At 44.1% G+C, this 65,340-nt stretch overlaps 1 protein-coding gene across 2 annotated transcripts; it reads left to right on the forward strand.

Annotated features, from left to right (window-relative positions):
* The first annotated feature begins 201 nt into the window (after positions 1-201).
* LOC132780677 (trophoblast glycoprotein-like) lies at positions 202-26,717 on the forward strand. Of its 2 annotated transcripts, none has more exons than XM_060784405.2 (3): positions 202-439; positions 13,917-14,230; positions 23,120-26,717. In XM_060784405.2, exons 1-3 carry the CDS (start codon positions 371-373, stop codon positions 23,955-23,957), a joined length of 1,221 nt encoding a protein of 406 aa, XP_060640388.2. In that variant the 5' UTR covers positions 202-370; the 3' UTR covers positions 23,958-26,717. The 2 variants fall into 2 exon arrangements, with proteins under 2 accessions (XP_060640388.2, XP_060640389.2); XM_060784406.2 differs by having other exon boundaries at positions 13,920-14,230.
* The last annotated feature ends 38,623 nt before the right edge of the window (positions 26,718-65,340 follow it).

Below are 65,340 nucleotides of genomic sequence, written 5' to 3' on the forward strand. Positions count from 1 at the left end.
AAGGCACACAAGAATGTAAACAGGAGAGGGAGTTCTGTTGCACTGGAAGTGAATGCAGTCCCTAAGAAGACCCCTCTCTCTTGTGGGTCTCACATGGAAAGAAGAAGAGGGGCTCCTGGACTCTTGTGGGTTGCTGTGTCTTTAAGGCCGAGGGGAGGAAGGGGCGATCAGAAAGTGAGGCGGGTCCCCCTCCTCTCCAACCCCGCCCCCCTGCCCCCCTGATGTGGGCTTTGCAATGCATGCATTGCATCCCATTGTGTGTGAGCCTCCAGAGCTGCGATTGTGTCTTCAGGGCTGGAAGAGGAAAGAACGGATGGAATCCCAGAGAGATTGAAAGAGAGAGAGAGAGAGAGAAATCCAAGGGGTGTGGATGCAAGTTCTGGACTCAAGGGGACGTGGGAGTGGGCAGAAACCCCCAACTTCCAAGCCGAAAGCCAAGGTACAACTTTGGGGGAGAGGGAAGCAAATGGTTGGGGTTTTGGGGGGGAGTGGGGAAGGAAGCCGACATCCCAGAACAACTGGGTGTCTCTCTGGTTTTGGGATTTGGAGTTGGGGGGATTTGGGGGGTCCCAAAAGAGGAGGGGAGCACATCTGCCTTTGGAGAGGCTGCAAACGGTCATGCCGGCTGGTTTTCATTAATGGCCCGACAATACAAGATTCCTCTCTTGTATTGTCGGGCTATTCCTCTGGTTCTTTGCATTGGATTGATGCTTCGCCTACATTATTTGGTTTGTGCTGTGAATGTGGGTGAGCTCCTCTAACTGTGGGGTCCCCACCCCGAATGGAGTCCCCTGGGCTCTATGTTATTGTGTCCAATTCTGGGCACCACAACTGAAGAGAGACATTGACAAGCTGGAATGTGTCCAGAGGAGAGCGACTAAAATGATCAAGGGTTTGGAGAACAAGCCCTATGAGGAGCGGCTTAAAGAGCTAGGCATGTTTAGTCTGAAGAAGAGAAGGCTGAGAGGAGACATGTTGTTGTTGTTGTTGTTGTTGCTGTTGTTGTTGTTCATTCATTCAGTTGTTTCCAACTCTTCGTGACCTCATGGACTAGCCCACACCAGAGCTCCCTGTCGATCTTGGAATCCTTGTGGGGAGGAAGGTGAACATGGGCCAGGAATGTCATGTTGTTGTTGATTCATTCAGTCGTTTCCGACTTTGTGACTTCATGGGCCAGTCCACGCCAGAGCTCCCTGTCGGTCATCACCACCCCCAGCTCCTTCAAAGTCAATCCAGACACTACAAGGATACCATCCATCATCTTGCCCTTGGTTGGCCCCTCTTCCTTTTTCCTTCCATTTTCCCCAGCATAATTGTCTTCTCTAAGCTTTCCTTTCTTCTCATTATGTGGCCAAAGTACTTCATCTTTGCCTCTACTATCCTTCCCTCCAATGAGCAGTCGGGCTTTATTTCCTGAAGTATGGACTGGTTGGATCTTCTCGCAGTCCAAGGCACTCTCAGAACTTTAGTTAGTTCAAAAGCATCTATCTTCCTTCGTTCAGCCTTCCCTATGATCCAGCTCTCACATCCATCGGTGACTATGGGCAATACCATTGCTTTAACTATGCAGATCTTCGTTGCCAGTGTGATGTCTCTACTCTTCACTATTTTATCGAGATTGGTTGTTGCTCTCCTCCCAAGAAGTAAGCGTCTCCTGATTTCCTGGCTGCAATGTGCATCTGCAGTCATCTTTGCACCTAGAAATACTAGCGGCGCTCCTGGCTCCCTCCCGCATCACTCTGTCACGGCCTCCACGTTTTCTCCCTCCATTTCCCAGTTGTCAATCATTCTTGTTGCCATAATCTTGGTTTTTTTGATACTTTGCGCTTTCTTCTTTCACCTTGATTGGAAGGCTCCTCAGCTCCTCCTTGCTTTTGGCCATCAAAGTGGTGTCATCTGCATATCTAAGGTTGTTAATGTTTCTTCCAGCAAATTTAACTCCAGCTTTGCATTTGTCAAGTCCTGCACGTTGCATGATGTGTTCTGCATACAAGTTGAATAGGTTGGGTGAGAGTATACAACCCTGCCGTACGCCTTTCCCAATCTTGAAACAGTCTGTTGTTCCATGGTCAGTTCTTCCTGTTTCTATTTGGTCCTTGTACAGATTCCTCAGGAGAGAGACAAGGTGATTTGGTATGCCCATACTACCAAGAACTTGCCACAATTTATTATCCACACAGTCAAAGGCTTTGGAATAGTCAATAAAACAGAAATAGATGTTCTTCTGAAACTCCCTGCCTTTCTCCCTTATCCATGGAGACATGATAGCCATGTATAAATATGTGAGAGGAAGTCATAGGGAGGAGGGAGCAAGCTTGTCTTCTGCTTCCTTGGAGACTACGATGCGGAACAATGGCTTCAAACTACAAGAGAGGGGATTCCATCTGAACATGAGGATGAACTTCCTGATTGTGAGAGCCGTTCAGCAGTGGAACTCTCTGCCCCGGAGTGTGCTGGAGGCTCCTTCTTTGGAAGCTTTTAAACAGAGGCTGGATGGCCATTTGTCGGGGGGTGTTTTGAATGCAGTTTTCCTGCTTCTTGGCAGGGGGTTGGACTGGATGGTCCATGAGGTCTCTTCCAACTCTATGATTCTATATGGAAGTCATGGGAAAACCTAGGCATTGCATAGAACCCTAGAAGAGTTGGAAGCAACCACAGGGGCCCTCTAGTCCAACCCCTTGCCATGCAGAAAAGCCACAACCAAAGTATCCCTGACAGATGGCCATCGAGCCTCAGATTTCCACCAACCTATTAGCAATAACTGTGGAGCGTTTGCAATTGACTCTGCAGAAAAGGCTTCTGCTGGACTTCATACACAGGAAAATCATCTTGTTTCACAAAGTTTGCAAACACTTCATTTATTGCAGCATTTCTCAACCTGGGAGTCAGGACCATTAGAAAAGACAGTATTTTCTGTTGGTCATGGGGGTTCTGTATGGGAAGTTTGGCCCAATTCCATCGTTGGTGGGGTTCAGAATGCTCTTTGATTGTAGGTGAACTAGAAATCCCAGCAACTACAGCTCCCAAATGTCAAGGTCTAATTTCCCCAAACTCCACCGGTGTTCAGATTGGGCATATTGAGTATTCATGCCAAGTCTGGTCTTGATCTATCGTCGTTTGAGTCCACAGTGCTCTCTGGATGTAGGTGAACTACAACTCCTAAACCCAAGGTCATTGCCCACCAAACGCTCCCAGCATTTTCTGTTGGTCATTTCTGTTGGAGTTCTGTGTGCCAAGTTTGGTTCAATTCCATCATTGGTGGAGTTCAGAATGCTCTTTGATAGTAGGTGAACTATAAATCCCAGCAACTACAACTCCCAAATGACAAAATCAAAAACCCCACCAATATTCAAATTTGGGCTTATCCGGTATTTCCACCAAATTTGGTCCATTGAATGAAAATACATCCTGCATATCAGATATTTACATTACGATTCATAACAGTAGTAAAAGGACAGTTATGAAGTAGCAACTAAAATAATGTTATGGTTGGGGGTCACCACAACATGAGGAACTGTATTAAGGGGTTGCAGCATTAGGAAGGTTGAGAACTACTGATTTATTGGGTTGCTGTGAGTTTTCCAGGATGTCCGGTCATGTTCCAGAAGCATTCTCTGCTGATGTTTCACCTGCATCTATGGCAGGCATCCTCAGAGCTTGTGAGGTCTTTTGGAAAGTAGGAAAGTGGGGTTTATATATCTGTGGAATATTGTCCAGGCTGGAGGAAAGAACACGTGTCTGTTTCAGGCACGTGTGAATGTTTCAACTGGCCTGCTTGATTACCATTGAATGGCCTTGCAGTTTCAATACCTTGCTGCTTCCTGCCTGAGGGAAGAAAGGAGGAAACGATAAAAATGAACAAAAATATATATATCTAAAATCGGGATACTAAATAAAGAACAACACTCAGAAATTCCAGACAGGAAACTATCAGGGCAAGCTAACACTTCCCAACAAAGGACCCCCCAGGCAGGAAGCAGCCAGGCTTTGCAGCCACAAGGCTATTCAGTGTTAATCAAAGTGGCCAGTTGCAACATTCACACTTGCCTCCAACAGAAAAGAGTTCTTTCGCCCTCCCTGGTCATCATTCCACGGATATGTAAACTTCACTTGTCCAGTTTCAAACATTTCCAAGAAATGTTCAAATGGGTTGCTGTGGGTTTTCCAGGCTGTCTGGCCATCCTCCAGAAGCATTCTCTCCTGATGTTTCACCCACATCCTCAGAGGTTGAGAGGTTCTGTTGGAAACTGGGCAAGTGAGGTTTATATATCTGTGGAATAATGTCCAGGGTCGGAGAAAGAACTCTTGTCTTTTTGGATTGTCCACCTTAATTAATTAGCATTGATTGGCCTTGGAACTTCAAAGCCTGGCTGGTTGCTGTCTGGGGGAATCCTTTGTTGGGAGGTGTTAGCTGGCCATGATTGATTCTTGTCTGGAATTCCCCTTCTTTTAGAGTGTTGCTCTTTATTTACTGTCTTGATTTTAGAGTTTTTAAATTGATACAGTAGTAATAAATTATTTAATGCTTAGACCATAGATCTTTCACATATAGGATAGACTTTTGATCAGTACATTCTAATTTTATTTACCCCCCTGGTGGCACAGCGGGTTAAACCGCTGAGCTTCTGAATTGCTGACCAAAAGGTCAGTGCATCGAATCCGGGGAGCGGGGTGAGCTCCTGCAGTTAGGCCCAGCTTCTGCCAGCCTAGCAGTTCACAAACATGCAAATGTGAGTAGATCAATAGAAACCGCTTCTGCGGGAAGGTAATGGCATTCCATGCTGTCATGCTGGCCACGTGATCTTGGAGGCTTCTATGGACATTGCCAGCACTTTGGCTTAGAAATGGAAATGAGCACCAATGCTCAGAGTCAGACATGACTAGACTTAATGTCAGGGGAAACTTTTACCTTTATCTTTACCTTTACCTGGGGTCTCCAAACAGTGGCTCAGGTGGAAAGGGGTCAGTTTAAGTAGCCCCGGTGTAGAGTATTTCTCGGGGTGCGTCTACATAGGCACTATAATCCAGTTCGAACCCGGCTCGAGGGTGGGGTGTCTCCCAATGTGCTGCAGCACACGTCAAGCCAGAAACTGCACATTAAAAAGAAAACTCATCAGGAGGTCCAGAACAAACCATATAATGTACTGCAGCCAATCAGAGTGCATCCTATGCTGGGCTTGAAATTGGCATCATCCTAAATCAGTGTTTCTAAACCTGGGGATCGGGACCCCTGGGGGTCGCAAGGGGGTGTCAGAGGGGTCACCAAAGACCACCAGAAAAAACAGTATTTTCTGTTGGTCATGGAGGGTTCTATGTGGGAAGTTTGGTCCAATTCTATCCTTGGTGGGCTTCAGAATGCTCTTTGATTATAGGTGAACTATAAATCCCAGCAACTGCTACTCCCAAATGTCTATTTTCCCCAAATTCCACCAGTGTTCAAATTTGGGTATATTGAGTATTTGTGTTAAGATTGGTCCAGATCCATCATTGTTTGAGTCCACAGTGCTCTCTGGATGTTGGTGAACTACAACTCTAAAACTCATGGTCAATGCCCACCAAACCCTTTCAGTATTTTCTGGTGGTCATGGGAGTTCTGTTTACCAAGTTTGGTTCATAGAATCATAGAGTTGGAAGAGACCTCATGGGCCATCCAGTCCAACCCCCTGCCAAGAAGCAGGAATATTGCATTCAAAGCACCCCTGACAGATGGCCATCCAGACTCTGTTTAAAAGCTTCCAAAGAAAGAGCCTCCACTACACTCCAGGGCAGAGAGTTCCACTGCTGAATGGCTTTCAATTTCAATTTCATTGTTGGTTCCGAAATTCACTGGACCAAATTGGGCACAAATACCTGATGCGCCCAAATTTGAATACTGGTGGGGTTGGAGGGGATTTATTTTGTCATTTTGGAGTTGCAGTTGGTGGGATTGATAGTTCACCAACAATCAAAGAGCATTCTGAACTCCACCAATGATGGAATGTGGCACACATTCAGAACTCCACTAATGATGGAATTGAACCAAACTTGGCACACAGAACTCCCATTACCAACAGAAAATACTGGAAGGGTTTGGTGGGCATTGTCCTTGAGTTTTGGAGTTGTAGTTCACCTACATCCAGAGAGCACTGTGCATTCAAACAAGGATAGATCTGGACCAAACTTGGCACAAATTCTCAATATGCCCAAATGAGAACACTGGTGGAGTTTGGGGGAAACAGACCTTGACATTTGGGATTCGTAGTTGCTGGGATTTATAGTTCACCTACCATCAAAGAGCATTCTGAATCCTACCAACGATTGGATTGGGCCAAACTTCCCACACAGAACCTCCATGACCAACAGAAAATACTGTTTTCTGATGGTCTTTGGCGACCCCTCGGACACCCCCTCGTGACCCCTCCAGTTGTCCCGACCCCCAGGTTGAGAAACACTGGGTTAAGAGAACAGCTTCATTTCCCCATGCTTGTCTAGCTGTGGATAATGCGATTCTGGGTTGAGCTCTGATCCACCATTTGCAGATACTATGTTCACCTTCCCAGCCTCAAACTAGTTCTTCAGGTGTTTGAGTAAATGCTGCACAGCGAAACTGGTTTGCTTTAATCCTCTTCCAAACTGGATTATAATGTTCCGTTGTGTGGAACCACCCTCCATGTCCCACCATTTTCCCAAGAAAGGGACACAAGGCGGCTTACAGCCTATGAAAACTTAAGAACTATAATGGACAGATCTAATGTAATAAGTAACTGAGAGGCTGAGAGGAGATATGATAGCCATGTATAAATATGTGAGAGGAAGCCACAGGGAGGAGGGAGCAAGCTTGTTTTCTGCTTCCTTGGAGACTAGGACGCGGAACAATGGCTTCAAACTACAAGAGAGGAGATTCCATCTGAACATTAGGAAGAACTTCCTGACTGTGAGGGCCGTTCAGCAGTGGAACTCTCTGCCCCGGAGTGTGGTGGAGGCTCCTTCTTTGGAAGCTTTTAAGCAGAGGCTGGATGGCCATTTGTCAGGGGTGGTTTGAATGCAATATTCCTGCTTCTTGACAGGGGGTTGGACTGGATGGCCCATGAGGTCTCTTCCAACTCTTTGATTCTATGATTCTAAGTAAATAGGGTGGGCATGGGCTCAAAGGACATTTACATACAGCAAAATGAAGTGGTGTAAAGGGATCGGTTGATCCACTAAAACGAACAAATCAGATCTCAGGCATTACAGCAAAAACAGTTTTTCCTTCATTGAACAATGGTGAGAAAATTGCCTCCAGAACATGGCCATATAGCCCGGAAAAACCTACAACAACCCAATGGTGAGAAAGTTGGGAAGCAGCTTGTTCACTCTTGGGCTGGCTTTCTACTTCCAGAGAATATTCCAAATTATAGAATAAATTGGCATGATTGTGTGCTTTCAAGTCATTTCTGATTTATGGCAACCCTAAGGTGAACCTGTGCCAGAGTTTCCAGGAACTGGGAGTGTGTGCGCTACCCAGAATCACCCATGGCTGATTTGAATCCTGGTCTCCAGAGTCATTGTCCAATGCTCAGCCACTGTGCCACGGGGACTCTCACATGCCCTTGAGCCACTGCAGAATGAATTTATTTATTTATTTATTTATTTATTTATTTATATGCTGCTTTCATTATTTATTTATTTATTTATGACATTTATATGCCACCTTTCTCACCCTGAAGGAGACTCAGAGCGGCTTATACATACAATATATTATATTACTAGCTGTCCGCTGCCAGGCGTTGCTGTGGCCCAGTCTGGTGATCTGAAAAATAAAGTAATGAGAAAGTGTTGGTTTCTAATAAATGTAATTTCTTTATGCTTGTGGGTAAACACTATTTCTTGCTGTTTCTTTGTCAGTGTTGATGTGGAGAGTGTCTGGTTTGCCCACCCTGGAACATGCAACATATCATAGTCCTTCTTTAAGGGTCCCTTTCAAATCTATGATACTATATCTCTGCATGTGTGAATCATATCTATCTATCTATCTATCTATCTATCTATCTATCTATCTATGGCTGGATGGCTCTTTGTCAAGAGGACTTTGATTATGTTTTCTTGCCCTGATGAAGGGAGTTTGACTGGATGGCCTTAAGTATTTTCTGTTGGTCATGGGGGTTCTGTGTGGGAAGTTTGCCCCGATTCTGTTGTTCGTGAGGTTCAGAATGCTCTTTGATTGTAGGTGAACTGTGAATCCCAGTGACTACAACTCCCAATTATCAAGGTCTATTTTCCCCAAACTCCATCTTTGTTCATATTTGGGCGTATTGAATGCTTGTGCCAAGTTTGGTCAAGATCCATCATTGTTTGAGTCCACAGTGCTCTCTGGATGTAGGTGAACTATAACTCCCAAACTCAAGTTCAATGCCCACCAAACCCTTCCAGTATTTTCTGTTGGTCATGGGAGTTCTGTGTGCAAAGTTTGGTTCAATTCCATCCTTGGTGGAGTTCAGAATGCTCTTTGATTGTAGGTGAACTATAAATCCCAGCAACTACAACTCCCAAATGACAAAATCATAATTTTTTGAGTGATGGTCACTCCTTGCACTGTAAGACATTTTGTTGCCAAATTTGGTGTGATTTCATTCATTGGTTCTTTTGTTTTTAAGCTACTCATTATGCACAGAGCATTTATATATATAGATAGATTAGCATAGTACAATATTAGCATTATATATTACTATATTGTACTATACCATTATCTATATAAATAAAAATGTAATGTTCGTTTGTGGGATTAACATAACTTCAAATCCACTGGACGAATTGACACCAGATTTGGCCACAAGACACCTATCAGTCCAACACATGACCATCACTCATAAAGACATTGAAAAACACAGCCAAAAAAGCAAAAAATACATTACAATGCATACACAAAACTACATATAGACACAAACACACATATATACATACATACACAAATATATACATACATACACAAATATATACACACACATATATGCATATATATTATACACACAAAACAAAAATACACAGAAAGGGGGAAGGAAGGAATGAAGGAAGGAAGGAGAGAAAGAGGGAAAGAAGAAGTGAAGGAGAGAAGGAAAGAAAGAAAGAAAGAAAGAAAGAAAGAAAGAAAGAAAGAAAGAAAGGTAAAGAAGGAAGGAAGGAGAGGAGGAAATTAAAAAGTGAAAGAAGGAAGGAAAAAGAGCAGGAAGGAAGGAGAGAAGGAACGAAAGAGGGAGGGAAGGAAGGAAGGATAGAAGGAAGGATGGAACCAAAGAGCAAAGGAAGGGAGGAAAGAAACAGGTAGAGAAGGAAGAAAGAAGAAGGGAAAGATGGAAAAGAAAAAGAGGGAAGGAAGGAGAGAAAGAAAGAAGGAGAGACAGAGGGAGGGAAGATTGGCCACAGCCACGCGTGGCAGGTATTGTAATATTGTAGTATTGTAATGTTATTGTAATAAGCTAGTATTGTAATATTATTAGTAATATTACATGTAATATAATTTTCTCCCCCTAAGGCAGTGCTTCTCAACCTTTCTAATGCTTGATACAGTTCCTCATTTTGTGGTGACCTCCAACCATACAATTATTTCTGTTGCTACGTCATAACTGTAATTTGCCGACTGTTATGAATCATAATGTAAATATCTGCTATGTAGGATGTATTTTCATTCACTGGATCAAATTTGGCACACATACCCGATACATCCAAATTTGAATGCTGGTGGGGTTGGGGTGTGTGTGTGTGATTTTGTCATTTGAGAGTTGTAGTTGCTGGGATTTATAGTTCACCTACATTCTGAACATCAAAGAGCATTCTGAACTCCGCCAGCAATGAGATTGAACCATAAGCAAGAGAAAATACTCCCATGACCAAGAGAAAATACTAGAAGTGTTAGGTGGGCATTGACCTTGAGTTTTGGAGTTGTAGTTCACTTACATCCAGAGAGCACTGTGGACTCAAATAATGACGGATCTGGACTAAACTTGGCACGGATACTCAATTTGCCCAAATGTGAGCACTGATTGAGTTTGGGGAAAATAGACCTTGACATTTGGGAGTTGTAGTTACTGGGATTTATAGTTCACCCACAATCAAAGAGCATGCTGAACCCCACCGATGACAGAATTGGACCAAACTTCCCACACAGAACCCCCAGGACCAACAGATAATACTGTGTTTTCTGATGGTCTTTGGTGACCACTCTGACACCCCCTTGCAACCCCCCCCAGGGGTCCCGACCCCTAGGTTGAGAAACACTGCCCTAAGGGAACTCAAAGAGATTTCCAACATTATAAAGGCAAAATCAATGCTGTACATACATGTGAAAACTAAGAGATAACAACAAGACAATAACATATAACTATAAATTAACCTAACCAAATTAAAACATAAACATGAAAGAACATTTAGACACAACGCATAAAAAATTAAAACATCGATGATACAATAACATTCATTTATATTAAAACCCACCGACAAACAACTCAATTTAAAAACAGTTATTAAAATCATGCAATCCAAAATCAAGTCCGTAGTTGTTCCATTCCTCCTTTCGGCTGGAATGGAAAGAATGGAACAACTACGGAACAACTATGGAACAAGGACTGACCTTGAAGGAGCTGGGAGTGGTGACGGCTGACAGGGAGCTCTGGCATGGGCTGATCCATGAGGTCACAAAGAGTCGGAGACGACTGAATGAATGAACAACAACAGTTGTTCCATTGCTTCATCCACAGTTCCTTATTATCTTATTGCACTATGAGTTTTGCTCTCCGTAAGCTTGCCACTCCATTGTTGTTGTTGTTCATTCGTTCAGTCGCTTCCGACTCTTCGTGACCTCATGGACCATACCACGCCAGAGCACCCTGTCGGCCGTCACCACCCCCAGCTCCTTCAAGGTCAAGCTAGTCACTTCAAGGATGCCATCCACCCATCTTGCCCTTGTTGGTCGTCCCCTCTTCCTTTTTCCTTCCATTTTCCCGAGCATAATTGCCTTCTCTAAGCTTTCCTGTCTTCTCATGATGTGGCCAAAGTACCACAATTGGGCACCACAATTGAAGAGAGATGTTGACAAGCTGGAATGTGTCCAGAGGAGGGATACTAAAATGATCAAGGATCTGGAGACCAAGCCCTATGAGGAGCGGCTTAAAGAGCTGGGCATGTTTAGCCTGGAGAAGAGAAGGCTGAGAGGAGACATGATGTTGTTGTTGTTGTTCATTCATTCAGTCGTTTCCAACTCTTCGTGACCTCATGGACTAGCCCACGCCAGAGCTCCCTGTCGGCCGTCACCACTCCCAGCTCCTTTAAGGTCAATCCAGTCATTTCAAAGATGCCATCCATCCATCTTGCCCTTCGTCGGCCCCTCTTCCTTTTTCCTTCCATTTTCCCCAGCATAATTGTCTTCTCTAAGCTTTCCCTTCTTATGATGTGGCCAAAGTACTTCATCTTGGCCTCTAATATCCTTCCCTCCAATGAGCAGTCGGGCTTTATTTCCTGAAGTATGGACTGGTTGGATCATTTCGCGGTCCAAGGCACTCTCAGAACTTTCCTCCAACACCACAGGTAGCACATAGTGCAGGCTAAATGCTGGTTAGCAAAGGGAGACGCTTTCAGAGAGAGAGTGAGATCGAGAGAGAAAAAAGGAAGGCCTTGGAAGCCCGAAATCCTAAATCCGTGAATGGGAGAGTGCTCCTTGGTTTCTTAGCCTGAAGGAAATGGTTTAATACAGATTAGCCAGCTCTCCTTTTACCAGCCTGTCCTATTGACAGTGGTGCAATTGTTGCTGAGAGATCAAAAGGATAATTTTACTTCCTTGACCTGCAGGGCAGGCATCTGGACAGAAGGGGAGTCTTGGGTCAGTGGCTACAGCGGGGAAAGAGGCAGAGAAACCCTTCCGCTCCCTTCCCAAGGCTTTCCTTTACACTCAGCAGGTGGGCCAAGGGGAGGGCACAGGAGGCAACTGCCTCAAGAAAGATTGGATTCTTTCTTGATAAAGGTGTCTTTCTAAGGCAAAGGTGCCAATTGCAAGATCTGTGGGTCAAAATCTGGCCTGCGAAGTTTATTTACATTTATTTATGTATTTGTATATTTATTTATTCATCTGCGATGCTGATGAAGCACTTCTGCATTCCCCGCATGCTTCCGCGCTGGAATGCTTTGCTGGAGTCTTCTTTATGGCCTCATAAATCAGTTAATTTAGCCTCCCCACACTTTTTAAGGTGGTACCTAATTTTTCTATTTGACAGATTCAACTGTCTTTCAGGTTGCAAAGGCCGACAACAGGCTACACACAATTAGCTGGAAACCCACTCCAACCCGGGCTGGCTTCGAACTCATGACCTTTTGGTCAGAGTGATCTTAATGCAGCTGACACTCAGCCAGCTGCGCTACAATCCCGGTGCTATATCTGTGGAATAACCAGGGTGGGACAAAGAACTCTTGTCTGTTAGAGCTAGGTGTGAATGTTTCAACTGACCACCTTGATTAGCATTTGATGGCCTGGCAGTTTTTTGGTGTGGCTTGTTAGTGCCTGGAGGAATCTTTTGTTGAGAGGTGATTAGCTGTCCCTGATTGTTTCCTCTCTGTCAGCCATAGCAGAGCACCTGATGAACCAACCTGGACACAGCATATTATTTGAGAACACAGAAATGCTGGACCACTCGAATAATCACCTTGTCAGACTACACAGAGAAGCCACGGAAATCCACAAGCATGTGGACAATTTCAACAGAAAGGAGGAAACCATGAAAATGAACAAAATCTGGCTGCCTGTATTAAAAAAACTCTAAAATTAGAACAGAACAACAACAGAGAGGAGTCCCCCCTCGGGGGTTGCGCTGAGTCCCCCCTTGGTGGTTCAGAAGGGCGGAGCAAAAATGCTGTAAATAAATAAATCAATAAAGAGTGGGTTGTTGTAGGTTTTTTGGGGCTATATGGCCATGTACTAGAGGCATTCTCTCCTGACGTTGCGCCTGCATCTATGGCAAGCATCCTCAGAGGTAGTGAGGTCTGTTGGAACTAGGAAAAAGGGTTTATATATCTGTGGAATGACCAGGGTGGGACAAAGAACTCTTGTCTGCTGGAGCTGGGTGTGAATGTTTCAACTGGCCACCTTGATTAGCATTTGATGGCCTGGCAGTTGTTTGGTGTAGCTTGTTAGTGCCTGGGGGAATCTTTTGTTGAAAGGTGATTAGCTGTCCGTGATTGTTTTCTCTCTGTCAGCCATAGCAGAGCACCTGATGAACCAACCTGGACACAGCATATAATTTGAGAACACAGAACATTGGCAACAATTTGATGCCGCAATACCAATATAACAACAATATAAAACCATAAATATGCAAAAGATTAAAAAGAAAACATTAATTATACAGACACGTAGACGTTTCCATTATCATAACAATCATGGTCCAATTCAATGTCCAAAGTGCCGCTGTTTCTACTAGCCAAAAGCCTGGTTCCAAAACCACGATTTCATTTTTTTTCTAAAGTAAAAAATCAGTGTCATTATACAATTAGCAACAAAGACAGACAGTCCATAGACAGAGGCAAAGACTTCCCTCTTTTTCATCTCTGACATCTGGAGGCTGTGCTCAGCTTCCGACTATGGGGAGGTGCTGTTGTTCTATTTTCCATGCTGATCAAATTGTCGGAATGTCTTCATGGGCGCCTTTTTACCTCCTCGCCAAAGTGGTACCTATTGATCTATTCACATTACTGTTTTTGAACTGCTAGGTAAGCAGAAGCTTGGGCTGATGGTGGGAGCTCACCCTGACCCACGGTTAGAACTGCCAACCTTCTGGTCAGCAAGATTTTCTGCAGCTGGTGGTTTAACCCATTGTGCTACCACAGCCCCCTCCCTGTCTTAGAAGAAAGTTCTCCAGTGAGGTATATCTTCCTTGTAAATGCTGTCATGGGTTCTAATGGCCTCTTTTCCTCAGCAGCCAGTGTCCCTTGTCGACAGAGGCGTGTCGGAAATGACCCTGTGGGATGCTCCCAGTGCCATTGTGGGCTCCTGGGTTCTCCTGTTCCTGTTCCTTGCTCCGCTCTCCTGCCATTTGTGCCCCGTCCCCTGCGAGTGCTCCGAACCGGCCCGCACGGTCAAGTGCGTCCAGAAGGAGCTGACCTCCATTCCCGCTGGCCTCCCCAGGTACACCCGCAACCTCTTCATCACAGGCAACCAGATCGGACGCATCGGCAGCCAGGACTTCCATGGGCTGCCCAACCTGGTTACTCTCTCACTGGCCAACAACAGGTAATGCTCGGCTGGATCCTGGGGATAATGCTTTTTCAGATGACTGGAGCAGAGGAATAGCATACTGTAGCGATTCATACCTTTGGTAGGCCGCAGCCTAGAAGTCAGTGAGTTGGCCTCCATGTTCGTAAGGCAGCTCAGTGTAGCAGACATCTTAGGAGAGGCAGCTAAGCAGAGTGGAGGAGCTCAGCTATCTCCTGATTGGTTAAGACCAGGGGCGGCTCGTCCATTATGCGAAGTAAGCGGTCGCAGACCACTTTTTTTTGCCAGGGGCGCAGAGGCGCCTCTATAAATGCCCCTCGACCGCCACTTGAGGAGCGCCCCCTCAGCTCACAACAGCCCTAGCAGTCCGGGGGGAGCCTCGGCTTTCTTGCCTCGCTGCCGGGCGATCGAAAATATATATCAATGATTGGTTAGGGGGGGGGGGCGTGCCAAAATACTGTTTGCTTACCATTGAAAATTACCTAGGGCCGCCTTTGGTTAAGACCAATGGGAGGAGTTGGAGGGAGAGAGTGTAAAAAGGCTGTCAGTTTTGACAGGAAAGGAGAAGAGTTTTGACACAGGGAGAGAAAGAGTTTTGACAAGAAAGGAGAAGGGTTTCTGATAGAGGAGAAGAAGGATTTCTGACAGGGAGAAGAGGGTAGATTTTCTTAGTGAGCTAAGAGTTTGCCTGTTAGAGAATAGTTTAAGGCAGGTGCTTCCACAGAGATTGACTAGGTGAGTCAAAGTGAAGACCTGTGTTCTTGTGTTAAGTTAGGACACAAGTTGTTATATTCTCTTAGGGACAGAGTAGTCTAGGGAAACTTAGATAATCTGGGAGACAGCCAAGAGAGGCTTGTCGAAGGGACTCACTGCTACAAGGTATAGAGTAGAGTGAGGGAAGTAGCTCATGTTAAAGAAAGGAAACTCAGTTGAAAGAAACTAGGGCTGGGAGGTTTCGTTCGTTAATTTCGTAATTCGTTATTGATTCGTATTTAAATTAGCTTACGATCCAATATTGAGCCATGCAGGAGCAACTAAAAATCGAAACTAATTTTTCAATTTATTTCGTAATTGTTTCATAATTGGTTCGAAATCGTTTCGAAATTGGTTCGAAATCGTTTCGAAATTGTTTCAAAATCGTTTCGAAATTGTTTCGTTATTATTTCCGTATGTCTGGTACAAGTTTTATAGTTGTTGTTTGTTTTATCAGTGATAAAAAAATAAATTATCACACCAACAGTCAACAACAGAGGGAGAGGGAAGCTTCAGAAGTTCCCCCTGTCCCATTTGGAGGGTTTTTTAGCATATTGCGCAATCGCGTCCGCCATTAACGAATTGATTCGTAATTACTTCGTAATTGTTTCGTAATTTATGAACTTTCGTATATTTCGAACTTTTTTAAAGAAAAATTTCGGAATTCTTTTAAAAAACGAAACGCAAAACCCCCCTAAAAACGAATCGAGTTTAGAAACAAATTTTTCCATGGTTACCCAGCCCTAAAAGAAACCATTTCATGAGAAGATTGTGCTTCAGTAACAAAATACGCTTGTGTACCTCATATAAGTCAGTTGTATGTTTCAGAGATCTTAATAAACTTATTCTACAGTTCACTGTTTAAACTGCCTCAGCCTTGATTCATTATATAAGATAAGTTCTAGTAATTTTCAACATCTTTACAATTCAGTCACTTGAAGGGAGAAAAAGAAGGAGCTGGTGTATAAGGAGATTTACCTCAAGTTTAACAACATCAAGACAATTTCTCAAACCAAAGTTTGAGTGGTGGCAGCAACCTTACCATTACACACTCAAGTTTCCATAACACAGGATTGTGTTAGTGTTCAGACAGAACCTAAATAAGTAAAATCCTGTACCCTGATCTTTCGGAGTGGTGGTCAGCTGTGTGATGTATAACAGCTGAAGGAACGTGTGTGGGTGTGTGTGTGTCTGAGGGGATCTATTAGTGAGATATTAGTTCAGGATCCTCTTCAGTCTTTACAGTGACCGTGTAATTGGTAAAAGCAGGTGGGATTAGGTGTTTTACCCCCATGCTGCGTTGAAAGTCCATGAGTGCCCCCCCCCCCCCCGGTGTTCCGTTAAACATATTGTGACCAAACTTGGGAAAGTAGGACTTCATTCAGTGCTCCACTACTGCTAAAGTTTGAACATGACTATGAAATGGGCAAATCGCGGTCATTCAAGCCTTTCAGATGTTGCTGAGCTGCAACTCCCACCATCTTACGGCATTGACAATCTCCGGTTCAGGAAGCAATGTTCTCAAAGCGTAGAAACGTTAGTTAGAATAACAGAATTGCTCACCATGAAAATAACGTTGTTTGGTCTGAGAAGTACATAGCCAGGCAATGCAGTTATAGGTAAAGCAATTCAAATATTTCACAAGCTTTCGTCCCATTTTTATTGTGTCAGAAGCGAACTGAAAATACAGTTATAATGTATACAAAAATGACAAAGTTAAAAACATAGCATTGTACTAAATGTCCTTTGACCAGAAGCTGGCCACTTGGAGTGCCTCTGGTGTTGCTGTGAGAAGGTCCTCTGTTGTGCATGTGACAGTGCTCAAACTGCATTGTAATAGGTGGTCTGTGGTTTGCTCTTCTCCACAACCACATGCCATGGACTTCTCTTTGTGGCCCCGTTTCTTAAAGTTCGCTCTGCATCTCGTGGTGCCAGAGCGCAATGTGTTCAGCACCTTCCAAGTCGTCCAGCCTTCTGTGTGGCCAGGGGGGAGTCTCTCATCCAGTCTCAGCCATGTATTGAGGTTCCAGGTTTTTACCTGCCAGTGCTTGGCAGCTGTAATGGACTGGATGAGAGCGAACAAATTGAAACGAAATCCAGACAAGACAGAGGTCCTCCTGGTCAGTCGCAAGGCCGAACAGGGCATAGTGTTACAGCGTGTGCTTGATGGGGTTACATTCCCCCTGAAGGCGCAGGTTCGCAGCTTGTGAGTGATCCTGGACTCATCCTTGAGCCTGGAACTGCAGTTTTCGGTGGTGACCAAGGGAGCATTTGCACAGTTAAAACTTGTGCACCAGCTGCGCCCATACCTTGGGAAGTCTGACTTAGCCACGGTGGTCAATGCTCTGGTTACATCCTGAATAGACTATTGCAATGCACTCTATGTGAGGTTGCCTCTGAAGACTGCCTGGAAGCTCCAACTAGTCCAACACTCGGCAGCCAGGTTGCTCACCGGAGTGGGGTACAGGTAGTGCGCAAAGCCCTTGTTACGCCAGCTCCACTGGCTGCCTATTAGCTTCCAAGCACAATTCAAAGTGCTGGCTTTGGCCTTTAAAGCCCTGAACAGTTCTGGCCCAGTTCACTTGTCCGAACGTATCTCCTGCTACAATCCACCTAGGACCCTGAGGTCATCCGGGGAGACCTTTCTCGTTGTCCCCCCATCATCGCAATCGCGTTTGGTGGGGACAAGGGACAGGGCCTTTTCTGTTGTGGACCCAAATAAAATTAGATGAGCTCCATTCCTCCTGACCTTTCGGAAACAAGTGAAATCCTGGCTATGGGATCAGGCCTTTGCAGACTAGGCTGACATGCTGTCAAAGCGATGGCTTTAATGGACTTGACAAACTGCTTTTATGATGATTGCTTAATATAATAATAATAATAATAATAATAATAATAATAATAATAATAAGGCTTTATTTGTACCCCGCTACCATCTCCCCAAGGGACTCGGTGCGGCCAGGCATGTAGCCAGGGGGGGGGGGGGGGCCTCGGGGGGCTTCACCCCCCCCCCCCCGAAATTTTCATGGTGGTTCGTGAAAAGGCCTTATTGGGGCATTATTTAAACTGTTATGTTTATTCATATCATGATCTGATCACCATACTCAATATATCCCATATGCATGGGGGTATTGGGGTAATGATACAAAAGGTTTGCTAGGGTAGACCCTCTTTCACTCAGACTCAGCCCCCCCGAAACTCAGCCCCCCCCCAAAACCCCCCCTGAAAAAAATTCAGCCCCCCCCCCCCCCCCCGAAACAAAATCCTGGCTACGGGCCTGGGTGCGGCTTACATGAGGCCGAGCCCAAAAACAACAATACAAGCAATAATAACAATACAAGCAATTAAAATAAAACATGTACAATAAAATAACGAAACATAACAATAAGACAACACACAATTAAAACTAAGGGAAGGCCAAATGTAGAATTAAAATTGAGAATAATGCTGGAACATGGGCGAAAAAAAGTGCTGGGGCATTTGTGGAAAACATAAATCGGTGACTGTTTGAATGTTTTATACTGTTTTTATATTGTTTTTATTTAAATTGTATATTTTTGGTTTTGGTTGTGGGCACCATGGTGTGTCAGTTGTTATCCGCCCTGAGTCCCTCTGCGGTGGTCGAGATAGGAGGGGATACAAATGTCCGAAATAATAGTAATAATGATGATGATCTCAGCCAGCATTTGGAAACAGTAAATATTGACAAAATCACGATCTGTCAACTGCAAAAAGCCACCTTACTTGGATCTGCGCGCATCATTCGAAAATACATCACACAGTCCTAGACGCTTGACTTGTGGTTTTTTGATACGAAATCCAGCATATAGATCTTGTTTGCTGTGACATACTGTGCTTTTGTGTCAATAATAATAATTAAGTCTGTAGAAACGAGGGTGGGGGAATTTGCATCCGATGGAGTCCTAAACCACAATGTATCTTTGTAAACTGGACAGATAATTCTACCTCCGCTGGCTAGAGGCACGGGGCACTCTATTCCGTGCCACTCACTGTGCTCCCCAGTTTGTGTTTGTGTAACCTGCCAAGTTTGGAGTGAGAAATATAGGCATTACCATGGCAACAGGCTTGTTGGAGGCTGCGGGCAAAATGCCAGGAGATGTGCTGGTGCCCTCTCTCATATCTGGTGGTGGTGAGAGGCACCGGAGGAATCCATACTGCATGTTGGATTCCTGAAACCAGAGATACGGAGCTCCCAATGCTGTTCCAACCGATCACAGGACTTTAGGGGGTAACTATATGTAAGATTCGCAGTAGGAGAGTCCCCCTTAGCCAGAGAGCGGAGATGAGCCCTCCTGTCCATGTGGTGTGGTGTGTCCAGTTCCTCCATAGCAGAAATGGAAGAAAAAGCAGCTATTTATTTGTCGTGTCAGGGCAACCACTCAATTGTATTACAATTCTAACAGAACAAAACAAACAAACAAACAGACAAAATACAGAATTTGCAAGCTTGGTAGTTGATTAAATGTCCTTTGACCAGTATCTGGCCACTTGGAGTGCCTCTGGTGTTGCTGCAAGAAGGTCCTCCATTGTGCATGTGGCGGGGCTCAGGTTGCATTGCAGCAGGTGGTCTGTAATTTGCTCTTCTCCACACTCGCATGTCATGGATTCCACTTTGTAGCCCCATTTCTGAAGGTTGGCTCTGCATCTCGTGGTGCCAGAGCGCAGTCTGTTCAGCGCCTTCCAAGTCGCCCAGTCTTCTGTGTGCCCAGGGGGGAGTCTCTCATTTGGTATCAGCCATTGGTTGAGGTTCTGGTTTTGAGCCTGCCACTTTTGGACTCTCGCTTGCTGAGGTGTTCCAGCGAGTGTCTCTGTAGATCTTAGAAAACTATTTCTAGATGCACTGCTTAGCTGGTATTGCACCACCAATAGCAGCCAATAGTGAAAGGACCAAGGCAGAGACATCTCCAGCTCATCCCGTTTGGGTATCGGCCAGCACGTCAACGACTTAAATCTAGAAAAAGCAGCTGTCAGGAAGGAACCCTACACAGCCAGTTGGCTCGATTAACTGCATTATATGAGTCTACTACACTGACCATATAATGCACTTTCAAACTGGCAGTGGGGCCTCCTCTTGGCACTTTTCTATTCAAGTAAAACAGAGCTTTCCAAACTGTGTGTCGTGACACATTCTTGTGCTGGCTGCAGTGTGTAAGTTGTTGTTTTTTGTCGTGTCAGGAGCGACTTGAGAAACTGCAAGTCGCTTCTGGTGTGAGAGAATTGGCCGTCTGCAAGGACGTTGCCCACAGGACGCCCGGATGAATTGATGTTTTATCATCCTTGTGGGAGGCTTCTCTCATGTCCCCGCATGAGAAGCTGGAGCTGATAGAGGGAGCTCATCCACCTCTCCCCAGATTCAAACCTGCGACCTGTCGGTCTTCAGTCCTGCCGGCACAGGGGTTTAACCCACTGCGCCACCGGGGGCTCCATGGCAGAAATGGAAGAAAAAGCAGCTATTTATTTGTCGTGTCAGGGCAACCACTCAAATGTATTGCAATTCTAACAGTGTGTAAGTGTGTCACACATTAGTGTGCTATTTCATGTATTTATGTATTTACTATATTTATATGCCGCTTTTCTGCCCCCGAGGGAACTCAAAGCGGTTTCCAACATTATAAAGGCAAAATTCAATGCTTTACATACATGTGAAAACCAAAAAATAATAGCAATAATAACATGTAACTATAGATTAACCTAACCAAATTGAAACGTAAACATAGAAGAACAGTTAGACATAAAGCATAAAAATTTTTAAAAATCGATAATACAATAATATTTATATTGAAATCCACCAATAATCAACACAATTTAAAAACAGTTACTTAAATCATGCCATACAAAATCAAGTCCTGCTTGCTGCAGTGTGTGTGTTGCACATTAGTGTGCTGGCTGCAGTGTGTGAACATGTTATACATTAGTGTGCTTGCTGCAATGTGCACGTGTGTCACACATTAGTGTGCTGGCTGCAGTGTGTAAGTGTGCTGCACATTAGTGTGCTGGCTGCAGTGTGTAAGTGTGCTGCACATTAGTGTGCTGGCTGCAGTGTGTAAGTGTGTCACACATTAGTGTGCCGGCTGCGTTGTCAGAGGGGTCGCCAAAGACCATCAGTGTTTTGCATATTTTTGCATATTAGTTTGGCATATTTTTTGCATATTAGCTTTTTGCATATTCGTTTGGCAGTTGCAGTGTGTAAGTGTGTCACACATTAGTGTGCTGGCTGCATTGCGTAAGTTTTTCGCACGTTAGTTTGCCAGCTTAGCATGTAAGTGTGTCACACATTAGTGTGCCGGATACATTGTGTAAGTGTGTTGCACATTAGTGTGCTGGCTGCAGTATGTAAGTGTGTCACACGTTAGTATGCTGGCTGCAGTATGTAAGTGTGTCACACATTAGTGTGCCAGATGCATTGCGTAAGTGTGTCGCACATTAGTGTGCTGGCTGCAGTGTGTAAGTTTGTCACACGTTAGTGTGCTGAATGCATTGCTTAAGTGTGTCGCACATTAGTGTGCTGGCTGCAGTATGTAAGCATGTTTCACAAATGTAACAAGAGATAACAAAAGTCTTGGAAATATATGCCATTATCTTGCAAATCATGTATTTTTAAACAATATAAATGAAAGGTTTTCATGAGATATGTTGTATCCCCATATTTTTCATTGTTACACTTTTTGTATGTGTCCATATCTCTTATGAAGGGTTGGTTTAACCTCCAGTTTGCTAGTAAAACCGAAGCATGGTCTTGATCAGTCATTGGTGAGGGTTGCAGTGGTCTCAGGAAGTGAGTGAAGGTACTGCAAGTCCCATCATCCATGCTCCATCTGCCTCCAAACCGCACCAGGATGTAGAGTGGGTCATGGGGACTGTGTGTGCCAAGTTTGGTCTTGATTCATCATTATTGGGGGTCGCAGTGGTCTCTTGAAGTGAGTGAAGTTACTGCATCTTCCAGCATCCATTGTCCATCCTCCCCCAAACTGCACCAGGATGTAGTGTGGGTCATGGGGGGGGGGGGGGGTCTGCATGTCAAGTTTGGTCCAGGTCTGTGATTTGTGGGGGCCACAGTATTCTGTGGGAAGCAAATTGAGTGATGGTACTGCAAATCCCATAGTCCGTGGTCCATGTTCTCTCAGTCTTCACTGGGGCGTAAGCTGGGTCATGGGGGTTATGTATGTCAACTTTGGTCCAGGTCCATCATTCATGCTGGATCCAGTGGACACATGAAGTGAGTGAAGGTATAGCAAGTCCTATTCTCTGTGGTCCATCATCCTCCAAATTGCACCAGGATGTAGAGTGGGTCATAGGGCTGTGTGCCAAGTTTGGTCCTGATCTATCATTGGCAGGGGTTGCTGTGATCTTTGGAAGCCAAAGCAATGGAAAGTACTGCAAATCCCATCAACCGTGGTCCATCCTCCCCCAACCACACCAGGACATAAAGTGTGTCATGGGGGTTATGTGTGCCAAGTTTGGTCCAGGTCTGTCATTTGTGGACATTTCAGTGGTCTGTGGAAGTGGCAGCCAATCAGAAAGCTGCCACATACATACCCATATACCCACATACATATATACAGACACTGACTTTTATTATATACATAGATAGATGTCAGAAATGAATTGAGGGTACAGTTGTAATTTATTTAAAAACACAAACAAAGTTAAAAACATGGCATGATACTAAATGTGCTTTGACATTGGAGGATGGAGAGCAGAGAGGGGGTAATCTGACCTTCCTCTGGAGGGAGTTCCTCGTTTCAGAGCAGCCACCAAAAAGGCCCTCTTATTAGTCTTCATGCAATATGCCCATGACTTGTAGGGCTGAGTACCTCAAACCGTGGGCATGTTGGATCCAAAAAGCATTTATCTGATGTACATATTTCTTGATGTCTTGTCCTAACATGTGCGTTTTTGTGTACAATATTGGAGATGTGAACCACATTAGAGGAAACAGTATGATAAATAAATCCTGTCCAGTCTGCATGTTGCTCCAGGAAATAGGAATGAGATCAGCTTGGTTAAAAATGAGGCACCAAACAAAGCTCTCTCCCATATTTAGTGCTTTGATGGATAAAGCTATTTTTTCACATTGTGTTTCATCTGGGGTTCTTTTTCAATGTTTTTTTCTCCTCTGTTTTCTCTTTTCAGAATCAACCTGGTGGAATCGCAGGCCTTCTCAGCTCTCCATCACCTGAGATACTTGGATTTGAGTCATAATGACTTAACTTCCATCCACCCGGATGCTTTCAGTGCTAGAAACAACTCCATCCAGGAACTGAACCTTAGCTATTCCCTGTACAACTCCTCTATCATTCGCCCTGTGGCAACCGCCCTTGCCCAAGGTGGCTTCCAGAACCTCACCAGGCTAGAGCTCACCAGCAATGAGATTGTCTATTTGCCGTTCCACATGTTGTCCGGCCTCTCCAAATTGGAACATTTAGACTTGAGGAACAACTCCTTGGTGGACATCAGGAACTTCACTTTTTCAGCCCTTGACCTAAAATATCTTGATTTGACCATGAATGCCTTCAAGACCTTGAGAAGCGAAGCCTTGTCTGCCCTTAGTAGACAACGTCATCTCCACCTTTTCCTGAAGGACAACCCTTTTGTCTGTGATTGTAACATTGAGGACCTGCTGAGCTGGCTGAACCGAAGCCAGCAGGTCGTAGATGTGGAAAAACTCACCTGTGCCTTCCCTCAATCTCTGAAGAACACAACCCTGGTGGAGTTGGTCGGGGCGAGTCTCGACTGCCACTTCGGACAGCATGGGGAAAACACTCTTCACACCTCATATGCTGCCCTAGGCATTGTTCTAGGTGTCATCGGAGTCATCTTCCTCTTTGTGCTTTATCTGAATCGGAAAGGCATCAAGACATGGATGAATACTGTAAGGGATACCTGCCAGAACTTAATGGATGAGTACCGCTATCATTATGAAATTGACACAGATCACCGTATCACTCAAGTCTCTGCACTGGACATATGATGCTGTTTGGAGGGGGTGGGGGTGGGTTGGAGTCCTGTAAAGATTTGTACTGTTGTTGCTTCTGTTCATGATTGGGACACCAAACTTTGTTTGGGACAGTCTCTTGCTGAGAAACTCTGTGTGACTGGGAAAAAAACCTAAAGCTTGAAAGGCAGAAAAACTCTGGATTAGACTCTTATATGTATGATCCTGTAAACATTCTACAGAACTTGACTAATTCAAATGTAAACTTGCTGGGAAATTGTTCCATCCCCACTGTAAGTTCTGCCAAAAAAAAATTGGTGAGGAAAGTCAAATTTCTGAAGTGGCATCACCAGATATCAAGACTTCCGAAAGCCCATGTGTCTGGAGGCTTTTTTCCGGTCTAGGCATTGTGTTTTAATTGTGTTTCATTCCAACAGAACTGTTTATCTGTTTTGTTCATTAAGGAACTGGTCCCCAGAATGTTGTGTCATGTGTGGCTATATGGCCTTATTTGATATAAGTGGACAAAATGACTGAAGGAATCATTTTAGACAGGTAACGGTTGTTCTGGAAGTTTTTGCCCACCTTCTTTATCTACCTTATAAGAACAATTTCATGCAAATGGTGTAACAGTTGTGTATTGAATGAGGACTTGGACCAATGTTTCTCAACCTGGAGGTTGGGATCCCTGGAGGGAGTCATGAGGGGGGTTTCAGAGTGGTCACCAAAAACCATCAGAAAACATATTTCTGATCATCTTAGCAACTCCTTTGGCAGAGAAGGTTGAAGGTCTCTCTGCCTATCCTCTTCCTTTTTGGAAACAGGGCAAACCCTCCCACCAAAAGCCCTCTTCTACTGTGATTGGCTGACCTCTTAGCTAAGGGGGGAGCTGTTTCTGAGACTCCAAGAAGGGAGGGGAGAGCAGGTATGCTCTCCCCTAAATCACTGCCAATTCCGGGTTGTTGTAGGTTTTTTTGGGCTATATGGCCATGGTCTAGAGCAGTGTTACTCAACCTTCCTAATGCTGCGACCCCTTAATACAGTTCCTCATGTTGTGGTGACCCCCAACCATAACATTATTTTGCTACTTCATAACTGTAATTTTGCTCCTGTTATGAATGGTACTGCAATTATCTGATAAGCAGGATGTATTTTCACTGGATCAGATTTGGCACAAATACCCGATATGCCCAAATTTGAATAGTGGTGGGATTGGGAGGAAGGGGGATTAATTGATTTTGTTATTTGGGAGTTCGAGTTGTTGGGATTTATAGTTCACCTACAATCTGAACTCCACCAATGATGAAATTGAACCAAACCTGGCACACAAAACTCCCATGGCCAACAGAAAACACTGGAAGAGTTTGGTGGGCATTGACCTTGAGTTTGGGAGTTGTAGTTCACCTATATCCAGACAGCACTGTGGACTCAAACAATGATGGATCTGGGCCAAACTTGGCACAAATACTCAATATGCCCAAATGTGAACACTGGTGGAGTTTGAGGAAAATAGACCTTGACATTTGGGAGTTGTAGTTGCTGGGATTTATAGTTCACCTACAATCAAAGAGCATTCTGAACTCCACTAATGATGGAATTGAACCAAACTTCCTACACAGAACCCCCATGACAAACAGAAAATACTGTGTTTTCTGATGGTCTTTGGCGACCCCTCTCACACTCCCGGCGACCCCCTCAGGGGTCCTGACCCCCAGGTTGAGAACCACTAGTCTAGAGGCATTTTTTCCTGACGTTTCGCCTGCATCTATGGCAAGCATCCTCAGAGGTAGTGAGGTCAATTCCGCCGAAATCCCTCCAATATTTTCTGTTGCTCATCATGGTTTTGTGTGGGAAGTTTGGCTCAATTCATTGGTGGGGTTCAGAATGCTCTTTGATTATAGGTGAACTATAAATCCCAGCAACTACAACTCCCAAACGACAAGATCTATTTCCCCCCAAACTCCACCAGTGTTCACATTTGGGCATGTTGAGTATTCGTGCCAAGTTTGGTCTGGATCTGATCCACCATGTTTGAGTCTACAGTGCTCTTTGGATGTAGATGAACTACAAGTCCAAAACTCAAGGTCAATACCCACCAAACCCTTCCAGTATTTTCTGTTGGTCATGGGAGTTCTGTGTGCCATGTTTAGTTCAATTTCATGGTTGGTGGAGTTTGGAATGCTCTTTGATTGTTGGTAAACTATACATCCCAGCAACTACAACTCCCAAATGACAAAATCAATCCTCCTCCAACCCCACCAGTATTCAAATTTGGGCATATCGGATATTTGTGCTAAATTTGGTCCAGTGAATGAAAATACATCCTGCATATCAGATATTTACATGATGATTCTTAACAGTAACAAAATTACAATTGTGAAGTAGCAACAAATATAATTTTATGGTTGGGGGTCACCACAAGATGAGGAACTGTATTAAGGGGTCGCAGCATTAGGAAGGTTGCGAAACACGGATATAAGTGGACAAAATGACAGAAGGAATCATTGTAGAGTTTTTGCCCATCTTCTTTATCTACTTTATAAGAGCAATTTCAGCCAAATGGTGTACCAGTTGTGTGTTGAACGAGGACTTGGACGATCCAGCTTCTACTCTCCGCTGAGCCATGCAATCCACTGGACTGGGGTGCAATCGCATTCTCTCAACCTGGCCTACCCCACAGGGTTATTGTGAGGATAAATTGGGGTGACTGGAGCTATGTACACTGCCTTCAGTGAAATGGAGGAAATAAAGGATTTCAGTTTAACTAACAAACAATAAATCTTCTTCAACAACTTACTCCTTGTTCATAGCTGATCTACTCATTCTGAGATAATGCAGGATGATGAATAGTGTTAGGAAATGCCAGAGATTCCCTACATGTAGAAAACAAGCAAGTTAGGGAAGAATTTTACAACAGAATACATCTAAACCACTGTTTCTCAACCTGGGGGTCAGGACCCCTGGAAGGGTCGTGAGAGGGTGTCAGAGGGGTCGCCAAAGACCATCAGAAAACACAGTATTTCTGTTGGTCATGGGGGTTCTGTGTGGGAAGTTTGGTTCAGTTCCATAGTTGGTAGAGTTCAGAATGCTCTTTGATTGTAGGTTAACTATAAACCCCAGCAACTACAACTCCCAAATGTCAAGGTCTGTTTTCCCCAAACTCCCCAAAATGTTCATATTTGGGGATGTTGTGTATCCATGCCAAGTTTGGTCCAGATCCATCATTGCTTGAGTCCACAGTACTCTCTGGATGTGGATGAATTACAACTCCCAAAACTACAAGGTCAATGCCCACCAAAGCCTTCCAATATTTTCTGTTGGTCGTGGGAGTTTTTGTGCCAAGTTTAGTTCAATTCCATCATTGGTGAAGTTCAGAACGCTCCGTAATTGTAGGTGAACTATAAATCCCAGCAACTGTCGCAGCTATCAAACTGGGGTTCCAAACATTCAACCCTTTCTGTGGAAGTTGCGCCCTTTGTCCAAGGAGGAAAAAAACCCAAAAGAAAACAAACTGTCTTTTAGCAAAGAAGTATATATATGAAGGTATTTACAAATAAAGCAGTGTCCTTAGAATATCCAGCTGCTTCCACACAATGGCTTGTAAACACAAAGTCCTTATCTCCAGATAAGATGCCACAGTCTTGCTCTTCAGACCTTGTAATGATAATACACCTCCAGCAATTCCAGCTTCAGCCTTGAGCTTCAAACTCACTCTCCAATCTTCAACATTTCTCAAACCTATTTCCAGCCTCAAGTAATACAATGTACTTAGTCTCTATTAGCAGTACTTCAACTCCCACAGGTGGCTTGATTGTTGCTGGCCATACAATGATTGGACATGATTCTTACAATCACTTACCCATTTTTCACTTAAGAAATGACCTAAACAATATAAAACTCTGACAGCAACTACAACTCCCTAATTACAAAATCAACCCCCCCCCCCCCCACCCACCATCAGTATTCAAATTTGGGCCTATCGGGTATTTGTGCCAATTTGGTCCAGTGAATGAAAATACATCCTGCATATCAGGTATTTACATTACGATTCATAACAGTAGCAAAATTACAATTATGAAGTAGCAAGGAAAATAATACTATGGTTGGGGATCACCACAACATGAGGAACTGTATTAAGGGGTCGCATTATTAGGAAGGTTAGGAACCACTTAACTAAACTGTTAGGGAAAACTACCCTAAAATTAAGCAGAGCATCCAAAAACAAACAGGATGCGTAACTTGAGCATCAGTACATTAATGAGTAGAGCGTGAATTGCCGTGTGTGATGTGGCTGTAATGAATTTTGAGCTTAGAAGGAAAACATGCAGAGTCCAATCTTAAAAATCACAAAAGGTGTATTTACAATAATAAGAAATAACTGCATTTCTTAATAATCAAGAACTGGGACTGAGCTACTCTAACACCCATCTCTTCTATGGTTTTAAGCGAGGCGAGGGGGAAATCACCTCTCACTACATCTCTTTGACACACAAGCGGAGAGAGATCTCAAAGCACACAGCACATACTTTTCATACTAAAGTGTAAGGAGGTAGAAGTCAGATTCAAAAAAATTACAGTCAGAATGAGAACTAAAACAGAGAAGAAATTAGATACATTCCAACTGTCATACAGGAGACATGTTGGAAGGGAATTCCCTCAGCCTAACTGCTACTCAATGAGGACTGGAGATAAAAATGGACTATAAAAACGGGCGGACTAGCATTACCAAATTTCCAGATATATTATGATGCCTCAGCGCTCAGCTGGATAAGGGATTGGTGCCTTATAGACAATAAAAGAAAATTACTTGCACTGGAGGGCTACGATTTAATACAGGGGTGGCATAGTTATGTATGGAGAGGGAAATCAAAAACGGAAAGAAATTTTAAGAGCCACTTTGTAAGAGCAGCCCTCATACAAACTTGGAACAAATATAAAGAAAGGTTTTACACCAAAACTTCATTGTGGTTAGGTTCTTGTGGGTTTTTTCGGGCTATAGAGCCATGTTCTAGAGGCATTTCTCCTGATGTTTCGCCTGCATCTATGGCAAGCATCCTCAGAGGTAGTGAGGTCTGTTGGAATTAGGACAATGGGTTTATATATCTGTGGAATGGCTGGGATGGGGCAAGGAGCTCTTTCCTGCTGCAGTTAGGTGTGAATGTTTCAGCTGATCACCTTCATTAGCATTTGAAGGCCTGCCTGAGCCTGGGAAAATCTCTTGCTGGGAGGTGTTAATCTGTGCCTGGTTGTTTCCTCTCTGTTGTTTTGCTGTTGTAGGTCTGTTGGAAATTAGTGCATATCTTTTATAAGAGAGGAAACAACCAGGCACAGATTAACACCTCCCAGCAAGAGATTTTCCCAGGCTCAGGCAGGCCTTCAAATGCTAATGAAGGTGATCAGCTGAAACATTCACACCTAACTGCAGCAGGAAAGAGCTCCTTGCCCCATCCCAGCCATTCCACAGATATATAAACCCATTGTCCTAATTCCAACAGACCTCACTACCTCTGAGGATGCTTGCCATAGATGCAGGTGAAACATCAGGAGAAATGCCTCTAGAACATGGCTCTATAGCCTGAAAAAACCCACAAGAACCTAGTGATTCCAGCCATGAAAGCCTTCGACAATTCATTGTGGTTCTCTCCAAATGAAGCAATTCATATGCGAGAATTACCAGGAGAAAAATGGCTGTCATATAAACAGATGCTTAAAGTAGATAGGCAAGTAGCATCCCTGAAATCACAAGAAGATCTAAAAACATTTGATCAGTCTCTTTCCTGGTTTCAGTACCGGCAGATAAAAGAAAATTTCTTGATTGATAGAAAAATAGGTTTCGAAACAAAAGAGGTGTTTTGGGATAACACCTCCTTTCTTCACAACCGTGGACAGCGAGTGGAGAGGGGAGGCCTGGTCTCTGAGAGGTCCCCTCTATCTTGTGGGGTTCCTCAGGGGGCCATTCTCTCCCCTCTGTTGTTTAACATTTATATGCAACCACTTGCTCAGCTGGTTCGAGGTTTTGGGCTGGAGTGTTACCAGTATGCTGATGACACTCAGCTGGTGCTGAGGATGGAGGGCAGACCGGACTCTGTACCCGATTATTTCCATCAGTGCCTCGAGGCCGTTACTGGATGGCTGCGTACCAGCAGGTTGAGGGTGAATCCAGCAAAGACGGAGATCCTATGGCTGGGTCAACCGGGCAGTGGGGATATCCAGCTGCCTACCCTGGATGGCGAGGCTCTATGCCTGTCATCATTGGTAAAGACTCTGGGAGTCCTTTTGGACCCTCTGCTGACGATGGAGGCCCAGGTCTCCGCCGTTAGCAAGACCGCCTTTTTTCATCTTTGGCAGGCTAGACGGCTGGCCCCCTCTCTGTCCAGGGACGACCTAGCTACGGTGATCCAGGCTACGGTCATCTCAAGACTGGACTACTGTAACGCCCTCTACATTGGCCTTCCTCTGGCGGTGATCCGGAAGCTCAAGCTGGTACAAAATGAAGCTGCTCGGCTTCTTGCGGGAATTCCGATGAGATGCCACATAACACCAATCTTACTGCAGCTGCATTGGTTACCAATTGAGCACCGGATCACTTTCAAAGTGATGGTACTCACCTTTAAGGCCTTGCATGGTCTGGGGCTGATGTACCTGAGGGACCGCCTCACCCCCTACCAACCCCAGAGATCCTTCCATTCTGAGGACCAAGATTTATTGGAAATTCCCAGTGTCAAGACCTTGCGTTTAACAGCAACCAGACGCAGAGCCTTTACAGCAGTGGCACCATCACTCTGAAATATTCTGCCACCTGAAGTCTGTGCCTTGCGGGATCTATCAGCTTTCCACAGGGCATGTAAGACATATCTGTTTCGACAGGCCTTTGATCTTTGATATTGTTGTTTTTAAATTGTTTTAAAATTGTGTTAGATTTTAGCCTGTTCTTGTAAGCCGCTCCGAGCCTCAGGGAAGTGGCGGCATATAAGTTTGAATAAATAAATAAATAAAATATTAAAAACGGAAACAAAATTAACTTAAAAAACTGCCGAGATGGGAAACAGAAGAGGAACAGGTGAAAGAGGTAATGATTAAATGGGCAAGAGACATAGGAAGAACAATTAGTATATCAGAATGGGAAGAGATATGGACGAAGGAACTAAAACTAACGTACTCTACGGAATTTAAAGAAAAATGGTACAAGATGTTCCACAGGTGGTATCTAACACCAGAAAAGTTAGCAAAAATCAATAAAGATAGAACAAGCAATAAATGTTGGAAATGTGGGAAAGATGTTGGCACCTTCATCCATTTATGGTGGAAGTGCAAAAAAATCAAATCCTTCTGGCGGTCAATTCATAAAAAGATGGAATTAATTCTGCAAATAAAATTTGATCTCAAGCCGGAGTATTTCCTACTAGGTATAACCAATTTTGAAATGGAAATAAACACAAATAGAATCTTTATCTACCTTATAACAGCAGCCAGGATTAAACTAGCACAATTATGGAAAACAAACACAATGCCAACAATAGAAAACTGGCTATCGAAGGTTTGGGATATAATGAATCTACTTACACAAAGACTAACAGACAATAGTACAATGAGACAAAAAACAAATTGGAAAAAAAATCACGGAATTTATTAGAAATGAGAACCCAGAAATATATTTGCAAGATTATTTATTTATTTATTTACTTTATTTCTATACCGCTTTTCTCAGCCCTCAGGCGACTCAAAGCGGTGAACAACATCAGTACAAAATATCACAAAACAAGTATAGGGCAATTAAAAACAATTGTAACATAAATCATTAACATCAGTATAACAATCATTAGCGCCTCAACAGTAAAATCAGAATCCAGTCTCGTCATCCATTATTCCGTATTGCTATGTTCAATTACACTGTTCGAACAAATGCTTGTTCGAACAGCCAGGTCTTCACTTTCCTCCGATACACCAGCAGGGAGGGGGCCAATCTGATATCTGCAGGCAGGGCGTTCCACAGCCGAGGGGCCACCACTGAGAAGGCCCTGTCTCTTGTCCCCGCCAAGTGCGCCTGTGATAAAGGCGGGATCGAGAGCAGGGCCTCCCCAGATGATCTTAGTGTCCTAGTCGGTTCATAGGAGGAGATGCGTTCGGGGAGGTAAGTTGGGCCAGAACCGTTTAAGACTTTATAGGCTAAAGCCAGAACTTTGAATTGTTCCCGGTAGCAAACTGGTAGCCAGTGGAGCTGGCACAACAGAGGAGTAGTATGCTCCCTGAGTGCCGCTCCTGTTAGCAACCTGGCTGCCGAGCGCTGGACCATTTGAAGCTTCCGAGCAGTCTTCAAAGGCAACCCCACGTAGAGAGCGTTGCAGTAGTCTATGTGGGATGTAACCAGAGCGTGGGCTACCGTGGCCAAGTCAGACTTCCCAAGGTACGGGCGCAGCTGGCGCACAAGTTTTAACTGTGCGAATGCTCCCCTGGTCACCGCTGAAACCTGGGGTTCCAGGCTCAGCGACGAGTCCAAGATCACAACCAAGCTGCGAACCTGCGTCTTCAGGGGGAGTGTGACCCCATCCAACACAGGCTGTAACCCTATGCCCTATTTGGCCTTGTGACTGACCAGGAGTACCTCTGTCTTGTCTGGATTCAATTTCAATTTGTTCGCCCTCATCCAGACCGTTACGGCGGCCAGGCACCGGTTCAGGACCTGAACAGCCTCCTTAGTAGCAGGTGGAAAGGAGTGACAGAGTTAGACATCATCCGCATACAGATGACACCGCACCCCGAAACTCCGGATGATCTCCCCCAGCGGCTTCATGTAGATGTTAAACAACATGGGAGACAATATTGATCCCTGTGGAACCCCACAAGACAATGGTTGTGGGGCAGAACAGTTGTCCCCCAGCAACACCTTCTGAGATCGACCCTCTAGGAAGGACTGGAGCCACTGCAGAACAGTGCCTCCAAGACCCATTACCGTGAGGCGTCCCAGAAGGATACCGTGGTCGACGGTATCAAAGGCCGCTGAGAGGTCCAGCAGAACTAACAGGGACACACTCCCCCTGTCTACCTCCCGGCGTAGATCATCCACTAAGGCGACCAAGAGTGTTTCAGTTCCATGTCCCAGCCTAAAGCCAGACTGTGCTGAATCCAGATAATACGTGTCTTCCAAGAATACCTGGAGTTGTGAAGCCACCACACGTTCCAGGACTTTGTCCAAAAAGGGGAGATTGGAAACTGGCCGATAGTTGACGAATTGAGTGGGGTCCAGTGATGGTTTTTTCAACAGCGGTTTTATTATAGCTTGTTTTAAGCTCGCTGGAATGCTGCCTTCCCAAAGGGAGGCATTAACCACCATCTTTACCCACTCGGCCAATCCCGCTCTGGCTTCCTTCAAAAGCCAGGATGGGCATGGGTCTAGGATGCATGTGGTTGGTCTCATTCCTCCAAATATCTTGTCCACATCCATGCATAAGAAACCTCAAAAACCAAAATATAAAGAAACTAGAAGGCAAAGAACTAGAAAAATTAAGGAAAAGAATGGAAAACACAACCAGGTAAAACCTGGAAACCATCTTATCTTCCTTCTTATTTTACTTCATTTTTTTTATCTTCTATATCCCTATTTTCCCTTTCTTCAACCTTATCCTATTTTCCTACTGTCCTTATACAATATGTTCCCACACTTTCATTGTAATTTTTTTCTCTTTACAACTTTTTCTCTTCACACTCCAGTTTATTGGAGCTTAATTTTACTTTTTAAAAAAATCAATAAAAACATTTTAAAAATGAGGACTGGAGATTTGAGCAGTGCGGGGGTTGAATTCCAACGTAAACATGCTAGGGTTCTTTTTTAATATGCAGGGAAATTTTGGAGATAGGCTGTTATGATGACACTGCCTTGTGATCATCCACCTTTGTTCAGTTATGCAAACCTCTGGATTTATTCAGGTTTCAATCCTTGGCGTGACATCATCTACTGAGAACTAAAACCCACTGAGTTGAGTGAGGCTTTGAGTGTATCATTCTGCACTACAGAATTAACACAGTTTGACCCAACTTTAACTGCCATGGCCCAATGTTATGGAATCACCGGGAGTTGTAGTTTTACAAGGTCTTTGCCCTTCTCTGCCAATCCCAGCATTCCATAAAGCATTGAGCCATGGCTGTTTAAGTGGAGCCAAACAGCATTATTTCTACCATGTAGATGCACCTAACGGTCTTGGTAAGCATATATGAGATGGCAGCATATATAGCCCCAGTATGTATAGGGAGTGTACATGATTTCATGCTGTCTATTGATTTATGGCAGGGGTCCTCAAACGTTTTTAAACAGAGGGCCAGGTCACAGCCCCTCAAACTGTTGGAGGGCCGGATTATAATTTGAAAAGAAACATGAATGAATTTCTATGCACACTGCACATATCTTATTTGTAGTGCAAAAACACTTTAAAGCAATACAATAATTAAAATAAAGAACAATTTTAACAAATATAAACTTATTAGTATTTCAATGGGAAGTGTGGGCCTGCTTTTGGCTGATGAGATAAGATTGTTGTTGTGTGCTCTCAAGTCATTTCAGACTTAGGCTGACCCTGAGTGAGGGCCGGATAAATGATCTTGGAGGGCCGTATCTGGCCCGAGGGCCTTAGTTTGAGGACCCCTAATTTATGGCAACCCCAATAATTTCTTAGATAAGGAATACATAGATGGTTTTGCTAGTTCCTTTCACTGAAACATAGCCTACATCACCTGCTTAATGTGTTGGCGAAGGCTTTCATGGCTGGAATCACTGGGTTACAGTGAGTTATTCCGGCTGTATGGATTCGCTCCTGACATTTTGCCTGCATCTGTAGCTAATGGCATGTTCACTGTTGGCAGTGAAGCAAGTGGAATGTATGTGTGTGTGCATATACATACACACACAAACACATACCTGTGGAGTGTCCTGTGGTGGCAGAAAGAATCCTTGTCTGTTTGAAGCAAGTGCGAATGTTGCAATTAACAAGCTTGAATAGCACTGAATTGTCATGGAGTTTGCAAAGTCAACCAATGACCTCCCAAACAGAAGGTGCCTCCAGGGAACAACGGCCAGGCTACCTCTATGAAGATACCCTCACTGATCAACTTTGCAGCTTCATGGCATTGGCTACTCAATTCGATTCAAGCTTGCTAACTGCAACATTCACACTTGCTTTAAATAGACAAAAGTTCTTTCTCCCACCCCAAACATTATTCCACAGAGATATATACACTCCACTTGCCTCACTTCCAACAGACCTCTGAAGATGCTATTAGCCACAGATGCAGGTGAAACATCAGAGGAGAGAATGCTGCTGGAACATGGACGTACAGCCCAGAAAACTCACAACAACCCATCACCTGTTTAACTCTTAAAAAGTAGATAGTAGTTCTTAAAGGCCGCCAATTGGCCATCTGTATGATAAGCCTCTGGTAGAATGACCTCTTTGCTTCTCAGTCATGTCACTGATTCCATTCGGCACCAATATCAGGGCAGATAATCCAGCTAGAGCCATTTAATCCCGCCTGCTGTCAATAGTTGTGATGCATAATTCATTCGTAGCTTTGATTTGATCCCAGGACAGCCCTTCTCAAAGGAGGCAAAGACTGTGGGAAACACTTGCTATACTGTAACACAGATCCCCCCACAGTTGGGTTTAAGTACTTTATTGTCTTTAAGGGGCTTTCAGGGCTAGAGATCAAAGGCCCGTGATACAGACACGACCAAACTCTTTCTTCCAATGCCAGAGAGATTAGAGACTATGTTAAAATACGCCCCTCTTTTTCATATGTATCTATTCAAAAATCCTATTGAGTTCATTAGGGCTCAATATTGAGCAAACGGAGAGGTCTGGAACCTCAACCTGCAATTGGGTTCACATATCCTTCTACATCAGCGTTTCTCAACCTGGGGGTCAGGACCTTTGGGAGGGGGTTGCGAGGAAGTGACAGAGGGGTCGCCAAAGACCATCAGAAAACGGTATTTTCTGTTTGTCGTGGGGGTTCTGTGTGGGAAGTTCGGCCGAATTCTATTGTTGGTGGGGTTCAGAATGCTCTTTGATTGTAGGTGAACTATCAATCCCAGCAACTACCACTCCCAAATGTCAAGGTCTATTTTTCCCAAACTCCACCAGTATTTATATTTGGGCATACTGAGTATTCGTGCTAAGTTTGGTCCAGATCCATCATTGTTTGAAACCACAGTGCTCTCTGGATGTAGGCCGAATTCTATTGTTGGTGGGGTTCAGAATGCTCTTTGATTGTAGGTGAACTATCAATCCCAGCAACTACCACTCCCAAATGTCAAGGTCTATTTTTCCCAAACTCCACCAGTATTTATATTTGGGCATACTGAGTATTCGTGCTAAGTTTGGTCCAGATCCATCATTGTTTGAAACCACAGTGCTCTCTGGATGTAGGTGAACTACAACTCCAAAACTCAAGCTCAATGCCCACCAAACCCTTCCAGTATTTTCTGTTGGTCATGGGAGTTCTTTGTGCCAAGGTTGGTTCAATTCCATCATTGGTGAAGTTCAGAATGCTCTTTGATTGTAGATGAACTATAAATCCCAGCAACTACAACTCCCAAATGACAAAATCAATCCCCCTCGCAACCCCAGCAGTATTCAGATTTGGGCGTATTGAGCATTTGTGCCAAATTTGGTCCAGTGAATGAAAATGCATCCTGCACATCAGATATTTACATGACAATAACAGTAGCAAAGTTAGTAGCAACCAAAATAATTTTGTGGTTTGGGGTCACCACAACATCAGGAGCTGTATTAAGGGCTCATGGTATTAGGAAGGTTGAGAAACACTGACCTTAGCTTACATTTGAATGAGAGAATATGTATCATTTAGAAATGAGGAGTAAATTAATTTGGTTGGCATTTTTATATGCTGTAAACGGAAGTCATTCTCACTTTTGAAACCAGTATGTCAACAAGAACCCAATTAGTGTATCCTTTAATTTTCACACATCTCCAGCATTGGCACTGAGCTTCTCTGGTGGAAAAATACACACATTTTGGAACGATGCATACAAAAATGTGTAGATTTCTGGGGGAGATAACAGCAAAAAGTGGACACTCATAAAACATGGGCACATTTCTATAATATCCATAAATTGATGAGAAGACTGGATGAAATGCTTAGGGATGGCTGAAATGTTGTCAAAAACTATAGTTGTGCGCTGAATTTGATTCTCCCATTTTCTTTGTTTTTTTCAGTACTTCGGGAGCACAGAACGGGAAGATCCCTCCTAGTATGAAAATAAGCTCGACATGAGCGCAAGCGGGAGCGGGTCCTGGCTCTTCCTCTGCTTTTCGGCATCACAGTTTTAATAGTCCCCCAGCAAACAAAAAGCAAACCCTCACTCCCTGGAAGTGACTTCCAGGAAGTCATCGCTCTTCCTTACCTGGAAGTGAGAAGCCTCCTTAAAATGTCTTTGAGAGTGTATGGCTGATTGGTGTGGTGTAGCCCAGGAGAGAAAGTGCACACGCCTGCAGCTGAGCACCTACCAGAACTTGCCTCCTTTCCTTGGAAAGAGAGAGAGAGAGTGGCGTGCAGGCCCAGAAAGCGTGTGTGCCTGCAGCCAAGCGTCCCTTACTCTAGAGTAAGAAACAGAAAGTGCATAGCCTGCCAGTGCCTGCAGCCAAGCGCCCCATACTCTAGAGTAAGAAACAGAACTTGTTGCCTCCTTGCCTTGGATAGAGAGTATCTGTGTGGCATGCTGGCCCAGAAAGCGCACACACTTGCCAGTGCCTGCAGCTGAGTGCCTCCTCTAGAGTAAAGACAAAACTTGTTGCCTCCTTACCTTGGAAGGACAGTATGTGTGTGGTGTGCAAGCCCAGAAAGTGCTTAGCATACCAGTGCCTGCAGCTGAGTGCCCTGTACTCCAGAGTAAGAAACAGAACTTGTTGCCTCCTTGCCTTGGATAGAGAGTATCTGTGTGGCATGCTGGCCCAGAAAGCGCGCACACCTGCCAGTGCCTGCAGCCAAGTGCCTCCTCTAGAGTAAGAAACAGAACTTGTTGCCTCCTTACCTCGGAAGGACAGTATGTGTGTGGCGTGCAGGCCCAGAAAGTGCATAGCCTGCCAGTGCCTGCAGCCGAGCGCCCCGTACTCTAGAGTAAGAAACAGAACTTGTGGCCTCCTTGCATTGGAAAGAGAGTATCTGTGTGGGATGCTGGCCCAGAAAGCGCACACGCCTGCCAGTGCCTGCAGCCAAGTGCCTCCTCTAGAGTAAGAAACAAAACTTGTTGCCTCCTTACCTTGGAAAGACAGTATGTGTGTGGCGTGCAGGCCCAGAAAGTGCATAGCCTGCCAGTGCCTGCAGCCGAGCGCCCCATACTCTAGAGTAAGAAACAGAACTTGTGGCCTCCTTGCCTTGGAAAGAGAGTATCTGTGTGGCATGCTGGCCCAGAAAGCGCACATGCCTGCCAGTGCCTGCAGCCAAGTGCCTCCTTTGGAGTAAGAAACAAAACTTGTTGCCTCTTTGCCTTGGAAAGATAATGCATGTGTGGCATGCGGGTCCAGAAAGTGCACATGCCTGGCATAATGAGCCAATAGAAAACAGATCTTTTGGCACCCCAGAGTTCCAAAAAATGGATCAGGGCCCTCACTGAAAGCTGGGACACAAAACGGTTAAGGTTTACCCTGAATGCACAGCCCTATCGAAAACAGAATAGATTTGTCTCACTCGGGTGGGGGAATAGCACTGTAGTGCTAGCAAGATACAAAAGAATTAAAAAGTAGAGACAGGCAAAATGTCTCCTCTTTATAAAATGCTCCTGTGTATATATCAAGCTCATGAATGAAATGGATGAGGATTTTACTATATAGAAGGCTTCCCATGAGAAAATGTTATGGAGTTAAGAAATCAACAACAAATATGGAAAAGGCTTGTGCTAAAGACGATGATAATAATGTGGTCACTTCAACATTTGGCCAAACAAATAAACAACCATAAAATAGAATCATGGAACCCTAGCGTTGGGAGAGACCTCGTGGGCCATCCATTGCAACCCTTTGCCAAGAAGTAGGAAAATTGCATTCAAAGCTCCCCCAAGAGATAGCCATCCAGCCTCTGTTTAAAAGCCTCCAAAGGAGGAGCCTCCACCACACTCTGGTACAGAGAGTTCCACTGCTGAACAACTCTCACAGTTAAGATGCGGCGAATGCTGTGGATGTAGCATATCTGGACTTCAGGAAATCCTTTGACAAGGTCCCCCATGGCCTTCTGGCAAACAAACTAGTCAAATGTGGGCTAAGCAAAACTACGGTTAGGTGGATCTGTAATTGGTTAAATGGACGAACCCAAAGGAGGCTCACCAATGCTTCCTCTTCATCCTGGAAAGAAGTGATGAGCGGAGTGCCGCAGGGTTCTGTCCTGGGCCCGGTCCTGTTCAACGTCTTTATTAATGACTTAGATGAAGGGTTAGAAGGCATAATCTTCGAGTGTGCAGATGACACCACATTGGGAGGGATTGTGTTTTTGCGGTATTCACTTTGTCTTTTGCACTTGAAGCAGTTTTTTAAAAATTTTATTTATTGTAGCTTTAACATATTCAGTATTTAAACATTCTTATACTTATCACTTCCCATTAACAATTGTACAGAACATGTATGTCTTGATACCTATAATATTTCATTCTCCTGCTTCATTACATCCAATCACCCAGTGCTAACCCTTCACCCCCGACCAGCCAATTACAATACTTATTCCCAAAAATCAGTTGTTTCTATTACAGGTTTGGTCCCCTTACCTTCTATCAGGACCGTAGCGATGAGGGGGGGGGGGGGGTTTAGGGGTTCAAACCCCCCCGAAATGTTTCAGATTTTTTTTAAAAAAACCTGGCTTACTCATGAATTTTAACTGGTTAACCGAATCCCCATGCTAAGTCTATGAAATGCAAAAAATCAAGAGTCCCTCCAGAACTGCGCGCACTATCTCAAGCAAATATTAGGCGTCACCCATTCCGTATCTTTGCATTTCGTTTTTTCTGCCAAAGTGGAGTATCTTACATTTGTCACTGTTGAACTTCATTTTGTTAGTTTTGGCCCATCTCTCTAATCTGTCAAGATCGTTTTGAATTCTGCTCCTGTCCTCTGGAGCTATCCCTCCCAATTTGGTGTCGTCTGCAAACTTGATGATCATGCCTTCTAGCCCTTCATCTAAGTCATTAATAAAGATATTGAACAGGACCGGGCCCAGGACAGAACCCTGCGGCACTCCACTTGTCACTTCTTTCCAAGATGAAGAGGAAGCATTAGTGAGCACTCTCTGTGTTCGTCCACTTAACCAATTCCAGATCCATCTCACCGTAGTTTTGCCTAGCCCACATTGGACTAGTTTCCTTGCCAGAAGGTCATGGGGGACCTTGTCGAAGGCCTTACTGAAATCCAGGTACGCTACATCCACGGCATTCCCCGCATCTACCCTCTGTCAGTTCCAGCTCCCCATGTGGGGACATGAGAGAAGCTTCCCACAAGGATGGTAAAACATCAAACATCTGGGCGTCCCCTGGGCAACGTCATAGAATCATAGAATCAAAGAGTTGGAAGAGACCTCATGGGCCATCCAGTCCAACCCCCTGTCAAGAAGCAGGAATATTTCATTCTAATCACCCCCGACAGATGGCCATCCAGCCTCTGTTTAAAAGCTTCCAAAGAAGGAGCCTCCACCACACTCCGGGGCAGAGAGTTCCACTGCTGAACAGCTCTCACAGTCAGGAAGTTCTTCCTAATGTTCAGATGGAATCTCCTCTCTTGTAGTTTGAAGCCATTGTTCCGTGTCCTAGTCTCCAAGGAAGCAGAAAACAAGCTTGCTCCCTCCTCCCTGTGGCTTCCTCTCACATATTTATACATGGCTATCATATCTCCTCTCAGCCTTCTCTTCTTCAGGCTAAACATGCCCAGCTCCCTAAGCCGCTCCTCATAGGGCTTGTTCTCCAGACCCTTGATCATTTTAGTCGCCCTCCTCTGGACACATTCCAGCTTGTCAATATCTCTCTTGAATTGTGGTGCCCAGAATTGGACACAGTATTCCAGATGTGGTCTAACCAAAGCAGAATAGAGGGGTAGCATTACTTCCTTAGATCTAGACACTATGCTCCTATTGATGCAGGCCAAAATCCCATTGGCTTTTTTTGCTGCCACAGAAGTTTCTGTTTGATTGTTCATTAATAAAAGACTTTGTTGTACTTCTCAAGCCTTCTAAAGACTGTTTGTGGTGGAAACCTCTGAGAACTTCTCTTTAGGCCCCCTGGCTTCCCGCTGGGCAAAGGTTACACGTCCTGTTCTAAAGACAATTATTTACAGGCCCAGCGCGCAACAAAACAGTAGTGAAGCAACCAAGTTGGGGGGGGGGGGATGTTGAATGAATGCTCTCATTAAGGAGGCCAGACTTGGTGGAGGTGGTTGACAAGAGCAGAGCTGCAGGCTATTGAAGGCTGCTCTGCCCCCTGCTGAGCTCTTTGCTTCAGCGTGAGCTAGGAGGCAGGTTTCAACCCCCCCCCCCCAAATTTCAACCCCTCCCGAAATTTTTTTCTGGCTACGGCCCTGCCTTCTATATATACATATTCTATCAATTTCCCCCAAATCTTCCCAAAATCATCTTTTTTTTTGATAATCCTCTTTTAACCTTAATGTTTCCTGTTAGTTTATCGTTTATTGCGATGTCCCAAATCTCCCTATACCACTCTTCCAATTGGCACTCCCCTCCTTCTTTCCATTTTTAAGCTATTAATAATCTTGCTACTGTTACCAGATTGGCAATTAATTCTTTTCGTTCTTTTGGTATTTTAACATTGTCAATAAATGACAGCAGTGCTATCTCCGGTGTTTCTGTTATCTCTATTTGGGTGATTCTTATTTCTTGAAATACATTTTCCCAAAATTTTTGAACATATTTGCAAGACCACCACATGTGTATATATGTGCCAGTTTCTTGACAGCCCCTCCAGCACTGCTTAGAATGTTTCTTGTCAATTTGATTTAATCTGATTGGTGTGAGGTACCATTTCCACACCACTTTGTAATAATTCTCTTTTATTCTTATTGACATATTTTTTAATATACGCATATTCCACATTCCTTTCCAGTTTTGTGGGTGTATTACTTTATTACAATCTAACTCCCACATTCTTTTAAGGTGGTCCTCCTCCTGGACTCCTTCCAGCAGCATTTTGTAGATATCACTCGTTATACCTTTTGTTCTTTCTTTTCCTTCCTTAATCCCCCTTTGGCTAATAATGTCTTCAAATTTGGTAAATTCTCTCTCCCCTTTATATTTCTTTCTTATTTCCCTTAACCATCTTTCAAGTTGTAGAACTTTATACCATCCAATGTTCCCTCCTGATAACTGGACCTTTATCTCATCTATATTTTTCATCTTTGATTCCCAATCTTTTAATTTCGTTATTCCTTTTTCCTTAAATTCACTTTCCAATGTTGCAATCCAGAGCAGAGAACGAGGCCTAAGATAACTATCCACCACACTTGGCTGTGAAAAACAATCCTTTTTTATTGAAGAAAAATGGTTACAAAATAAAGGAAAAATGCAAGTCAAAAGCCACAGCAAAATCAGCAAACATGAATTTAAATGGACAAAGCAAACCCAAAAGCCTCTCTGGGAAATACTTGAATCTGTTAGCAATCCACTAACCGTACTTGATATCCTAGAAATCTTCCCAAACTATGGCCAGGGAACCGGGAGAACTGCCAAGGTCTTCATCAATTCTGAAACGATGCCTGAACTGAGGCAATCAGCCTGGCGTATTGCAATTAAAACTCAAGAATCGGTTCCGTGAACCGCCCTTCTGTTTTGAAGCCAATGTTTTTAATTCTTGAATTCGGGAGGATCGACGCAAACTGAGTGTTTTACTTCTGTCTCCCCAAATTTGGCCCCTTCTGTTGTCATTACAGTTAACAGGTGCAGAAGGGAGGGAAAGTTCAAGGTCTCCCTCTGAAACATTCTCATGAACACTGGTGCTTTCATTTTCCAAATCTACAGAAGTTCCTTCCTCACTAATTTCAGGAACATTGGCATTTTCCAAACCTACAGCAGTTTCTTCCTCACTAATTTCAGGAGCATTGGCATCAAAAGGTACATTTCCACTAGCATCAGTAAATATACTTTCATTAGCATCAGGAGGAACAAACAGAGAATCAGGTTCAAGTTCAAACTCAGGCTGAACCCCAACATCCAACTCCTTTTTGAGATTTATAGGGAAATTATTTGTAATCAACACCGGTGTTAATGGGGATATCAATGGTATTAATTTTTCTTCATATTTAGACCATATTCCCAATATGTTTTTTGGAAAAGGGTTCTCTATTTTGTTATACCATTTCTTGTCTAGATTCCTAGTTTTCCCTATAAAGAAAATACATTCTAGTTTCATATCTATGTCTTCACTCTCTTCTTCTAACCATTCAAAATCCTTTTGACCCATAATCCCTTCAACAATTTACCTTAACTGGTTTGCTATACAGTATAGTTTTAAGCTTGGTATTCCCAGACCTCCCTTCTTTTGTAGTTTATACCATTTTGCTTTGTTAATTCTAACTCTTTTGTTCTCATTGCAGAAGGTGTTTATCATATTCTGCCACTTTGTAATTTCTCCAGCTGAGATTTTAATAGGTAGCATCCTAAACAAAAAGTTTATTTTAGGTAAAAATTTCATCTTTATTAGAGCTATTCTACCAAACCGTGACAATTTGAGCTTGGCAAATTTAGCCAGAGTATCCTTCACATTTTTCCTTAATTTAATTAGATTCCCCTCTTCTAATTTATCAATTTCTTTAGAAATATTAATTCCTAGATACTTTATTGAGTTCTTTATTTTTAATCTGCCCAATCTCCCTTCCCTTAGTTTTTCTTCCTCTTCTTTAGTGTGGTTAAATAATAAGATTTCCGATTTATCCCAATTAACTTTAAGGCCTGTAATTTCTCCAAACTCCAAACAAATGCAGTCATCGCTAATAGTCAACATGGATTTATCAAAAACAAGTCATGCCAGACTAATCTGATCTCTTTTTTCGATAGAGTTACAAGCTGGGTAGATGCGGGGAATGCCGTGGATGTAGCGTACCTGGATTTCAGTAAGGCCTTCGACAAGGTCCCCCATGACCTTCTGGCGAGGAAACTAGTCCAATGTGGGATAGGCAAAACTACGGTGAGGTGGATCTGTAATTGGTTAAGTGGACGAATACAGAGAGTGCTCACTAATGCTTCCTCTTCATCTTGGAAAGAAGTGACGAGTGGAGTGCCGCAGGGTTCCGTCCTGGGCCCGGTCCTGTTCAACATCTTTATTAATGACTTAGATGAAGGGCTAGAAGGCAGGATCATCAAGTTTGCAGACGACACCAAATTGGGAGGGATAGCCAATAGTCCAGAGGACAGGAGCAGAATTCAAAACAATCTTGACAGATTAGAGAGATGGGCCAAAACTAACAAAATGAAGTTCAACAGGGACAAATGTAAGATACTCCACTTTGGCAGAAAAAACGAAATGCAAAGATACAGAATGGGGGACGCCTGGCTCGAGAGCAGTACGTGTGAAAAAGATCTTGGAGTCCTCGTGGACAACAAGTTAAACATGAGCCAACAATGTGATGTGGCGGCAAAAAAAAGCCAATGGGATTTTGGCCTGCATCAATAAGGAGCATTGTGTCTAGATCTAAGGAAGTAATGCTACCCCTCTATTCTGCTTTGGTTAGACCACATCTGGAATATTGTGTCCAATTCTGGGCACCACAATTCAAGAGAGATATTGACAAGCTGGAATGTGTCCAGAGGAGGGCAACTAAAATGATCAAGGGTCTGGAGAACAAGCCCTATGAGGAGCGGCTTAGGGAACTGGGCATGTTTAGCCTGAAGAAGAGAAGGCTGAGAGGAGATATGATAGCCATGTATAAATATGTGAGAGGAAGCCACAGGGAGGAGGGAGCAAGCTTGTTTTCTGCTTCCTTGGAGACTAGGACGCGGAACAATGGCTTCAAACTACAAGAGAGGAGATTCCATCTGAACATGAGGAAGAACTTCCTGACTGTGAGAGCCGTTCAGCAGTGGAACTCTCTGCCCCAGAGTGTGGTGGAGGCTCCTTCTTTGGAAGCTTTTAAGCAGAGGCTGGATGGCCATTTGTCAGGGGTGATTTGAATGCAATATTCCTGCTTCTTGGCAGGGGGTTGGACTGGATGGCCCATGAGGTCTCTTCCAACTCTTTGATTCTATGATTCTATGAAATGTGCTTCTATTCTTTTTATCTGTTCTAATGGCTTTCTGAAGGTTAATAGTGTATCATCTGCAAATAAACATATCTTGTATCTTCCCTCCTTCCCTATCCCCTTTATATGTTTATCATCTCGAATCATATTTGCTAGCATTTCTATGACTATTGCGAATAGGGTAGGAGAGAGGGGGCATCCTTGTCTTGTTCCTCGAGTCAATCTTATTTTCCCAGTAAGGCCATCATTTACTTGTATAGTTGCATAGTTGGTTGAATATAGTCTCTCAATCAGTCCTCTAAATCTCTCTCCTAAACCAAATTTTTCTAATATTTTTTTTAATGCCAGCCATGAGACACAATCAAATGCTTTAAATATGTCTAGGGCCAATATCCCTGCTTTAATATTCTTTTTCTTTATTGTATGAGTCACATTTATTACTCTTCCCACTGGATTTGACATTTGCCTACCAGGAATAAATCCACATTGATCTTTATTAATATAATTATATATAAAGCTATTTAATCTCTTTGCCATTATTGCCGTCAATATTTTCGCATCTTGATTTATAAGGGCAATAGGTCTATATGAACCAGGATCTTTAGGATCTTTATTTGTTTCTAGAATTAATATGACCCTTGAGCAGTTTTTTAACTGTTGACTTCCCTCAATGTTGGCTCTTGACTGCCTTTTACATAATCTGCCAGTGCATGTTTCTCTTCCGTTTGTTTCACTTGATTCCTGATTTTTTGGGCAGATAAAGTCTATTATTGTTATTATTGAAAGCAAAGTAACCTCTTGCAGGCCTGTAGCGAGGGGGGGGGGTATAGGGGTTCAACCCCCCCCCCCCCGAAATGTTTCAGATTTTTTTAAAAACCTGGTTTACTCATGAATTTTAACTGGTTAACCAAATCCCCATGCTAAGTCTATGAGATACAAAAAAATTAAGAGTCCCTCCAGAACTGCAAGCACTATCTCAGGCAAATATTGACAATTTCTTCACACTGTTTGGGACCCGCCTACCTGGGTGACTGCATCTCTGTGTACGAACTCACACAATCTCTTCATACATCTGGAGAGGCCCTACTCACGATCCCACCTGCATCGCAAGTGCAATTGGTGGGGACGAGGAATAGGGCTTTCTCGGTGGTGGCCCCTTGACTCTGGAACTCTCTCCCTAAGGACATCAGGCAAGCCCCAGCCAGGCTAACTGCATGCCCATCCCCCTCCAAACACCTACCCTTTTCACCGGGTCATGCCCAGCACTTTTTAATTTTAATTCTTACATTTGGCCCTGCCACAGATTTTAATTGCGTCATGGTGTGTTGTTAATGTTATTGCCTTGTTTTTGAGTTATTTTGCTGTATTGTTGTTGTTTTTACTGTTGTATTTGGGCTCGGCCTCTTGTAAGCCGCACCGAGTCCTCCGGGAGATGATAGCGGGGTACAAATAAAGGATTATTATTATTATTATTATTATTATTATTATTATTATTACTGTCATTGTGGGGCGTGTGTGTTGAATGTTCTCATTAAGGAGGCCAGACTTGGTGGAGGTGGTTGACAGAGGCGGAGCTGCAGACTATTGAAGGCTGCTCTGCCCCCTGCTGTGCTCTTTGCTTCAGCGTGAGCTAGGGGGCAGGTTTCAACCCCCGCCGTGAAATTTTCAACCCCCCCCCTCGAAAATTTCAACCCCTCCCGAATTTTTTTTCTGGCTACAGCCCTGACCTCTTGCAAATAAAGGGTTTCTGAACAGGTTTCCTGAAAGACATGTCCAATACACATAAGTAGTAATGTGTCAGATAAGGATCTGTTTAAGAAAGACATCCCAGAAGCACTGATCGTGGTTACCTGAAAGGTGGCATTTCCTGTCTGTAATGCATAGTTTACTAATGACTGGGCCACATGCTGGGAGAGGGAGAGAGAACATTAAGAGGGGTATCTTGTATCCACATAGTTTAATCAGTCATCTTGGTAAACTGAGGCTGACTTTGCACGGTAGAATTTTAGTTTGGCACCACTTTAACTGCCATGACCCAAAGCTATGGAATCCTGGGGGTAGTAATTTGCCAAGGCACCCGTCCTCTTTAGTAGAGAACCCATAATGCCTTGCAAAACTACAACTCCCATTCTTTCATAGCATTGCACCATAGCAGTGTCATCTCTCTCCATCACTCCAAGGTAGCAAACAAGATGTTGATGATTGGCAACCGAGAGAAAGCCCAAGAACTTCTTAGAACCATAGAATCCTAGAGTTGAAAGAGACCTCATGGGCCATCCAGTCCAACCCCCTGCCAAGAAGCAGGAATATTGCATTCAAAGCACCCCCGACAGATGGCAATCCAGCCTCTGTTTAAAAACTTCCAAAGAAGGAGCACTCTGGGGCAGAGAGTCCCACTGCTGAACAACTCTCACAGTCAGGAAGTTTGTCCTAATGTTCAGATGGAATCTCCTTTCTTGTAGTTTGAAGCCATTGTTCTGCGTCCTATCTCCAGGGCAGTAGAAAACAAGCTTGCACCCTCCTCCCTATGACTTCCTCTCACGTATTTATACATGACTATCATGTCTCCTCTCAGACTTCTCTTCTTCAGGCTAAACATGCCCAGCTCTTTAAGTCTCTCCTCATAGGGCTTGTTCTACAGACTCTTGATCATTTTAGTTGCCCCCCTCTGGACACATCCCAGCTTGTCAATATCTCTTTTCAATTGTGGTGCCCAGAATTGGACACAATATTCCACGTGTGGTCTGACCAGAATAGAGGGGGAGCATGACTTCCCTGGATCTAGACACTATACTCCTAGTGATGCAGGCCAAAATCTCATTGGCTTTTTTTGCCACCACATCACATGTTTAACTTGTTGTCCACAAAGACTCCGAGATCTTTTTCACACGTACTGCTCTCGACCCATGTGTCCCCCATTCTGTATCTTTGCATTTCATTTTTTCTGCCCAGGTGAAGTATCTTGCATTTGAGTCTGATGAACTTCATTTTGTTAGTTTTGGCCCATCTCTCTAATCTGTTACGATCGTTTTGAATTCTGCTCATGTCTCCTGAAGAGAAAACTGGCGAAAGAAGGCTCTCCATGGACAGTTCATGGGAAAAATCGAGAGCCAAATTGACAAAGAAAAAACATGGCTGTGGCTCACAAATGAAACTCTGAAAAAGGAGACTGAGGGCCTGAGAACAAGCCAGAATTGAAACGTAAGATCCCAAATATAGACTCTGCAAGGAAGCAGATGAAACAATAGATCACATCCTCAGCTGCCGTAAGAAGATTGCGCTGACAGACTACAAGCCAAGGCATAATACCGTTGCTCAGATGATTAATTGGAACCTGTGCCACAAACACCATCTACCTGTGACAAAGAACTAGTGGGATCACAAGTCAGAAAAAATTGATTACTTAATCCGGTTTTTTCTCTTACGATCAGATAGGGCACAAAAGGGAAGACTTTGGTGAATGTCCTTATTGGAGAGATTTGAAAGAAGAAACGGGTTGGGGGAAAAGAGGACTTTTTGAAGGTCATTTCCCCCCATTGTTATATGATTAAAATGTTTGCCAAATGGAAATCCTTCTGGTGGCCCAACTCCGAAGTCAAAAAGATTTCCTTTGTTATTTTCCACGCAAGGAATGTCCTAAGATAAGGGGTTTTTCATGATCGCTGATTGCTTTTTCAGAGGCAGGGCAGCTTCCTTGTAGATTTCCCCCAAGAAGAGGGGAAGGGGGTAAAAGGGTCAGGGGCAAGGTCAAACACATGAGGGGAAATACAGAAATATAGGAATCATGATGGAAAAGATCATATCCAAGCATCCCTTCCCCCACCAGAGCAATTGATAAAAGTTCAAATCACAGCATAAGTTCTTAAAGAAAATTGAAGTTCAAAAGTATGTGGCAGAAAGTCCAAAAGTCACAAAAAGGGGTCCAGTGACTTCCACTGAGCCAAAAGATGGCATCATGCAGCGCTGTGGTAGAAGCTGGTCCTTGGTCCTAGGAAAACTATAGCTCCTTCCAAGGGCTGAAGCCTGATTACTAGTCTGTTCCCTGAAAGCCTCATGGGTAACCGCACCAAGTCTCCAGGGCCAGAGGCTTCAAAAGGATGCAGAAGCAGCGAGAGCAGCGCAGCAGCAGTGAGGCTTGGATTTTGACAATAAGCTGCTTTTCCTTTTTAAAATATTCTTAAAATTCAAAAGGTTATTCCCCGAGCATAGAGACCTGAAATGCAAAAAGCGAGATAGCCGATAGTGCTAGAATTTAGCTAGGAAAAATATGGCACTAAAATTGAGTCAATCTGTCAACTCGTGGATACGGGGGCCCGAGGGGTTTCCGTATCTGCGGTTTGAAGGACCGCAGATTCGGCCTCCCTGGGACGCCGGGAAGGCATCCCAGGCAGGCCGGCGGTCTCCCGTGGCCCAGAAAAGGTTATTTCATGCGTTTAGATAGTTTCAGGCAGGAAAGAGACACAAAGTAACAGCCTGGAGAGGTTAGGGTTACAATTCATTTAACTTTTATTGAGGGATTTGTTACATAGTTTGGGCTGGGAAAAGGAGTGAAAGGAGAGAGCATACGGCTGCAAAGAGTCCCTGGTTGAGGCTGCTGCTGGGGCACATTTCATCAGTTTTGGCCCAACTTGGCATTCAGCTGGTCAGATCAGCTTGAAAGCAGGGGTCTGGGATGCCTTCAACGACATAGGGATGGTGAGGTGCAGGAGGAATCTGCATATGGGTGGTGATTAGTTGGAGGGGGAAGAGGTGGGGCCTTGGGTGGGAGGGGCATATACTTATTTACTTTACTTATGCGATCCCTTGTAGCCCAAGGATGATGGTCCTCCAAGTGCAGTGTCTTGGTGTTGGGTCCGTAGGTGGCTGCAGAGCCCTATTCTTGATCTGCATGTTCTCCGGCAATGAGAACATTGGTTTCCAGGTAAAAAGCGGTCCTGGTCAGGGTTGGCTTGACATGCCTTCCTCTTGGCACGTTTCTCCTTTTCGCCTTCCATTCATGCCCCTTCGAATTCCACAGCACTGCTGGTCACAGCTGACCTCCAGTTGGAGCGCTCAAGGGCCAGGGCTTCCCAGTTCTTGGTATCTATTCCATAGTTTTTAAGGTTGGCTTTAAGCCCATCTTAAAATCTCTTTTCCCGTCCACCAACATTACATTTCCTTTCTGAGTTCATAGTACAGTAACTGTTTTGGAAGACGGTGATCAGGCATTTGGACAATGTGGCCAGTCCAGCGGAGGGAGGAGCATATATGCAGATTGCATGGGGGAGGGAGCGGATTGTGAGTGGCGATTGGTTGTTGGAGGGGGAAGAGGGAGGGATGTATGTCTATGCAAATTCAATGTTAGAAGTGGATTGTGAGACGCAAAGGGAATTTGCATTTGACCCCTGGAACTGGCTGCCACTGGGGGAGAGGGGAACCCATGAAAGCATGTGGACAATTTCAACAGAAAGGAGGAAACCATGAAAATGAACAAAATCTGGCAACCAGTATTAAAAAACTCTAAAATTACAACAGCAAAACAACAGAGGGAAAACAATCAGGGACATCTAATCACCTCTCAACAAAAGATTGACCCAGGCAATGCTAATCAAGGTGGTCAGTTGAAACATTCACACCTAGCTCCAGCAGACAAGAGTTCTTTGTCCCACCCTGGTCATTCCACAGATATATAAACCCATTTTCCTAGTTCCAACAGACCTCATTACCTCTGAGGATGCTTGCCATAGATGCAGGCGAAATGTCAAGAGAGAATGCCTCTAGACCATGGCCATATAGCCCGAAAAAACCTACAACAACCCAGTGATTCCGGCCATGAAAGCCTTCGACAATACATGTTAATCAATTAGCCAAGCAAGGAAGAGACTAGAGGGTAAGCCGTATGTCCGTTTCAATATTCCAAAGCCAAGTTATCTCACCAACACAGTTTCCAGGGATACGGCACAATCCAAGCATCCAAGGTACAGCCCGACCTTGAAGGGTTCAAAACACAATGCTCAAGGCTGTATCTCAAAACCAACACTGCTACCCACAGCTAAGTATTCTAGACTTCAGCTATTTATGCAGGTCTCGCACGTGCTCCCACCTGCTGTCCTTCTTCTCAGTTGAACGATTAGAACTCCACAGTTGAACCTCATCTGTCCTTAATTGTAGCTTCTCCAGAATACTTCATCCCTGGTCTCCCAACTCAAGGTCCTGATCCTGCTCTTGACATGAGCCCAGAGGAGTGGTAAGACTGTCATTGTCCACTGGGGGTTGCTGTTGTTTCTGTTCCGAAGTAATGACCTCTTCTAAAGCCCAATTTGGAGGCTGGGAGAAGTAATCCTTCTGGTGGACCTTGTTGAAGCCCTTAGTCACATCAAGATATGATACACCCACAGCATTCCTTGCATCTACTAATCTTGTAACTCTATCAAACAAAGAGATAGGATCAGTCTGGCATGACTTGTTTTTGAGAAATCTGTTTTGACTTTTAGTGATCACAACATTTCTTTCTAAGTGAGTGCAGACTGCCTCCTTCATGATCTGCTCCAGAATCTTTCCTGGTATTGAGGTCTGGCTAACTGGATGGTAATTGTTTGGATCCTCCTTGACAACATGGTGAGGAAGAGAGCTATGAAGGGTGAATTTTTTTCTGGTTTATTCCTGAGTCAACCTATTTCCAAACAGAACTCCCATCTTAAGATGCAAATGTTAAATAGAGCAATGGGCTGTGATCAGGGAGAGATGTTGGTCGCCTTGGTGGATGACCTCCGTAGAGAGCTGGACGGGGGGATGGACGGGGGGATGACCGGATGGGTGGATGACAGCCTTGGTGGATGACCTCCGTAGAGAGCTGGACGGGGGGAGTGTGACTCTGTTGGTTCTCTTGGACATCTCAGCGGCTTTCGATACCATCTATCATGGTATCCTTCTGGGACGGCTCTCTGGGATGGGTCTCTGGGGCACGGTTCTGTCGTGGCTTCGGTCCTTCCTGCAGGGTCGATCCCAGATGGTGAAGCTGGGAGACGCCTGCTCGGACCCCTGGCCTTTGACCTGTGGGGTCCTGCAAGGCTCTATTCTGTCTCCCATGCTTTTTAACATCTACATGAAACCGCTGGGAGAGGTCATCCAGAGTTTTGGAGTTGGGTGCCATCTCTACGCAGATGACACACAACTCTACTACTCATTTCCACCTAATTCCAAGGAGGCCCCTCGAGTGCTGGACGAGTGCCTGGCCGCTGTGGCTATCTGGATGAGGGAGAACAAGCTGAAGATCAATCCTGACAAGACAGAGGTCCTCCTGGTCAATCGTAAAATGGATCGGGGTATAGGGTGGCAACCTGTGCTGGATGGGGTTACACTCCCCCTGAAGTCACAGGTCCGCAGCTTGGGAGTCCTCTTGGATTCATCACTTACGCTTGAGGCTCAGGCGTCGGCGGTTTCTGGGAGGGCTTTTGCACAACTAAGACTTGTGCGCCAGCTGCGACTGTACCTCACAAAGGCTGATCTGGCCGGGGTGGTCCATGCCTTAGTCACCTCTAGGTTGGATTACTGTAATGCGCTCTACGTGGGGCTGCCCTTGAAAACGGCTCGGAAATTCCAACTGGTTCAACGGGCGGCGGCCAAGATGTTAACTGGCGCCCCTTACAGAGAGAGGTCAACCCTCCTGTTTAAGGAGCTCCATTGGCTGCCGTTTACCTACCGAGCCCAATTCAAGGTGCAGGTGCTTACCTACAAAGCCCTAAACGGTTTGGGACCTGCCTACCTGCGTGACCGCATCTCCGTATATGAACCCACGCGTACCCACCGTTCATCCGGAGAGGCCCTGCTCACGATTCCACCTGCGTCGCAGGCACGTTTGGTGGGGACGAGGGACAGGGCCTTCTCTGTGGTTGCCCCCCGACTTTGGAACACCCTCCCCAAAGACATTAGACTAGCACCTACATTGGCAGTCTTTAGGAAGAACTTGAAGACCTGGCTATTCCGATGTGCCTTTCCTGAATAGGATAATAACCTGTACCCTTCATTGGCCCGGCCCTGGTTTTATTGCATATTAGTGTTATGTTTTGTTGTTGTTATTGCTTATGTTTTTAATTTGCTTGCATTGTATTGTTATTGTTTGTTGTTATTGTTGAGGCCTTGGCCTTTGTAAGCCGCATCGAGTCCTTCAGGAGATGCTAGCGGGGTACAAATAAAGTTTAATAATAATAATAATAATAATAAAGATGTTTCAGGTGTAGATCCATCCTGCCTTAACCTCAGCAGCAGTCCGTCCTCTGCAAACTCTAGGCAGTTGCCCTGAAGCAGTGTGTGTGAGTCCCAGAACATTGTCCTATTCCAAGGGGGGCTTCAAATGTCCTTGAGGGATTGGGTTGGCCTTGGTTTACTTGGGGGGCTGGACTGCAGGGAGGAGGAGAAGAGACAAGGACTCCTTGGGTGAGTTCTTGTTCCGATCTTTCTTGCCCGTCAGTAGCCTGGAAGACAAGGAGTAGGAAAAGAAGAGGGCTCTCTGACGGTACTTCTAGACAGCACCAAAATGCGAGATTAATATGCGGGATTAACAAACCCGCAACAAACCCGCAAAAGCCCAGGATCGGCAGGTCTGTGTGGGGACCTGCTCTGAGGTCCTGGGCTTTTTCCCCCTGGCGTCCTCACAGTTCTTCTGTGTTTCGGGATAAAATGGAGGGTGGACAAAGGCCATTCACCAGATTTTTTAAAAATCACTTAATTATGTATGGATGCACACATGCAAATATCCTAATACAAATATGGAGAGATTCCTATGTGTGCATATACGCATCAGTGCTTAACGGTGGGATTTTTTAAAAAAAATGCTGCCGGATTTCCCTCTTACCCCAATTGCTTATTTAAAATAATAATAATAATAATAATAATAATAATCTATATAAATCAAAATGTAATGTTCGTTTGTGGGATTAACATAACTCAAAAACCACTGGACGGATTGACACCAAATTTGGACACAAGACATCTACTAACCCAAGGAGTGACCGTCACTAAAAAAATTGATTTTGTCATTTGGAGTCGAAATTGCTTGGATTTATAGTTCATCTACAATCAAAAAGTATTCTGAACTCCACCAAGGATGGAATTGAACCAAACATGGCATACAGGACACCCATGACCAACAGAAAACACTGGAAGAGTTTGGGAGCATTGACCTTGAGTTTGGGAGTTGTAGTTCACCTACATCCTGAGAGCACTGTGGACACAAACAGTGATGGATCTGGACCAAACTTGGCACGAATATTCTATATGCCCAAATATGAACACAGATAGAGTTTGGGGAAAATAGACTTTGACATTTGGAAGTTATAATTACTGGGAGTTATAGTTCACCTACAATCAAAGAGCTTTCTGAACCCCACTAACGACAGAATTGGGGCAAACTTCCCACGCAGAACCCCCATGACCAAAAGAAAATACTTGAGGCCATCCAGTCTAGCTCCCTTCACCAGGGCAAGAAAACGTAATCAAAGCCCTCCTGACAAAGAGCCATCCAGCCATAGATATAGATAGATATATATGATTCACACACACACAGATGTAGATTTGAAAGTGACCCCTAAAGGAGGACAAAGATATGTTGCATGTTCCAGAGTAGGCAAACTAGACAATCTCCACATCAACACTGACAAAGAAACTGCAAGAAATACTGTTTACCCACAAGCATAAAGACATTACATATATTACTTTTAATTACTTCATTTTTCATATCACCAGACTGGGCCACAGCAACACGTGGCAGGGGATTGCTAGTGTATAATAATAACTTATGTCACAATTACCACCTGCCAGCAGTAAAGAATTGGTGGGATCATAAACCCACAAAGGTCGTGGAAAATGAACATGCAAAAATACTGCGGGACTTTCAAATCCAGACTGACAAAGTTTTGGAACACAATACACCAGACTTCACGATTGTGGAAAAGAAAATAGTCTGGATTATTGATGTCGCCATACCGGGTGACAGTTGCATTGAGGAAAAACAACTGGAAAAACTCAGCCGCTATCAAGACCTCAAAATCGAACTGCAAAGGCTCTGGCATAAATCAGTACAGGTGGTCCCAGTGGTCATTGGCGCGCTGGGCGCTGTGCCAAAAGATCTTAGCCGGCATTTGGAAACAATAAACATCGACAAAATCACAATCTGTCAACTGCAAAAGGTCACCTTACTTGGATCTGTGCGCATCTTTCAAAAATACATCACACAGTCCTAGACACTTGGGAAGTGTTCGAGTTGTGATTTTGTGATATGAAATCCAGCATATAGATCTCGTTTGCTGTGACATACTGTACTTTTGTGTCAATAATAATAATAATAATAATAATAATAATAATAATAATATAAACTTTATTTATATCTCACCATCATCTCTCTGAAGGGATTCGGAGGGGCTTACAAGGCACTCCAGTGTGCACATATAACATACAATAGGTTAAAATAGTACAAAAGTATAAAACAAGTCACATAAAATTATAACAACAACCCAGTCAACACATGTAGCGTAAAATCAAAACAATACAATTTTAAAACAACAGTAGATAAAACAAACCGCTGCCAATTCACAAGGTGCCAAGTATCAGCTTCAAATGGGCACATTCAGCCTATTCAAGGTCAAAGGCCTGTCTGAATATCCATGTTTTCAGGTTGGAACAGAATGACTGAAGAGAGGGGGCTCCAGTCTTTTGCGAGAGTATTCCAAAGCCTGGGGGCCACCACAGCGAAGAACCTTTCTCTCTCGTCCCCACCAACTGTACTTGAGACGGCGGTGGGACCGAGAGAAGGGTCTCCCCTGTCGATCTCAGAGCCCGCACCGGTTCATAGAAGGAGATGCAGTCACAAAGATAGGTTGGACCCAAAGCGTACAGGAATTTATAGGTAATAACTTGCACCTTGAATTGAGCCCGGAAACTTATCGGAAGCCAGTGGAGCTGCCTCAGCAGGGGCATGGTATGTTCTTTCTAGCTAAAGTTTAAAACAAACACTTTCAGAGACTCTCTCTGCTTCTCCTGTCTTGAAACCAGATGGAAATCAGCTGTGTCTCCGTAAGAGCTCTGATCACCTGTTTTGGGCTTTTAAAAACCAGCATGGGTGGGAAGCGGTCTCCATAAGGGTAAAAAGGGAAATCCCAAACTTTACATGACTGCAGGGCTACATAATGAGGGGGGGGGGGGGGGAGAATCTGTTTTCACCCAGAACAGGGATAAAGGAGGACCTGTTTGAATTGGGAATTCCTTCCATTGCTGCGATTGAGCACACATTTAGCACAAACCTCATCTGGCCACCCCTCTTTTTAACCCGTTCTATTCCAAATTATTGGTACTGTGTGGAAGGGCCCTGAAAAGGGCAAGGGCACCAGACTACACAACAAGGGTTAAGTCTTGGTCACATTGCCAAGGCACGGACAACAACAAGGACCCCACGAGGCTTTTTGGGAAATGGCTGGTTCTTGGGACTTCTGCCCTTTTGTGAGAGTTGTAGTTCCCCAAAGGCTGAGCGATGGATTCTGTTATTGATCAACTCAGCGCCCATCTGCTGACTTCTGCAGGGAGAAATGACTCTTTGCTGCCTGACTTGGACTGCAAACCACCTCCGCTTCCACAAACCTTCCCCAGGAGCATGGGATTTCCAGTTCTTTTAATAAATCAATATTGCAATAAAAATAATAAAGATGTGGGGTGGGAAAGGGAATTTTTATATGAACTTTGTATGCATGAGATGCCATCCGCTTCCCTGCCTTCCCCTTTTCCCTCTTGACCTTTCCCTTACAAAAAGTGACCCAGGACTCTTTTGTTGATCAACTCATCTGCATGAAAAATAGCCATTGATTCCCTTATCTCGTTTTCTGAGCTTGACTGGCGAGATGAGGAAGTTATGAGATTTTGGAGAGAAAAATGATTGAAATTTCAAAGGATAGCGTTGATCCCTTTCGAGGTCCGCAATCCGACCCTGTTGTTTCTTCCCCCAAAACCATTTCCAACAGGAAAACCTTTGTTTACAGCAGTCACACCTTGCCGGCCAAGACAAAGCCTCGCATTCTATTCTGGCTGGCAATCTGTAATCCCATCATTTCCCCATTGCCTGCGGTTGTCCTGCCTGGCCTGCTTCTGATTTGTCCATCCTCAGAAGCAAGGAAAGCCTGCTGATTGGTCCTCCAGAGGCAGAGGGCGGGCGGGACATTTGAAATGTTGCCTTTGTATTTTGTCTATAAATATGTTTGTAAAATGCCTAGCAGTATGCTTGTGGTGGAATGATCCCTGCAATGCATCCGATCTCAGCTGAATCGCTAATAAAACACCTCAATTGCTTGGAACTTCTTCCACTTTGGTGAAGTATTATTATTTTTAATATTTTTAATCGCTGAAATTGGCTTCGCCTGGCTTCACCAAGGTTTTTAAGGACCCTTTTGGCGCGGTCCTCTGGGAAGACCCTCCACAAAAGCAGCTCGACATCAGAAGGAAGAAAACGCAGAGAGAGTAACCATGGAGGGTGGCCACATGGCCAAACCCAGGGCAATAAAAATACCTTTAAAGAGGAAGTTACCTCATACCTCGCAGAGATTCCATTGCTGCATCTTCAAAGGGGGAGGAGATAGTGGCAAGCAAGAGGAGTAAAAACAAGCCTTCTGGAATAAGCATGCTGCAATAAAGACTGGATGTCAGATATGGCCATGAAGGACACAGGGATGCATACTCAAGACAGAACAGTGGGATGCCACCATTGTATATTAAATATTTGTTTGCTGCCACCAAATATTTATTAAGGTTTTTTGCTGCCACCTGTATTGATTCATAGGCCACCTCCTTGCCAGAATGTTTAAGAAGTCACACAAATTCTTCAGGTGAAATAAAACAAGTATATGTTTTCTCTCTCTCTCTCTCTCTCTCTCTCTCTCTATATATATATATATACATACACATTTTTATTAGGTACTTTTACATAAGGAAAAAAGACAAAGGAAGGGGATATTCAGAAGGGGGGAAGGTAGGGTAGACATGGCTGTAGGAAGTGGGTAGGCGATTGCCTGTGCTGGGAAAATCACATTAGGTTAAGGTGGGGCGGATAAGGTGTGGGGGTGATGGGTGGGTAGTGGACTTCCCCTAACCCATTCTACTTCGCTGTGTGTTCCCGAACGGCCAAACAAGGCCGGATCAATTGAGAACTAAATTTCTTTCTTTATTTTTGGCTTCTCTCCATTTTTTTCTCTTACTCTATTTCCTATTTCTAGCTGATATCTCCAGGCCCGTAGCCAGGATTTTGTTTCGGGGGGGGGGGGGGGGGGGCTGAGTCTGAGTGAAAGAGGGTCTACCCTAGCAAACCTTTTGTATCGTTACCCCAATGCATATGGGATATATTGAGCATGGTTATCAGATCATGATATGAATAAACATAACAGTTTAAATAATGTACCAGTAAGGCCTTCTCGCGGACCACCATCAGAATTTGGGGGGGGGGGGGGGGCTGAAGCCCCCCAAGCCCCCCCCCCCCCCGGCTACATACCTGGATATCTCCTTTCTTTTAGTTAACATCATTCTTTCATGAAGTAATCTTCTGGTGTTTAATCAGATATCCGTCATATTTTTTCCAATCTGTTTTTAATAGGTTTTCCTTTAGTGTCTCTGAGGTAGAAAGTCAGAGTATCCATATGTCTTATTTTACTGACTTTATTTACCCATTCTTTTTTGGATGGTATCTCCTTCAATTTCCACTTTTTTGCGTAGACCATTCTGGCCGCCATTACCAGGTATGTAAATAAGATGTCCTTGTTCTGGTCGAGTTCGATGTCTTCATTCGTTATCCCTAGAAGAAAGTATTCTGGCTTTTTCTGAATCTTTATCTGAATCAAGTACATGTTCTTGAACAGCAAAGATACGTAATGGTTTCAATAAACTGACAGGCTTTACTTGAACAGAGAAAGGTTCTATAACCTGAGTTACTTAAAAGCAATGCTCCACACACAGGAATACAAACAGGTTATTTTGAACCTTTTGAATCTTCCTTCCACACCAGCCCTCTAACACTATAGAGGCCTACTATATTTCTTCTTCTCACTGAAGGTTTTAGCTATTTTCCTCAAAGAGGTATCTTTTAACAACAGTTCCCAAAACTCTTCCTTCCTTCCCCTAACCTAACTCTTCAAACACCAAGCTCCCAACTGACAAGACTCTGGCTGCATTAACTCCTTTCTCTTACCCTGGCTATGCTCATCTCCAGTTGCTAAGCACCTCCCTCCAGTTTCATCAGCCAATCAGACTACACTTCCAGCTATGAAGCTACCTGATGGCTCCACCCCCTTCTCTCCTTAGCTTTTTCAAGCCAGGCCTGTTTACTGCTTTTACACCAACCCTGTAAGGTAGGCTAATCCGTTACACTTGCATAGGAATGGATGGGAGAGGGATGAATTCCTTACTCTAGTCTAGCTACTCATTGAGAACTGGAGACTTGATGACACAAGAGACTTGTGCAGTCCAGGGATGAAATACAACAAAGAGAGATGATGAATTAAAAAAAACACATCAAATTTAGTGTTGAAAAAAAAGGAAATATACAAGAACTTTTCACTGACTCCTGAAGAAGACTATTAGTTGAAAGTTGCAAATAGCTGTTTACCTTTTTCATCTAGTTTTTTAACCCTTTACCCTTACCATCTAACCTGCCTCATAGGAAACCTGCTACAAAACAGGAGCTTTTTTGTTGAGTTCCAGGGCCAGAGAAGCAGATGGCGGAAACAGAAGAACGGCCCGCCTCAGGGGAGCGTGCTTGCTCCATCCATGTTCAACATCTACACAAATGACCAGCCACTGCCAGAAGGGACAGAGAGTTTCATCTATGCTGATGATCGTGCCATTACCGCTCAAGCAAGGAGCTTTGAGATGGTTGAACAGAAGCTCTCCGAAGCTCTAGCTGCTCTTACTGCCTATTACAGGGAAAACCAGCTGATCCCTAATCCATCTAAAACACAGATATGTGCTTTCACCTTAAGAACAGACAAGCATCCTGAGCTCTGAGGATCACCTGGGAAGAAATCCCACTGGAGCATTGCAGCGCACCCAAATACCTGGGAGTCACTCTGGACCGTTCTCATACCTACAAGAAGCATTGCCTGAATATCAAGCAAAAAGTGGGTGCTAGAAACAATATCATATGAAAGCTGACTGGCACAACCTGGGGATCACAACCAGACACAGTGAAGACATCTGCCCTTGCGCTATGCTACTCTGCTGCTGAGTATGCATGCCCAGTGTGGAACACATCTCACCAGGCTAAAACAGTGGATGTAGCTCTTAATGAGACATACCGCATCATCACGGGGTGTCTGCGCCCTACACCACTGGAGAAACTACATTGTCTAGCCGGTATTGCACCACCTGACATCTGCCGGGAAGTAGCAGCCAATAGTGAAAGGACCAAGGCAGTGACATCTCCAGCTCATCCCTTGTTTGGGTATCAGCCAGCACGTCAACGACTTAAATCAAGAAATACTTTTCTAAGATGTACAGAGACACTCGCTGGAACACTCCAGCAAGCGAGAGTCCAAAAGTGGCAGGCTCAAACCCAGAACCTCAATCAATGACTGATACCAAATGAGAGGCTCCCCCTTGTGCACACAGAAAACTGGGCGACTTGGAAGGCGCTGAACAGACTGTGCTCTGGCACCACGAGATGCAGAGCCAACCTTAAGAAATGGGGCTACAAAGTGGAATCCTCGACATGCGAGTGTGGAGAAGAGTAAACTATAGACCACCTGCTGCAATGCAACCTGAGCCCTGCCACATGCACAATGGAGGACCTCCTTGCGGCAACACCAGAGGCACTCCAAGTGGCCAGATACTGGTCAAAGGACATTTAATCAACTACCAAGCTTGCAAACTTTGTGGTTTGTTTGTTTGTTTGTTTTGTTTAAAAAGTAATACAAATGTCTGGTTGCTCCTGACATGATAAATAAATAAATAACCCCTTTCAGTTGTATTATTATTATTATTATTATTATTATTATTATTTGAAATGCAACAAGATGAGTACACAGCAAACAAGATCACTGTGCTGGCTGTTGTATTGGATCACATGTTGGACACTTCCCAAGTGTCTAGGACAGTGGTTCTCAACCTGGGGTCCCCAGATGTTTTTGGCCTACAACTCCCAGAAATCCCAGCCAGTTTACCAGCTGTTAGGATTTCTGGGAGTTGTAGGCCAAAAACATCTGGGGACCCCAGGTTGAGAACCACTGGTCTAGGACTGTGTGATGTATCAGTGAATAATGCGTGATTATTATTATTATTATTATTATTATTATTATTATTATTATTTAACATATAAATTTTAGACATCATCAACAATCAGACTGTACAGTACACATGTTTGCACAACTAACAGAAGATGAAAGATTGAAAGAGAATACAGTGACATACTAAACACTATACCTATAACACTAAGTTAAATAAGAAGTAAGATGTTATTTCCAATTAATATACTAACCCTGTCCTCTATTATTTAAATTAATAATTCTAAATTTGATTTTGAATATGGAATGTATTTTACATATAATTCTGCATATTTTTCCATCTCGAAGAATCACTGAGCTCTGTGAAATTGTTGATATCATTAAGAATTGGAGGATATATAAGCACTACGGATGGTTCCTATGTGAAGGATAGAGGCAGGCCATTATGAATTCTGGAAGAGATTTTCAATCTAAAGATAGAAGACAGGCAGCAGCAATGCTGCCGAACACGAGAGCGAGAGAGAGAGAGAGGGAGAGGGAGAGGGAGAGAGAGAGGGAGGGAGAGACCATTAAGACATCTCACTGATGCTGAGTTCCTGAAGGATATAGTCAGGCCATTGGGATCTCAGATTGATCTTGCCTAATTGAAGAAGAGAAACCGCCCATTATGACATCAAGCTGATGCTGCCAATTAGAAGGAAAGAAGACAGGCCATTGGAAATGTGGGCAGATGCTGCTGACCCAAAGGAGAGACTTGCATCATTAGCTTAAATTGATGCTGCCAAGTTGAAGGATACGATAAACTGCAGACAAGAAGTGTTAACTAAACGTAAACAGTATGAAAACCTGAAAAATGTTTTCAGACTTGTACTGCTTAACAAGATAATTATTTTTTAACATGAATGTGATTTCACGAGGAATGAAAATCTTGTGGAATATGTGCAACTAATGGATGTTAATTAAAATTTCCCTTTTGTTATATTATGATTTATCGGCGAAACAGTTTAATCAATAACTGCCAGCAAGGGATTGCTTACTTCACGATTCCAGCCCAGTTTACCTATCCGAACATATCTTCCTCTATAAACCATCAAGGAATTTAAGGTCCTCTGGAGAGGCCCTGCTCTCGGTCCCACCACCTTTGCAGTCGCGCTTGGTGGGGACAAGAGACAGGGCCTTCTCTGTGGTGGCCCCCCAGCTATGGAACTCTCTCCCCAACAAGGTTAGGTCTGCTCCCTCCCTCCTGACCTTCAGGAAGCAACTGAAATCCTGGTTTTGGAATCAGGCATTTGCAGATTGATGGATTGAACCGGTAAAGACTAAGAGTTATTGGACCACAATGTTTGGCTTGAGTTGGATGAAATTTTTAACTCGGTGTACTGCCTTTTATATGTATTTTATAACTTATGTATTATGTATGTTGCTTTTAAAGTGTTATTTATTGTGTAGCATTTAATTTTTACTGTTGTTAGCCGTCTGAGCCCCTCTGAGGAGGTAGAGAAGAACGGGATATAAAAGTTCTAAATAAATAAATAAATAAATAAATAATGGGTTGTTTTAGGTTTTTTCGGGCTATATGGCCATGTTCTAGAGGCAATGCCTCTCTAGAACATGGCCATATAGCCCAAAAACACCTACAACAACCCAGTGATTCCAGCCATGAAAGCCTTCAAAAATAAATAATGTTTAACATTTCCACAAATGACTAACCACTTGCAGAAGGGACAGAGAGTTTCATCTATGCTGACGATCGTGTCATCACTGCTCAAGCAGGGCGCTTTGAAATGGTTGAACAGAAGCTCTTTGAAGCTTTAGGTCGTCTTAATGCCCATTACAGGGGAAACCAGCTGATTCCTAATCCATCTAAAATGCAGATATGTGCTTTTTGCCTTAAGAACAGACAAGCATCTTGAGGTCTGAGGGTTACCTGGGAAGGAATCCCACTGGAGCACTGCAGCACATCCAAATATCTGGGAGTCACTCTGGACTGTGCTCTGACTTACAAGAAGAACTGCTTGACTATCAAGTGAAAAGGGGGCGCTGGAAACAATATCATATGAAAGCTGACTGGTACAACCTGGGGATCACAACCAGACACAGTGAAGACATCTGCCCTTGCGCTGTGCTACTCTGCTGCTGAGTATGCATGCTCAGTGTAGAAAACAGCTCACCACATTAAAACAGTGGATGTGGATCTTAATGAGGCATGCCGCATCATCACGGGGTGTCTGCGCCCTACACCACTGGAGAAATTAGACTGTCTAGCCGGTATTGCACCACCTGACATCTGCCGGGAAGTAGCAGCCAATAGTGAAAGGACCAAGGCAGTGACATCTCCAGCTCATCCCTTGTTTGGGTATTAGCCAGCATGTCAACGACTTAAATCAAGAAATAGTTTTCTAAGACCTACAGAGACACTCGCTGGAACACCCCAGCAAGTGAGAGTCCAAAAGTGGCAGGCTCAAACTCAGAACCTCAATCAATGGCTGATACCAAATGAGAGACTCCCCCCTGGGCACACAGAAAACTGGGCGACTTGGAAGGCGCTGGACAGACTGCGCTCTGGCACCACGAGATGCAGAGCCAGCCTTAAGAAATGGGGCTACAAAGTGGAATCCACGACATGTGAGTGTGGAGAAGAGCAAACCACTGACAACCTGCTGCAATGCAACCTGAGCCCTGCCACATGCACAATGGAGGACCTCCTTGCGGCAACACCAGAGGCACTCCAAGTGGCCAGATACTGGTCAAAGGACATTGAATCAACTGCCAAGCTTGCAAACTTTGTGTTTTGTTTGTTTGCTTGTTTGTTTTGTTAAAAATGTAATACAACTGTCTGGTTGCTCCTGACACGACAAATAAATAAAAAACCTAGGTCATTGCTATCTTAAATGCTGGTTATAAGTTTTAATCCTTGTTTTATCTGCTTTATTCTACCCACATAGTGTGTTTTAATCAGTTTTGGCTATTTTTGGCCTTACTAACCTTGCATACCTTGTATCTTATACCTTTTATGGAGCAATAAGGGTCTTTGGACTCTATTAAAAATGTTGTTGTTGTGTTATCGAACTACTCTTCATGATTTGCTAAACAAAGTTTCAACCCTCCCCAAATTTTTTTTTCTGGCTACAGCCTGACACAGCTATAGTATCCTAGATTTGAAAGGGACCCTTAAAGAAGGACAATGATATGTTGGATGTTCCAGGGTGGGCAAACCAGACACTCTCCACATCAACACTGGCAAAGAAACAACAAGCAATACTGTTTACCCACAAGCATAAAGACATTACATATATTAGAAACCAACACTTTCTCATTACTTTATTTTCCAGATCAACAGACTGGGCCACAGCAACGCCTGGCAGGGGACAGCTAGTCTATATAAATAAAAATGTAATGTTCGTTTGTGATACCATCAGAACTCAAAAACCACCGGGGGAATTGACACCAAATTTGGACACAAGACACCTAAAAGTCCAATTTATGTCCTCCACTCAAAAAAATTTATTTTGTCTTTTGGGAATTGTCGTTGCTGGGATTTATAGTTTACCTACAATCAAAGAGCATTCTGAACTCCACCAATGATGGAATTGGGGCAAACTTAGCACACAGGGCTCCCATGAGCAACAGAAAAAACTGGAAGGGTTTGGTGGGCATTGACCTTGAGGTTGGGAATTGTAGTTCACCCACATCCAGAGAGCACTGTGGACTCAAACAATGACGGATCTGGACCAAACTTGGCACAAATATTCTATATGCCCAAATATGAACACAGATGGAGTTTAAGGGAAATAGACCTTGACATTTTGGGAGTTGTAGTTGCTGGGATTCATAGTTCACCTACAATCAAAGAGCATTCTGAACTCCACCAAGGATGGAATTGAACCAAACTTGGCATACAGGACTTCCATGACCAACAGAACACACTAGAAGGGTTTGATGGGCAGTGACCTTGAGTTTTGGACTTGT

Source organism: Anolis sagrei, chromosome X, assembly GCF_037176765.1.
Source record: "Anolis sagrei isolate rAnoSag1 chromosome X, rAnoSag1.mat, whole genome shotgun sequence".
In the NCBI taxonomy this organism is placed as follows: Eukaryota; Metazoa; Chordata; class Lepidosauria; order Squamata; family Dactyloidae; genus Anolis; species Anolis sagrei.

Bases quoted from the DNA above. Each gene is read 5' to 3' on its own strand.
- LOC132780677 (XM_060784405.2), top strand. From the start codon at position 371: ATGCAAGTTCTGGACTCAAGGGGACGTGGGAGTGGGCAGAAACCCCCA. The intron at 440-13,916 runs GTACAACTTTGG...TCTTTTCCTCAG, and splicing joins CTTCCAAGCCGAAAGCCAAG to CAGCCAGTGTCCCTTGTCGA. The intron at 14,231-23,119 runs GTAATGCTCGGC...TTCTCTTTTCAG, and splicing joins CTCTCACTGGCCAACAACAG to AATCAACCTGGTGGAATCGC.